Here is a 72,089-nt window from a genome sequence, read left to right as displayed (position 1 = left end):
GAATCCACAGCTGCAGATGGAGCCAGGTAATTGACTGTTTTCATGTTCTCTTAGCTGAAGAAATATTTGGTTCAGAGACAATGACTTTGTCTGCTTAAGTGGCATAAGGAACATACATTTTGCAATTTCTCTCTTGCAGCTCAGCCAAATGAGATGACATTTCAGCTCGGTGCTTTGTGACCACCTAGAGGGGTGGGATAGGGAGGGTGGGGGGGAGATGCAAGAGCGAGGGGATATGGAGATATATGTATATGTATAGCTGATTCACTTTGTTATACAGCAGAAACTAACACACCATTGTAAAGCAATTATACTCCGGTAAAGATGTTAAAAAAATAAAATAAAAATAATTAAATAAAAAAATAAAAACCTTGTGGCTTCCCTTCTGTCATATATGAGAGTTCTTTGATTTTTGAACAGCCATGAAATGTTGAGTAGCTCGTCTTCTTTTGCCATCCAGATCTGAAGTGCTCTGAGAATAGAAAAGGGTCCCTACTTCCTGTAGATTTTGCAATGGAGAGCTTAAGCCTGTATTGATTATGGTGGATGCCCACGGAACCACTTTGGATTTCCCACAATGAATGTGAACTCCCAGCTTTAGAACTCACAGTAAAGGCTTGGAAGTAAAGGCTTTTACTGAAAAAGAAAAATGTCTGATTTATTTTCCTAGGGTATTTGCAATGAGGAACATTTTCTCAGAATCGTGGGCTTGTTATTTCACACCAGGAATATGGGCCCAAGGGCACTCTCCTTTGTCGACTGAACCAGGGTTGCCAGACACACAAGGACAAGAGAGATGGAAGGAGAGAGAAGGGTGATCAGGCTACAAATGGGGTTATGAAGACAAAAGAACAAACTTCAAGTTCATAGTCTTTTGCTTCTTGTTGTTTTTTTTCTTTCTAATTTTGTACCATCATTCTAGTTTTCCCATTAATTTGGAGAGGTTAATGGAAGAGTGGGCATATCTGGTCAATGATGCCACCTCAGCTGTAGTGGAATAAAACTGTTGGCAAGGACCTGGGTTTGAGCCCCATTAACAATATTTCTGACACCACTGGGTTTGTGGTAAGAATTAAATAAGGTTGAGTAAGATAAAAAAGAATGTGAAAGCTCATTGTAAATTGTGAGGAGTCATACAACTGCTAGTTATTTCTAATTTATAAATAACTTTACTTAAAATATGGCATTCTTTTTCTGGAAATTTTATAAAAAGAATGTGATTTTATTTTATTTAAATTTTTTTTAAAAAATTGAAGTATAGTTGATTTATAATGTGTTTATTTCTGCTGTACAGCAAAGTGACTCAGTTATACATAAATATATACACACATTCTTTTTTTAATATTCTTTTCCATTATGTTTTGTCATAGGTTTTTTTTTTTTTGATGCTGTATTTTTATTAGATGTTGTCTTTTATTTTATTGGAGTAAAATTGCTTTACAATGATGGGTTAGTTTCTGCTGTACAATGAAGTGAATCAGCTATATGTATACCTATATCCCCTACCTCTTGGACCTCTCTCCCACCCACTATCCCACCCATCTAGGTCATCACAGAGCACCAAGCTGCACTCCCTGTGCTGTACAGCATGTTCCCACTAGCTATCTATTTTACACATGGTAGTGTATTTATATCAAACCTAATCTCCCAATTCGTCCCACCCTCCCCTTCCTCAACCTGTGTCCACATATCCGTTCTCTATGTCTATGTCTCTATTCCTGCCCTACAAATAGGTTCATCTGTACCATTTTTCTAGAGTCCACATATATGCGTTAATATATGGTATTTGTTTTTCTCTTTCTGGCTTACTTCATTCTGTATGACAGACTCTAGGTCCATACACATCTCTACAAATGACCTAATTTCATTCCTTTTTATGGCTGAGTAATATTCCATTGTATATTTGTGCCACGTCTTTTTTATCCATTCATTTATCGTTGGACATTTAGGTTGTTGAATATAGTTCCCTATGCTATACAGTAGGACCTTGTTGTCTGTCCATTCTATATATAATCACTTACATCTGCTAACCCCAACCTCCCACTCCATCCTTCCCCCAACCCCTTCCCTTTTGGGAACTACAAGTCTATGTCCTTGAATCTGTTTCTCTTTTGTAGGTAGGTTCATATAAAGTGAATATGATTGTATGAACCTGTAATTAATCCGAGGCATCTTTGAGAGTAGGGGAAGTAAATTTGCCTTCTAAACTTCTCCAAGATGACAACAGTCCAGTAGATGATTAGAAAATCAGAAATTAATTGGTTTCCAAGCCTAGCAGAGTCATTAACAGGGGTCCTCTTCCTGGAAGCAGGTCCAGCCAGGTGAACATTTTTAGTCCCCTTGGCATTTGAGCCCAGAAAAGGCGGGGTGCAGGGAAGCCCTCAGAGTGAGCAAAACAAGAAATGAGTGAAAAGTGACAGAGGAGAGGCCTGAAATAGGTAGAAGGCCCTGGGCCAGATGCTTCACGAACTTTCATTCACTTAATTCTTGCTGCCACCCTGAGGAGTGTCACCCACATGTCCTCAAGTCCTCCACCCTTCCATATCCACAGCTCTCACTGCGCAGGCAGTCAAGGGCCCTTCTCAATGCCTCCAGAGATTTTCTGTGTTTGTTTTGGTGGTGGTTGTTTCTCCAAACTCAGTCACTTCCAGCTCTGTTATTACTTATTTTTTCGCTCCAGCTATTTCTCCTTTTCTTTCTTTTTCTGGAACTTGGATCACAGCAATTACTCCTCATCCTCTGGGCTGCCATCTTTTATTCTGCTTCATCGCATGGTGGTTACCATCTACTTTCTTGTAATCCCCACAACCTCACTGATAACAAAGCATTTACTGGAAGTATGTTGAGTACGCAGGGGCAGGTATGTGTGAGGACGGCGTGAAATACCTTCAAACTTGACATTTGATTTGATAGGGACTCGTCATTTGGGCTGTTTCTCTTTGTAGATCCCTGTCCAGGGCTGTGGCAACATTTAGTGCCTTTGCCTGAAGGAAAAGGTAGCCTTAACCCTGGGCATATGGCTGGCTTGACTTGCACAGAATTCCAGCCCCCATGGCCTCACTTCTCCTTGCTGGCCATCCTTGTGCAGACTCATGTGCTCAAGCTTCCTTAGAGGGAAGCCTGCCCCTGCCTTCCACACAACTTTGGGGCTCTCCTCATTGACCTCCTTCCATCCCTGTTTTCTCTCTGTTTCTGAAACCCTTCTCCCTAATCTAGGGTTTCCTGTAGAATCTTAGCATTCCTCACATGTTTTGGGGCATAGAAATCTGCTTCTTCCCATGTCTCCATCCATTTAGGCTCTGCCCAAGTGGTATCATATTTTTTAACCCCAAATGACTCATCAAGACCAAACTGAGGCATTTTTCTAAACACCTCAGAAAGCTGTTCTGCCAGCTACAAAAAGAAGAAATGTCTGCAGTTTTTGTATTAAAAGTGATATCTTTTTTTGGTGTTTTTCTACAGTTATATATAAACAGCCCCTTTTAGAAACAAGAAAGCAGAAGCTCAATGAAGCTAAATAAACTTCGCAGTGAATTATGGTACTAATTACTAGTAAAAAGTAGAACTGGAATTGAAGTTCAGGGCTGTGGGCTCCAAGACCCATTATTTTCCCATTTGCTGCATGGTCTATAGAAAGACAGCAGCTTTGGACCAGCTGGTATCTTAGGATGGTGCTCAGTAGACTTCACGAGCAAAGAATGTTGCTAGTACAGCCCTGCCCTTGGCAGATGGACACTTTGGGGACACTGGGGTGGGGCTTCAATAGGAGGAATGATGAGAGCAGACTTAACTGAGCGCAAATCATCAGCTGCCTCTGACCGTGCTGGTTCCCTGCCTGCCTCCCCTGAGTCTGCAATACACAAGGAAAGGGCAGTGATTCTCAGGGGAACTTGCAAGTCAGCAGTAGGCCTTAAATCTCAATGACCTAGTGGCATTCCTGGCTAAACATTGTCACAGGGAAACACTCATTTCGATAACCAACTGCAAAGAAATGTCTAAGGAATGTGCAGCCCAAAACACATTTGCAAAAGGAAAATGAGAAAGGAACAAAATAAAAAGCAAACAAGCTTTCCAGTATTTTCAAGACTCTGATATTTGGCATAAGTACTAAAAGAAAAAAAGGAAAAAAAAAAAAAAAAAGATTGAAGTACTTGGGACCCATAACGAAAGCTTGTGAGCCAGGATGAAATTCCAGCTGCTTTAATTAAAAGATATTGTAAAAATCCACAGGAACACTGTTGAGACCATTTTAATTTTGGTTCTCCTCAAATGGCCTTTCATCTCAACCATTCACTTGTTAGTAGATTTCTTGAGCTGTGGCAATGATTTCTTCTCATTGATCTGATACTTAGGGGATGACAGTCTCAGAAAGATAGAACAGGCGACGTATAGATCTTTTTGTGAGTGACTCAGCAAAGCATCTGAGAACTCACCCTGAATCAACACTTTCCAAAGAAGATGACTGGTAATATTGAGACACATACATTTTTAAGATCCTAACATAATGAGAATGTTGTTTTTTGTTTTGAGTATTTACATATATTGTTTTAAATTGATTTTTATCTTCTTTCTAAAACTTTACTTTCCTTACCTATTTTGTAATATTTAGAAATGTCTATTAGTGCTGAGAGTTTTCATTTGGGTGATCCGTGAAAAGTTGTAATTATCCATAATGGAAAAGGAAAAGGGTTGGGTGGTGGAATCAGAAAGTCATGGGTTTAGGACATCACGTGATTGCTCTGTTTAGTTACGTCACTAACTCTTACCTTTGTTTTCTCAATTGTAAGATGAGGATAACAATATCTATCTAACAGGATTGTTTTTAGGATTAAAATAGCTTATATAAAAGGCCTCGAATACTGCCTGACATGGAATAAGTGTTGAAATGGTCATTCTCTTCCCTCTTTGCTACCTTGAAGTGCTTATAATAACTATCATTACCAATTTATTCTTTAACACAATGTTTTGAGAACATCAGAGGCAACCAGATGAGCTTTTGATGAAATTTATCACCTCATTTATTTATTCAATAAATACTTATTAATTCCAGACATGGTAAATGGAGTGAGCCAAAGTAAAACCAATTTATTTGCTATAGTAATTTCTCTGGTTCTGGGATTTAAGTGCCCTTGACTTTAAGTAAAAAAAAAAGAAAAAAAAAAAAAAAAAAGGGCTTCCCTGGTGGCGCACTGGTTGAGAGTCCGCCTGCCGATGCAGGGGAAGATCCCACATGCCGTGGAGCAGCTGGGCCCGTGAGCCATGGCCGCTGAGCCTGCGCGTCCGGAGCCTGTGCTCCACAATGGGAGAGGCCACAAGAATGAGAGGCCCACGTAGCACAAAAAAAAAAAAAAAAAAAAAAAAAAGTCCAGTATTTTCTGAACATCCAGGACTATCTTTAAGAGTCAACTGATCCAAACATATGGAAGGAAAAAAAGCTAACAAAAGATTCAATTGTCAATTGACTAGTATATTTTATTTCTACCTTTCATGAATATATATCTATGTATGATGTCAGGTGCTTGTCCCAGTAGGAAAGGTTGGCTGACTTACCTTTGAAATTCCATTGATAAGGGTTAGAGTGAACTGGTTTTTCTCATTTAAGTTTGATTTATATCTATTGACAATGTAATTATTAATAAAACCTTCCTCTACTTCTAAAAGTGTTCCAGGAGATGATAAGTGTTTGGATGATTTATTACATGGTGTTCTCTCAGGAACAGTGGTTTTGTGGCTCTTTTTGGAAGGTTCTGGAAGTGGTCTCCTTGACCATTTCCTGTTCAGGGTCTGGGATTCCATTGCAAACACCTCTGGAACAGTGGGGCCGGACTATCCAAGGAGTTGCTATGATGGATGGAAACTCACAAGGCAGCTGAGTCCAGAAGGGGCAGATAATGAATGTCCAGTTTTTCAGGATGCACCATTAACAGTTCCATCGCTAACTAGAGATCAGCCTTGTGAAAAATGACTTCCCATTTCCAGCTATAATGAGAGTGAAATTGTGCAAAGACAGATGAGACTCTGCTTTGAGTAGTCCTTGATGAAGCTGGTTTGAGAAATAAAACCATTTGTCTCTTCCATGCGACTGGCTCTTGTTATATCAAATAGCTATGTAATCATCTTAAACCAGAACGGACTGAAGGGGCTAAGGGACAGAAACTTCTGAGTCTTATGTTTCTGTCATCCACAGCTGCTCATCAATAACAAAGAAGCAAATGTTTCAACAATTACTTTCTCATGACGATACTGGACATTCAGGCATAACCTGAAAGAAAAATCCTTCCATGGATTTGTGTGCACTTGTGCGTTCAATTTCACTCAGTGATTTGCCTTGATCAAAAAAAAAAAAAAAAAAAATCAGGAGGCAAGTCTTTGCCAGAGGCGTGTTGTTACTCTAAATTAACTTTGGAGTCCAGCTCATTTCCAACCATTTGACTGTTTACCATTCAAATCCTTGGTGGTCTTCACGCCTGGCGTCCATCCCGCCTTCTGTTTAATTTGCCATGTTGATAATTCAATCGGTTATTAGCACAATCTAAACAACAGAAGGGTTTGGGGGGAGAAAGTGCTCTATTGGAGAAAACCCTGGATAAAGAGTCTGGTGACACTATTTTCTAGTTTGCTGTGGTTCGCTTTATTTTCACTGTAGCCTTGGGAAAGTCACCTTGTTTCCTTATGCGCACCCACCCAACCCGTGCCATGTAAACAGGGCTCATCCTGGTGCTGTGATCCAAAACACCAGCATTTCCTTCTGTATACCATGAACATCCCCAGGCACCTGCCTGTACTCCTGAACTCTCTTCCCCACCATTCTTTATACAAAACTTAACAATATTTTGAGTTGCAGCACAAATGCCAACTTTGCCACGGGACAATTCCTCTTCTTCTCCCAGGTTCTTTGAAAGAAATGATGTCTGTCTCCTCTGAGCTCGTTAGCATGTTAGCTCTACCTTTTCAGGGCAACATCCATGTGCTCACTTGCCACGTTTTACTGTCATTCTCAAGAACATGTTGGGTGTCCTTGTGAGCTGGATCTGCTTGCAGCTCCATTTGCCTTGTTGCCAGAGGCAGAAACTCGCAAGTTTCTCAACCACTGCGGCACCAGGGAAGCCCTGCACTGATCTTTCTTAAAGACATCCTTAAATCTGATCATCTTGGCCCTGCTTAACATCTATCAAAGATGCTTGATTGTGGGTTTCCCTGGTGGCGCAGTGGTTGAGAGTCCACCTGCCGATGCAGGGGACACGGTTTCGTGCCCCGGTCTGGGAAGATCCCACATGCCGCGGAGCGGCTGGGCCCGTGAGCCATGGCCACTAAGCCTGTGCGTCCGGAGCTTGTGCTCCACAACGGGAGAGGCCACAGCAGTGAGAGGCCCGGGTACCGTAAAAAAAAAAAAAAAAAAAAAAAAGATGCTTGTCTGTAGTCAGGGTCGGCTTCACGAGCAGGGCCCCATGCTTGGTTTAATTCTCTGTGGTTACCCTCTTGAACTTCTTAATAATTTTAAAACAAGGGGTCCTGAAATTTCATTTCACACTGGGCTCCAAAACTTATGTAGCTGGTCCTGTCTTTGGTGTAGAATTCAAGCCCAGGAAAGAGCCATCATGGTCCACGTGACTGGTGATGGCATCTCCTTACAGCCAACACCCTGGTCAGAGTTCTCTGACCTCACCCCTGAGCTTTTCCTGCATCTTCCCATCCATCCTTCCTTCCCCAGCATCCCGTTTGGTCTAGTTAGTGTCATTTATGCATCAATAATCCATCCAATGCCTAATGCTTGCCAGAGATTGTAGCTGGGTACATTGTAGATGAGGGGAGAGACCTTGTCTCATGGAAAAGACCAACTATGTAGAGATAACAAAGACACAATTTGGAAAGTGCATTAAAAGAGAAATGAATATCTGATAAGCCAGTTACACACATACACACAAACACACACACAGACACACACGTGCGGGACTCCCATTTGTTTAATTTTTCCAAAATAATATTGTATTTTACAAATTATCCTGAAATGGTACAAATTTTTGGTGATTTTTCTCCATATTTACTTAAAGGTTTTCTCATTGTTTTTCAAAAATGGCACATTGTACCTTCTGCTTCTATTTTTTTTCATTCTTCTCTGCTTCTTACTTTTCTCCCTCAATAACTCTTTGTGTAAATATCTCTTAAATCAATGATTAAAACAAAGTTGGTTTATCTTAAGAATCCCCTTTTAATCATTTCTTTGTTTCTATCATCAGAATAGCTAACTTAAAGTTCATTTTTCATTCCACTGCTTTGGAAAGAAACATTGAGTAGTAGCTGTTTTCCAACTTGATCTATTTGCTTATTAAAATTAGATACTCAGTTCCACCCTTGCATTTATTCTTTCAATTAGGCAAACTAGCATGTTATTTGGAAATTGTATTGTAAATGCTGGCTTTCCCTTACAATTTTGTTCTTGAAACATCTGTTTAGGAAGCAAGCCTGTAAGCCATAAAATAATTCCATAAATAATGTTCTGATGAAAACTCCACCAGCTCAGCCTAACTTTAGGGCCACGTTATAAATATTCTGTTTAATTAATTTCACTTGCATTTGGTGTCCTTTCTCCTGTCACTTTCCTCTTCCCAGGGGGAACCAGACCTTTCCTAATGCTCCCTTTCCTTCCTCCATGTCTATGCTGACTCCATGGTTCTCCATGTGCATTCTCCAAGATTTGCCTGCCCAAGTACCCCCTGTCCTTGCCCTTCCTCCTCAACCAGGTGGAAATTAGCAAACTGAGCCTGACTTTTTCCACTAGTTATGCAAAGGATGGCAGTTTTCATTTAATTTAAATTTTAGTCTTTATTTTTCCTAGTCTGAATTATCTTGGGTAAAACCTGATTTTGATGGGGACCTGAGGATGTAGGAGGGAGCAGGCTAAATCAGAGGGCAGATTCTTTTTGGGCTTGAAAACATAAAGCAGAGACAGGTAAGCCTGGAGACATCTTGAAATCTTATCCCGCTGCTGCTCCCATCCCTTCTCTCTGTACATTTAACGCCCTTACTCCCCTCCACTCTGCACCATGCCATGGATACACGCCTTCAAGTGGAAAATTGTTCTTCCACAGATTCTTCAGGCCTCCTCTTAGACTTCACTCTTCAAAGTGTCAATTGCTGTCTGGGATGTTCTAAACAAGTCAGATCTCACACTGCACTCTCTCCAAGCACCCAGCACCTTTCCTTTGTAAGCACTATCTCAAATTATTCCTGCTGATTTATTTGAGAGAATACTTGCTTACAGTCTGTCTCCCAGCTGGGCTATACGCTCCTTGAAGGCAGGGCATACCAAACAGAACAAAACATAGAAGGACTCATATAAGGACAGTGCTATGCCACAGAACCTTCTGCAATGATGGAAATGTTCTGTATCTGTGTTGTTTGTTATGGTAGCCGCGGGCCACCTGCGTCTATTAAGTAGTTGAAATGTGGCCAGTGTGACCGAGGAATAGAGTTTTATGGAATTAACATATACACACTACTATATATAAAATAGATAACAAGGACCTACTGTATAGTACAGGGACCTACGCTCAATACTCTGTAATAACCTAACGGGAAAATAATCTGAAAAAGAATAAGTATATGAATATGTGTAACTAAATCACTTTGCTGTGCATCTGAAACTAACACAAGTATACTCTAATATAAAATAAAAAATAAAAAAAATTAATTCCATTTAATTCTAATTCACTTACATTTAAGTTTCGAGAGCCCCATGTGGCTTCCATATTTGACAGCACAAACTGTGAACTAGGCTGTTGGGTATGTGGATAGACCAACATCAATACCAAGGGTATGAGAATAAAGGACAGTCAAAGTCATCACAGGTAATATTTTTGCATTTTTCATACTCAACATACACACTCACCCAGACACATTCACACACCTGTGTGTTCCACTGGCTGGACTGGCCTGAAGCAGGAGGAGGATGTTTGTAGCCTGCCAAATTGACTCTGATGTCTCCCTGGCAATGAGTGAAACCCTACTGCAGTTGAGCAGGGTTTGCTCATCCCAGCCCCGTTTTACCCTTGCACTTGGCCCTGCCTTCCTCTGGGTGCAAGGGGGCTGTCACCAGTCCAAGTGTATTGGTGTGTTCCCCTGAGTCACCAGGAAGCAGCAAATCCTCACTGGGTGAGTTCCTTGAACTGGGAGGATATCCTGAACATGTTATAACCTAAACAAGAACATGTTTATCTTGTAACATAAAAACCCTCTCTTGGCCATACAGCTCTTGTTAATCCAGGACTCTCTTTAAGCCTGACTCAGTAGGTAGTAAATAAAGAAATAAATTTACCCTCTCTTTTCCTGTAACCCATGCTGACTGCACATGTCTTGACTGGATGTTGGCGTTTTCTTTTCCAAAGGGTATGTTTCCAACGGTACATTGATTTGTGTCGATCAAAGACTCCCTTGCCTTAGATAACATAGGAGGTCACAATCCAATCAACTCAGTTCTATATTTAGAGGAGCTATATCTGAAAGGATTGGCTTAGAAAGTTCCCATTTTTAAAAGCTGTGTCAGCAGGACAGTCTTAGCACATACCTGAAGACTCAGAATGTGAAAATTAGATTCTCAGATATTCCTCTTCAGCCAATGAGATGTAGTCTCCAGGCCACCTGAGTGAGAAAAGACCTTCTGACCCTACTAAACCCAACACAAATATTTCAACAGCCTTTCAAATATCTGTTTACATGTTCCTCTGTTGCTGGTTCATCCTGGTGGGCTTAAGATGTTGGGATGCTTCAGCTGAATTGCCTCTAGAAATCTGCCTTTTCTATGGCTGGTCTAAGTTATTCAAGGGATATTTAATTTATTTAGTTAGAGGAAAAAAACAATTCCAGAAGATGAAGCACTTATATTATTTTTGGTTTTAATAATGTTGTGGAATAAAGTAATTGCTTAAATAAGCAATAAGGATATATTGTATAGCACAGGGAAATATAGCCATTATTTTGTAATAACTTTAAATGGAGTAGACTCTATTAAAAAATTGAATCACTATGTTGTACACCTGAAACCAATATAATATTGTAAATCATCTACACTTCTGTTAAAAAATAAAATAAAATAAATAAAATGAAGTAATTAATATATGTAGTTTTATTCCACTGAATTTCTGGATCCTTTCAAATTGCTCAAATTCCTTGCAATGGGGCCCCGAAACAAACCTATATGTCTATGGGACTCTGTTGTCAAGAAGAATAGCATTTTCTCTTGGAAGAAAAATACTGGATTGACATAAATATTTTGGGGACAATTGGTTATCTATCTTAAAAAGTACCCCACACCACAGGCAAAAATAATCTAGATCGATTTCATTATAATCTTTAAAACAATAAGCAAACAACAATAGCAATTCTAGAAGGAAATAAAAGGATATATTTGCTTTAAGTAATATTGAGCCAGAAAGGCTTTCCCAAGAAAAATATAAAAATCGAATTTCATAAAGAAAAAGAAAGATTTTAGCACACAGAAACTCAAAACATTTAGGTGATGAAAAACATTATAAATAAAAGATAAGCAAGTGACTAGGATATTTTTTACCAGCAACAAAAAGCACAGACAAAGATTAATACTTAGAATAAAGAATTCCTATAGATTAATAAGAAAAAGACAAACAGCTGAATAAAAAACAAGCGAACACCATGGGCAGACAATTCACAGTTGATGGACTACAAATGGCCAATAAATAGCTGAAAAAAATGTTCAACCCTGCTAATAATCAAACAAAAGGAACTTAGTGGAATAGTTCTTATTTTATTAGCATAATACTTTTTTATTTATTTATTTTTGCGGTACGTGGGCCTCTCACTGTTGTGGTCTCTCCCGTTGCGGAGCACAGGCTCCAGACGCACAGGCTCAGCGGCCATGGCTCATGGGCCTAGCCGCTCCGCGGCATATGGGATCTTCCCAGACCGGGGCACGAACCCATGTCCCCTGCATCGGCAGGCGGACTCTCAACCACTGCACCACCAGGGAAGCTCTAGCATAATATTTTAAAACAATATGTAGCACTGGAGAGGATGCAGAAAATGCGAGCTCTCATGCTGCTTGAGGGAATCTGAATTGGTACAACCTATTTGGACAGAAAGTCAACTTTATCTATTAAAATTCTAAATATACTTGCCCTTTTCCCCAGCAATTCACTGCTAGTAATTTATCCTGCAGAAATACTTGACCATGTGTGAACAGATATGTGTATAAGGTTATTCACCGAGGTGAAAAATTTGAACCAAGAAAAATGCTATGAGTAGGATCATGGTATAATAAATTAAGGTGCTTATAGAAATGACAGAAAGAGGTTTTCTGCCCACTTCAGTTTCTCTTTCATTTCTTTCTACCTTTTACTTTCTAACTTAATCCCTTGGATACTTATGAAAAAATATGGCTTTATTCTAATATAGGTCAATTAGCATTGTGGCACACAATATCAATAATTTAAAAAATGTTATCAAATTTATTTTTCATTTTTGCATGTAAAGGTCCTAAGCTGGGGACCAGGTTAAGGGAATGACCATTACTAGTGAAAGCCAAGATAGGATGATTATCAGGTGAGATGATTGAGCTTCCCAAGAATAATACAATATATTTTCTGTACCAAGAGCCCAACTCAAGAAGAGGGAAATGAGAGAATCTGTAACCTACCAAGTTACAATCTTGAATTTGACTTAGTCATTAGAACTAATTGTTAAGGATGAAAGAGATTGTTTTAAATTGGAAAGGAGCTGAATTACTGTTGTCAAGTAAGGAGAGTTTTATTTTGGCTTGGATTTTGCCATTGGAAAAACTTGGTGTCTTGGGCTAATTGAGTTTAGTTTTAGAAAAATAAAGTTATATTTTGGCGTGGTCAGTATCTCCTGTCATGGGGTGACTGCAAGGCCAGGAAGAACATAGAAGTTGTGGCCATTTCAGCCATTCCAGACAACTCACTGGGTCACCATGACATCGAGCCTTCTCATGTTCTCAGCCTAGGGTCCCTCCAGGCACTGAAGCTGCTGGTTACAGCAGGCAGGATCATGTGGGAATATGCAGACAGGTGATTCATTACACATCTGTGGTCATGAAACTAGAGGAGAAAAGAGCAGGTCTGCTCTTGGCCATGTGTAACCTCAGTTTAATAACTTTATACGGAACATGGATTCTTTCGCCTCGTGACCTCATACTTTTGTCTGACATGATCTCCAGACTCCTCCAGTGTAGAATCAGCCATGTGACAAGTGGCTTTGCTGTTCAGTACTGGTCTCCTTTTTATATTATTTTGTCAGAAGGTGAAGATAATGATATCTGAGACGCAGAGAAACCTTAAGCCTACTTGATCAAAGTGCCACTGAGTTGTAGGCACCATATCTCTGCCAGTAGCTGTAATCCTGCAAATCATCTCATACTTCTGCAGTTTCGTCTGTTTCTTTTGACCTGCACATTTGCCTACATTTTATTGCTATTAATATACCTTAACCATGTCTTTCCTCCTTTTCGACAGATGTCCCCTTCTGAACAATCCTGCCAACTCACTACTGTGTATCTGCATTGTTACTAAAATTCTTGACTCTCTTTCATTCAGAACAAATAGAGAGACCAGTTTAGTTGACTGAGGGTAGCAACAGGGAAAAAATCTCTTGCAGGCACTGGCCTTCCCCCCTTTGACAGGCTTGCTCTTCCTATGATCCTCTCCTTCCCGTCTTCTGGATTTATAGAAACATCCAGCTTGGGGTGATCTAAAGACAGAACTGAAATGAAGCAAATGGAGAAATGGCATTTTACAGTGAAGGTGATTTATGGGATCATGGGACCATAGCAATCAATGCTGGAAAGGACCCCACAATTTACCTGGTCCAATTCTCATCTTTTCATGTGAATAAATTAAGTGATTTAAGTGACCTTCCCAATATCACATACCTAGATTTGAAACTCAAGTGAAATTAACTGAACTCACTTCCAGAAAGTTCAAATAAGATATATGCAGCAATCTCTGCAATCAACAATAAAATAAGCCTCTGAACAGGAATTTGAAATGAAGGTTAGGGCATTGCACTTCTTTGCATACTATTCTTTATGCAAAATAATAAAATTAACTTATGCAAAAATAGTAGTGTTATTTTAATTTTATAATTTTTAATTTTATAAGCTGATTTATGGTTATCCAACCAAGCATTTTGGTGTAAATACTCATTTAATATTCATGAAAACTTTGCAAAGTCTGAATTATTATTCTGATCTTGCAGTTTAATTACTATAGGTGCATGGAGGTTAACTGGCTTTCATGTTAACACAGAGCTGTTAGTTTTTAAAACACAGATTCCAATATGAGTCACATCGCTCCAAGAGTAGCTCTAATCAGAGCCCAAACAGTAAAGGCACTTCTAATTCATACCAAAGATACATTGCCTAACGTTTCCAGAAGAATTGAATCAGTGATCCCCTTTCCGGCTCTGGTAAGCCTCATGTCAAGGTTCACTAGCCCTCGTTATTGGTGTGATCCCAGTTATTAAAGAGACCAGAGAGGATCATGATGCATTATGTTTCCTTCAATACTTATAGCTTCAAATGTCAAAAATGGGGGCTTCTCTGGTGGTGCAGTGGTTGAGAGTCCGCCTGCCGATGCAGGGGACACGGGTTCGTGCCCCGGTCTGGGAAGATCCCACATGCTGCAGAGCAGCTGGGCCCGTGAGCCATGGCCGCTGAACCTGTGCGTCCGGAGCCTGTGCTCCGCAACGGGAGAGGCCACAACAGTGAGAGGCCCGCGTACCGCAAAAAAAAAAAAAAAAAAAAAAAAGTTAAAAATGGCAATAGAAGTTGAGAATGAAGCCATAGTATATGAGTATATTTTTTCAAAAATAAAGGAGTCCCTCTTACTGACATTTTTATTGACAGTAATTACATTTGAATCAAGATTGACTGTCGATTCATCAATTACAGAATTGATTATGCACTGGGTAAGGGAAAATGTAAATAAAACAAAAATATTTTCTGTCTAATTATAGGCAATTGACCAGGTTTCAGGGGCTGTATTGAAGGCTCCTTACCTAGTATCCAGCAGTAACTAACTTTCTCCTTTTTTCCTCTTGGGTATGTCTATAATCTATCTTCTCAACTATAAAACCACTTACCCTCTCCCTTCCCACATCTAAAACCACATGATGCCTAATGGTTAATATGTGGGTAAATGTTAAAAATATTTTTGTTTGTTTCTTAGTATATTGACAAGGCATTTCCCATTTTAAATAAGAATGATCATCATGTGTTATGGTGTTTACAACATATGGAGAAGAAACATCGTAGGACAAAATTAGCACAGAGAGCAAGAGGTGATAAATGAAAGTGTAAGATTCTTGCATTATACATTAAGTGATATAATATGAATCCAAGGTGGAACATGATAGGTTAATGATGCAACTGTAATCCCTGGAGTGATCACCAAACAAACAAACAAATAAACAAATAAAAACAAAGTGATAGAACTAAAAACCAATAGAAGGGGTGAATTTGATTCATATAAATATTCAATTACAGAGCCTCACAATACAAGAAGCAATTAAGTGACAGAACTGAAGGGAGGAACAGACAAATCCATAATTCTGCATGGCTATTTTAATAATCTTTTCCCAGTAATATATCTATGGGTTCAACACAATCCAAATCAGAATCTGAGTCAGGTTTTCTGTAGAATTGATAAGCTGATTTAAAAATTTATAGACATGCAAAGAAACTAGAATAGTCAAAATAATCTCAAAAAAGAAGAAAGTTGAGGGCTTACACTATCAATTTTTAAAACTTGGTATTTTTAACCCTATATTAATCAAAGTATGTAGTATTGGCATAAGGATAGACAAATAGATCAATGAGACAGAGTAGTCTTCAGAAATAGAACCACACTCATATGATCAAAAAATTTTTTGACAGTAATAATGGCAATGTGGTTAATGAAAATCAGCAAAGAAAAACCTTTCAACAAATGGTGCTGTAACAACTAGATATTCATATGTAAAAATTAACCTCAAGTCATTTCTTGTAACATAAATATTAATTTGGGATAGAACATAGACTGAAAGATAAAAATTAACACTACAAAGCTCTTGGGAGAAAATACAGGACAATATGCTTACCACTTCCAAGTGAGCAAAGTCTTCTTAGAACACCAAAAGCACCAATGACAATTATTTTAATTGATAAACTGGACTTCATCAACATTAAAACTTTTTGCTTATCAAAAGACATCACTAAGAAAGTGAATCGGCCACCCACAGTTTAGCAGAAATTACTCATAGTGCATAATTGACAAAGGATTTGTATCTTAATTGTAAATAAGCTTACAACTCAATAATAAAAACAAATAACTGAATTTAAAATGGCCAAAAGCCTTGAAAAGAAGGCATAATGAAAGGCTGGAAAGCATATAAAAAAGTGCTTAACATCTGTAGCAGTCAGGGGGATGCAAATTAAACCACAATGACATACTCTTACACAACCACTAGAATGACTAACAGTAAATATAAACTATTGATGACGTTTTAGAGAGAACTTTCACATACTGCTGGTGAGAGTTAAAAACTGTAGTACTACTTTAAAGAATTTCAATAGTTTCTCACAAAGTTAAACATGCTCTTACCTTATGAACAAATAATTCCACCACTAGGTATTTACCTAAGGGAAATAAAACATACATTCTCCAAAGACTTATATGTACTAGAGTAATTATAGAAGCTTTATTCATAATATTCTCAAATGGGAAACGACCCAAATCATTTTCAATAGTATAATGGATAAATAATTGCCACATATTCACTGGAGTACTATTTAGCAATTTAAAATAACGAGTTACTGATACAACAGCATGGATGAATCTGAAACCGTAATGCTGAATGAGAGAAGAAAGACACAAAAGAATATATACTGTATGATTCCATTTATAAAGTAGCAGAAATACCAATATTAGTCTGTTGTGATAGAAATCAGAGGAGAAATTTCTTCTGGGAGGTTGAGACGAAGCACAAGGAAACTTTCTGGGGTGAAAGAAATATCCTATATCTTAATATGTCTGTAGGTTACTGCGGTATATGCACTTTTCAAACTGCACATCTCTGGTCTGTACATTTCATAGCAAATAAATTGTACCTCTACTAAAATAGAAAAATGAAAAGCAAAATGAAGTTAGGAGGGATTATAGACATTTGTAAATTCACATTAATTCTTGTAACTGGATATATTAGCCAATAGAATCTTCTCATTAAAAAAAAAAAATGAAAAAAGGATCACAGAGAGACAGACAGATGGATAAGTCAGGCAAGAAGATCCAACATGGTTATAATAATCTTACCTGTAGAAGAAAAATAAAACAAAGAAATAGACTTGGGCTTCCCTGGTGGTGCAGTGGTTGAGAGTCTGCCTGCCAATGCTGGGGACACGGGTTCGTGCCCCGGTCCGGGAGGATCCCACATGCCGCGGAGCGGCTGGGCCCGTGAGCCACGGCCGCTGAGCCTGCGCGTCCCGAGCCTGTGCTCCGCAACGGGAGAGGCCACAACAGTGAGAGGCCCGCGTACCGCAAAAAAGAAAAGAAAAGAAAAGAAAAGAAATAGACTTAATATTTAAATTTATAATTCAAGAAAATTTTCCTTACAAAAAAGCCATGGATGAACATACTGAAAGGATTTACCACATACGTGGGAAAACTGGCCAAAAACGATCAATTCCAAGACATAGTCTAGTAAAAATTGTTGCTGTTTTGGGATAAAATAGGAACATTTCTATGGTTTCCAAAACAAAAACTGTTTCTTATGAAGGAAAGAAAATAATCTTGGCATCAGGTAATATTCTGTAATCACATTTGACTTGAACAAATGGAAAGACATCATAAATATGTCAATTCTCCCTATGTTAATATATAAATTTAATAGTTTAATATAATCTTAATAAAAGCACCAAGGTGTCTTTTTGTTGTTGTTGGTGGTGAAGATGATAATAAAGTTCATATGGGAAAATAATTAAGGAAGAATAACCAGAAAAAAAAAAAAAACCTAAAAAAGAAGAGTCAAAGATTGGGATGGGGCTGGTCTGATAAGATATTATCACTTACTAAAAAGCCTCTCTAATTATGTTGTGTGGATTTGACACCAAAATAGACAGACTGATGGCACACCACAGAGAGTCCAGAAATAGACCAAGTACATATGAAATGTTGGCATATGGTAAATGTGACACCTCAAATCTTTGGAGAAACATTGACTTTTCAATAAATGGCACTGGGGCAACCTAGGAGCTAAGGAAAAAGATAAAATTTGATGCCAAACCCTGAGTGAACCTGAGAACTACATACAAAAGTGGAGAATATTATAATTGAGATGTGAAGAGGGCTTTTTTAAACAGGTCTCAAATCCAAAATCAATAAAATAATTATTGATAAATCTGGTTATAGAAAAAGTTTGGATGGCACCAAGATCATAAGCAAAGTCGAGAAGACGTATATCACAAAATTTTTCCCTGATTTATAAAATTACTTTTAATTAAGTTGAATTCTGGGGTGCTGGTAATACTCTGTTTCTTGATCCAGGTGATGCTATGTGTGTGTTCAGTTTATGAAAATTCATCAAGCTATATACTTAAAACATATATTTTTCTGATAACTGGGCAAAAGACATAAAAAATGAGTTCTTTGCATTAGTTTTGTAATTATAAGAACTTATTAAGTAGGATGTTTAACTCATTAATTTTCAACCTTTTCTTCATTCTTATTCAAGAAGTAATGGCTATAGATTCCTCATTTTATACTGCCTCAGCTACATATTATGTTTTGAAATGTAGTATTTCTTTTACTATTTAGTCAAATTTTCTCAATTTTATTTCTTCCTTAACCCATGAGTTATTTGAAAGTGTATTCTTTATTTTTTATGCATATATTTTTCTAGTTATTATCTTTTTATTGATTTTGACTTACCTGGATGGTAGTTAGAGAATTTTGTTTGTATGGCATCTTAGGAAATTCTTTTGAGAGTTAATTTATAGTTTGAAACATGGTCCATTCTTATTAACTATCAATTTATGCTTTAATACAATATTTATTCTCCAATTGTGGGGTGCCATGTTCTGCGTATTTCTATTAGTTTGCGTTTTTAAATGTGTTGCTTTCATCTTCACTAATTTTTTGAGTCTGATTAATTACTTGATTACTGAGGTATGTATGCGATATTCTTCTTTTCGAAATTATATTCTATTGTAATGAGAATTTTTAACATGAGATATACCGTTTTAACAAATTTTTAAGTGTACAATAGTATCATTGACTAGAGGTACAATGTTGTACATCAGATCTCTAGAGCTTATTCATTTTGCTTAACTGAAACTTTGTGCCCATCGATTAGTAACTCCCCATTCTCTGCTCTCTCAGCCCCTGGCAACCCCCATTCCACTCTTTGAGTGTATGAATTTGACTGTTTTAGAAACCTCATATCAGTGGAATCATGCAGTATTTGTGTTTCTATGACTGGCTTATTTCACTTAACATAATGTCCTCAAGGTTCATCCATGTTTATACATATCGCAGATTTTTCTTCTTATGTAAAGATAAATAGTATTCCATTTGTGTGTGTGTGTGTGTGTGTGTGTGTGTGTTTTCTTTATCTATTCATCTGTCCATGGACAGCTGGGTTGTTTCCACATCTTGGCTATTGTGACTAGTGCTGCAATGAACATGGGAGGGCTGACTTCAATTCTTTTGGGTAAATACCCAGGAGTAGGATTGCTGGATCATATGGTAGTTCTATATTCAATTTTTGAGGAATCTCCATATTGTTTTCCATAGTGGCTGCACCATTTTTCATTCACAAAAACAGTATACAAATGTTCCAATTTCTCCACATCCTTGCCAATACTTATTGTGTTTTGTTTTTTGATAATAGCCATCGTGACAGGTGTGAGGTGATATCTCATTGTGATTTTGATTATATTCTTCTACTACACTGACGGATGTATCAGTTCTCTGTGTAGTTCCATTGATTTTTGTTTCCTATATTTGAGGCTAAGTTAATATTGTCTTTCTCAGGAGATTTGTTTAAATTTTTAGAAATCATCTTGGTCATATTTTATAGTATGTTTATTTTTATTTTCTAAAAATATTTTCAATTTTTTATTTCTTGAAACATACTAAGCATACAAATTTTATAATTCTGTGTATGATAATTATAATACCTTAGGCCATTCTTTATGCTGCTGTTTCTGTTCTTTATGTATTTTTATTTATTTTTCAGCTGGCACTCTTTCTTTGAGAGAAGAATTGTACTTTCTTTCTTGCAGATACATGAAACAATAACCACCAAAACAGGTTTAGTATAAATTCTTGGCTGGAGGTGTTCTGGACACATATGTGTGACTCTGCCCTCAAATTCTCATAAAATCTGGCTTACAGGGGAATTCTTATCCCCGCTCTACCCAACACCAAGTTACAGTCTGGCAAATTTCTTGCTCTGCTTTGTGACTTTTTTCTCTCATTCACCTAAACACTGAGGGAATAGGCCTTTGGAGTCCCAGCTTTACACAGGCACTTTTTAGTTGATTGTTAATTTTTAGATAAACCTGGGTTTCTTCCCCTGTTTTCCATACTGCATGTAAGTGTGGAAATAAAAACTATGGTTCATCAAGATTAATGAATCCAGGATAAATTCAGCAATTGCTTGCCTTTTTGGATTCCTGCTTTCACTAAATAGTTGGTTTTGAAGAACTTTTTTTTTTTTTTTTTTTTTTGTGGTACGCGGGCCTCTCACCGTTGTGGCCTCTCCCGTTGCGGAGCACAGGCTCCGGACGCGCAGGCTCAGCGGCCATGGCTCACGGGCCCAGCCGCTCCGCAGCATGTGGGATCTTCCCGGACCGGGGCACGAACCCGTGTCCCCTGCATCGGCAGGCGGACTCTCAACCACCGCACCACCAGGGAAGTCCTTGAAGAACTTTTTAATCTTCTTGCCAATAAAGGAATTTGCTTAAATTATGACTATATATGCATGTGTGCACATGTGCATGTGTGTGTTTATGTGTGTGTATACATACATACACGTGTATGTCTCCACTACTTTGGTTATTTTTCCACCATGAGTTTTTTAAAACATCTAGGCTATCATTCTGTCAGGAAGAGTGTGCCTTCTTACTTTAATTCCCGTCATATGTCAAATTTTAATATAGGTATGGATTTATTTTAATACTGCCTATTTTTCCCTTAATTTATCCATACCTCATATTTAATCACTATATTTTGTAGTATGAATTAATATCAGGTTATCTGATTCTAATACTTTGTATTTCTCCTATAAAATTATCTTAGTTATGTTTGGCCTTTGCTGTTTCATATCAATATTAGGGTCAGCTTGTCAAGTTCCACAAAAATTTTGTTGCTATTTGATTAGTGGTGTTTAGGAAGGGTATCAAGTTTTACATATTAATCTTATTCACTAGAATTGGTTCTACTATTTTGCTGGTAGATATATACATAATCAATAACCTCTAAATAAGGAGAATAAATATCAATCTTGGAAAAGTCTTGTTTTACTATATTGACTGGTAAAAATATCTGTTTGTACTGTATGAATGATGGATTCTGAGGCTAGACTCTTAGATATTCTAATTTCCTGGGTCGTATCCCAAATGTGAAAAAACAAAACACAAAACACTGGAAGGCCATAATGGGCCTGAAGAAATGATTTGAAACTATTGAACACTTGAGAAAAAGGATACCCTAGTCTTGTTCATCACTATATTAAACATAATTCTAAAGCTTGATCTTTGAGTTTGATGATATCTGTAGGTTTTTGATAGAAATGCATAATCAGGCTGCTTTTGAAATTTTCTCTTTGTCTCTGGCTTAAGAGGCTTTACTACCGTTTCCTAGGTTTGGCTGTCTTTGAATTCATCTTGCTTTGCTTTTACAGAGTTTCTTGAACCTATGGCTTGGTGTCCCAGGTCTGTTTTAGAAATTTCTTAGCTGTAATACTGTCTCACTACCCTTCATCTTTCTGGTTCTTTAATTACATGTACATTAGAACTTTTCACTGTGTCCCATATATTTTTTAATACTCTTTTCTGAATTTTCCATCTTTACTTTCTCTGTGCCCCAAACTAATTTATCTACAGATTTATCTTGCAATTCACTAGTTCTCTGTTTTGCTGTTAAATCCATCTTCTGAGCTCTTAATTTCTGTAAATTAGTTTCTCAGTTCTGAAACTTCCTTTGATTCTTTTTAATAGATTCCAGTTTTCTGGTAAGTTTTTGCATCTATTTCTCTATTTTCTTAATTATATTCATTAAAGTTTTTAAAGTGTCCTTGTCTGATATTATAATAGTTATATCACTTGTGAGTTTATTTCTGTTGTCTATTTTTGGTCATTTGTTCCTGTTCATGCTTAGTAATTTTTGATTGAATGCTGGGCAATCCTTACGAACTATATTAGAGGACTTGGATGATGTTATTATCCTACAAAGAGGATTTAATATCTTTCTGTTAGGCAGTTAGAATACAAGACAATTATCATAATCTAATTGAAGCTGAGTTTCAGTCCTTGTTAGGCCTGGTCTGTTTTTGGTCTTAGGTCTTAGTCCTGGGAGATGCACTGAGATTTCATTTTTACTTTGTTTCAGACTTGGTGGAAGTGGGTAAGCTAGTCTTAGAATGATAGTTTAATAATTCTCCTTAGAAATACAAAATTTGGTTTTATTTGTGTTGATCATGGTCTCTGAGGCTATGATTCATAATTATTTGTAGTCTTCTATAACTCTGTGGGCCATATACAAACAAACAAACAAAACAATACTGGAAGCCCATAACGACCATGAAGAAATGCCTCTGAAACTCTGAACACTTGGAATTTATGGATTAACAGTGTAATAATTTTGATGGTGAGGAACCAAGCTGACCATTACTTCTTATATCCAGATTCACTATTTTTTTTTTCCTTTTTTGGCTAGTGGAAATGTTAATTAAATACATGAGAGTGACATTACAGTAAAATTAATGATTTAATTATATATGATAAAGTTGTGGGGCAACATCTATGTCCAATTTAAGTAACTTCCCACTGACAAAATTTAGGATGCTCTCATTTGATACACATTTACACATTTCTGAAGTTACTAGTTTATCTTTTGACTCTCAGAGAGAGCTTCTTATGAAGATCTATTTCAGTGTTTTTCAGGGGCATATAATCTGGATGTGACCCTTCACCAGCTAAATATCCAGAGGGATATAAAGCACATTTGTGTTTGCCTTTTGTTTGTTTGTTTCCTTCAAGTTTTAATGGTTTTGTCACAGGCCTGATCTAGGCAATCTTTTTCAGCCACGAAATTGCTGTTGTGTTTCCCCTATAATATGAATATTTGACTCTAGGCATGCATGCAGTCTGGTTATGGTTAATTTCAGAGTCTGATTACTGAAGAATCTCTGCCCTAGTGTGGCATAGTGTCTCTTCTCACGAATTCTCAAACACTTGTTTCACAAAACTTCCAAGAGAGGGCAAACCTCAAGCCAGATGGCTGAAGAATAATAGGGGAGGTTAGATGATAGACACCAACATGCATTCCGGGAAAACAGCTATGGCTGGGCTGGTGTGCTAAGGTGGTGAGATACTTAGAAAATAAAATATGTCAAATCCCTGATTTCAACCAGCTGCTCACCATCTCCAGATGGATGGAAAGAGTTCAATTTCCCCCTTGTCTTCTGTGACAAACAATACATTATTATAAATTAACTTTTTTTTCTGAAATGTGCATAACAGCTGCAGGTTGGCTGCAATAGTGAAGAGCATACAAAAAAAAAAAAAAAAAAAAAAACCCTGATGTGAAGCTTTCAAAACAGAGGGAATTGTTAGGCTCCACAAACTAGAGACAGTTCAAGTTGGCTGTGTCTTGTGAGCTGCCTGTTTTGTCTCCTTCCCTTCTCAGAATCTGTTGCTAAATCCTTCTGTCTGTAGGGAGATTTTTCCTGTTACTGTTAGCTTATAATCTTTCTCCTCAAGATGTTGTACTCACTCCGTTTTGGAGAACATAGTTTGCAACAAGCTGTAAGGGAGAAACTCAGAGAGGGATTTTTTTTTTTTTTTCCTCCGTGAGCTATAATCTCTTCTTTTGTTAATTTCCAAACTCCTTCACTATTTGTACTTGAAAAAACAGTCACACGAACAAATGAGTTAAAGTGTATTTTCCTGTTCTTGGGAAAACAAACTTACGTATTATGGTATGAATTAATTTCTTTTTTCACTTTAAAAAGGCAAGCTTCTGAGATGAGATCTTGCTGGGAAGAAGCTGAAAGTCTAATTCTTGTTTCAAATTTGCATGAACCATAGAGAGAATAGAGTTATCCTTTTGAAATCACTTTCTACTTGGATCTGTCTGGGATAAATGGACATGATTTAGAGAGCCAGAGATACTAGATGACTTTCAGATGCACTGCATGACTTTCCCAAGCAATTGCACTGACTAGATAGAACACATGGATTCCCTCTTTTATGGGTTCTCAATCCAAGGTCATCGTTTGCTTCCTTTTAGCTCTTTATTTTAATTCCAGAGAAGGTACAAATGAGAAACCCAATCCATGTAATGGCTCTGAAAGTGGTCACCATGCCCCTTTAGCTTTTAAAGTAAATAGAATTTCTCTCCCCATGCTACTGTGGGATTAAGCTGCCCTAGGTTTAGGGAGATAATTTCTCTAGGGCAAAGACATTTAACCTCTTTTGTTGGTTCACCTACCCATTGAGAATGAGATGGGTGTAATCATTCTCATCCTTCTCCCCCCAAATATACATATACCCCAAATTTAGCACATGATATGCAGGGGTCGTGAATCCTCCTGATAGTTCATGTACACCAAGTAAAGAATCCCTGATTTAGAAGCATATGGAGTAGATAGACGTCCAAAGCCCAGGATTTGGAGCTAGACAGACGTGATTTTGAAACTCAGTCTGACACTTAATAACTGTGGGAATTTAGACAAAATACTTAAAACCATAGTGCATGTTTCCCCATGTATAAAATGAATATTATAGTACATATCTAATGCATTAGTTATGGCGGATATTGAAGTGCCATATAAACCATGAGAAATGAAAACAGAAAAATTACAACTCATGATGCTGTTCTATAACTTGCAAAACAGATAAAATGACATGCAACAAACCCATCAAAACTCAAGTTGTTCAAATACCAGCTCCTTCAGATGAGTATGTTCTGAGATTAAACCATAAAAACACTGCTTTACTGGTAATTCCACATGGACCTAGGTGTTCCAAAGATAAGAACACTGACTGCTTCAGCAATTCAACTATTTATAAGTTCTGATCAGTCCCTGTCCAGGTCTTGATTAATAACTGTCCCCAAATCAGTCTATAACTCCTCTTCCTTAATTCCCCATTTTGAGACCCTACGATACTTTATATGATTAGTGGGTTTCTCTAGTGGTCTTTGTATGTGGGCTTCAATAACTACTAAGAATCCCTCGAGTACAGAAATGGCCCTTTTTTCTTTCCCTTTTGTAGTATCATCCTTCCAAGTTCAGTTTTAATTTTGGGAAAGAAACTGTTCCCCAAAGTGTGTTGAGTTTGTTTACTATTCTCACTGTTATGCCCATTTCCAGATAAGAAAAAAAAATAACAGAGCAAGACTGAGTGTGAGGCTATTGAACAGTGGACTATTAGCCACCCTTTTCTGTGAATTATTCATATATTTTCCCCATTTCTCTTGAGCTGTCGGTCTTTTTATTTCTAAGAACTTTTTATACATTAGGGAGATTAACCCATTATCTGTGATGAGTTGCAAATATTATTGTCCAGTTTGTCATTTGACTCTGTTTATAGATTTTTGTTTCTTTTAGTTTATCTTTCAAAAGAACTTACTACCATATAGATGTATGTATCAATCTGTTAATAGTTACTGCATTTTGAGCTGGAGCTACACATTTCTTTCCCATCAAAGATAAACATAAAGTTTGTTGGAAAAACAATAGGCAAATAAAAATGGTGAGTTTGTTGTTTTTTTTTTTTTTAAGAAGAGCTAACAGTGGAGACTAGCACTGTCAGATGTGAAAACCATTTTAAAGGTGTGGTGATGGCATATGAAGTAATAGATGGACTAGAATAAAATGGAATATAATACGAACCTGAAAACAAAAACTCATAGGAATTTACTGTTCAATACCAGTAGCATCTCAAACCAGCAGAAAAAATACGGTCTACATAAACAATAGAATTGAAACTGTCGAGTCACATCTGGAAAAATGAAAAATGGAAACTTTAGATAAATTTTTAATGGATCAAATATTTAAATATGAAAAATAGAATCCGTTACAATTCTAGGAGAAAAGAGAGGAGAATTCTTTTATAAGTTAGATTTTTCTTCAGCTGGCACACTGGACACATGTTAGTTGCCTTCCTCCCCACCATTATTCCATTTATATGAAATGTCCAAATTTTATAAAATATATAGATTCAGGAAGTACTTTAGTGGTTACCTGGTGCTGGAGGTGGGAACAGGGATTAACAAACTACAGATGGGCATGAGGGATAGTTTGGGGTTGATGGAAATGGCCACAGTGATGTTACAGTGACTGAATTGTACATTTAAAATGATGAATTTTGCAACATGAATGGACCTAGAGATTGTCATACTGAGTGAAGTAAGTCAGACAGAGAAAGATAAATATCATATGATATCGCTTATATGTGGAATCTAAAAAAAAATAAAAGGTACAAATGAACTTATCTACAAAACAGAAATAGAGTTACAGATGTAGAAAATAAATGTATGGTTACCAGGGGCTAAGAGGTTGGGAGAGGGATAAATTGGAAGATTGACATATATACACTACTATATATAAAATTAATAACTAATAAGAACATACTGTGTAGCACAGGGAACACTACTCAATATGCTGTAATGGCCTATATGGGAAAAGAATCTAAAAAAGAGTGGATATATGTATATGTATAACTGATTCACTTTTCTGTACACCTGAAACTAAGACAACATTGTAAATCAACTATACTCCAATAAAAATTAAAAAAAATAAAATGATGAATTTTAGGGAATTCCCTGACAGTCCAGTGGTTAGGACTCAGTACTTTCACTGCTGAGACCCGGGTTCAATCCCTGGTCAGGGAACTAAGATCCTGCAAGCTGTGCAGTGTGGCCAAAAAAAAAACATTAAAAAATTAAATGATGAATTTTATGCTATGCAAATTATATTTCAATTAAGCTGTTAAAATCAAGTATGACTTAGTGGTAGACATCCTGGGCAGAATAAGCCAAGAGGTACCCTCACACCAAGGTATATCTATTCATCAAATGGCCAATTCTTCCCCAGGAATTGGATTTGGTAAGAATGGGGAGAAGTGTTTATGAATAAAGAGGACAGAACTAGAAGAAAGGGAAGGTTTTTTTTTTTTTTTTAATCTGAAGGTTTAATTTCCTTCCACTTGTTATCTTACTTCCAGCAGGTCCTGACAACCTTTATTGAAAATGGCATCCTAACTTGCTTCCACAGATGGTGACCGGCACAGTCTGTCTCATGGCTGCACAATACGCAACATCCTTTATTGATCTCAGCCCAGTTGTTGCTTCTCTTGCTTAATTGGCTTTACATGGAAGTGCTTCAACTGAAAGCATGACATTTTCTTACAGAATTGTGCCAGAAAATAACTAATTTCAAATACACAGCTTTTATATTTGATGCTGCAGTTCCTGTCTGAGGCAACATTTATTTATGTTCCTGTCTGAGGGAGATAACACACTAGCTGAAGGAACAAGCAAATGCACACCTCTGGGAATAGAACTGTTGCTGGCCTAACTCTCTCCTCTTGGCTTTTGCATTGTGCAGCTGTGACCGCCTTTGGAAAATGGTAGCAATCAACTGTACCCAGGGACTGTGGCTCTTCTTTCTTTTTTTAAATTTTAATTTATTAGCTGGTTCATAATCTGAATAGAACCCTAACAACTGTGGGAATGTTCCCATGAAATCCTACATGCAGAGGGATATTATTCGAATTCTGTGGGGATTTTCATGCCCATCTCAATGCTGGCTCTGCAAAAAAAAAAAAAAGGAACCATACCATTTATTCTCTTTATATCTCTCAGGAGCCTACTAATGTTTCATTTACCCCAATATGTTTCCATGTTTTATTATGCTCTACTGGGATTCTGTTGCTATCATTTAAACTTATGAGGACATCTCAGAGAAGGATTGCCCCAGAAGGACAAGGACTCAGCATGATAGGGTCAGAGGCACTTGGGGTATTCCAGATCGCATCTGAGTGGTGGAGGTAGGTAGCTTCAAGGAGATGTACCCTATATGGCAGCATTGTCTTCTGCTGTCTCACTCTCCAGAGCTGTAGCAATATAATATTGCACACAAGAAATTTATAGAATGTTATAAACAAATGTTACCTCAGTAAAAATAAATTTTAAAAAATGGGAAGAAAGTTAAAGGCTTATTCAATTTGGTGACTTGTCTCTCAAGTATGCAAGAATGGAGAGCTTTACAGTTACTTCTGGTTAGAACTGATCAACTATCTTGTTCCTTTGGTCAAAGTCCCCTCTCCTGTTCATTGAGCTTTCAATTTTCTCTTTTGTGCCCGTAAAGTCTGCTATTGTTATTTGGCTAACACAAGCCATGTAGCTTGTGTTAAAGAATCCTTTCTATTTCTTTAAGAAAAATGTGATGTTAATAAAACGTCAAAATATTTTTTTGCCAGTGACATTAGCAGGGGAAAAGAATACATAGATAATTCCTGATTCCTTGAACAATCTAATCCCATTTCAACAAATGCATTTCCTGCTTTACTCCTCCTTCCTCTATCCTTCCTTCCTCCTACTATCCCTCCTCCCTTACGCATCTTTCTTCCCTCCTTCCCTTAGACAAATATAAAAATGAAATTAAAAATCGCAACAACAAAAAGACAAATCAGAAGAGCAATACGTAAACAAGATCACAGTGCAGGCAATCCCCATAGACCCTTATATTGTTGTTAAAGCTGAACTTAAAATTTGGCTTTGTACTTTCTAGTGGTTAGAACAAAAGAGAAGTATCGTCAGTTGTATGGGTTCCATTGACCACACAGAGAACACATATCAATTTCGCTAGAAAAGTAAAAATATTCTTGGCATTTGTTCTGAAAGCTACCCTCTGTGGCTAGTATAGCAGCCAGGCACCGTGCAGTGTATAAGGCAATGGCTTTATAATAAAATGGATACTGGTTTTAATAACCTCAATTCTGTAACATTTCCTGGGAACACTCAGGCATGATACAAGTGTATGACTTAGTAAAAGGAGTACTTGAAAGCCTGGGCAGTTTTCTACAAACTAATGTAGATTTCTGACTCTTTGGCTTAATGTATAGATGAAGCATGGATTATATTGAGAAATGGATTATCTTACTGATTTTCAGACCATCTAGTATAAATATCAATTATCCTGGCAAGGTTTTGGATAAGTGTTGGGCAACAGATAGCTCAGAGATATGTCCTCTGACAAATATCATAAAAGAGTAATTTCTCTCCCCTCCAACCTGCAACTAATTTGCCAAGGAATCCAAGTAATAAGGCTGAAATCAGAGAATGTGCTAGAGAATTCTTGAATGGTAAGAATTGAAACATCATTGAAGAGTTGGATTCACCTTAGAAAATATAGGGAGATGATGAAAAAACCTCTGGATGTCTTCAATGAATGCTGGTTGCCTCTTTTTGACAAATGAAGTTGTCTAGCTCTGCAATGTGTCCATTCATCTTGTTGGAGAACGATTGCTGTTTGCCATTTCAAAGTCCAGGTGAACCATCTATATTCATTAAGCTTGTTGGGATGTTGAAGGGAATGAATAAATAATGCCTTCTCGTTTCACAAAGATCTGGTATCACACTTTCAATTTATCTAGAAAACCCAGGCTAATATATGCATTTCTTCTTGTCTTCTGTAACAAGTGTTCCATATGGGTCCATCCAGCTGTTTTGCTGAGATCTATCTAATAGCTTTCCATCAATAACTAATGTTGGCATTTGATTGAAGAAGTTCACTTGCAGAATATCACCAAGAGTCAGCTTTAAGGAAGCTGGAAAGTTTCCAAAATGTGGTCATGAGTTAAGGCTCATGCTCCTCTGTCTTACAGTAAACTTTACTCAACAAATGGAAGCTGCTCCCCAACTTCTTGGTGTCTAGTAGATGTGCTCTTATTCTCACCTCCTGAGCATGAAGTCAATGGTGTTTGAGACAGATTAAATGAGGATTAAAACTGAATAATTTTATCCAGTGTGTCAGCAGAGCAACGGAGTGAGGGGTGTTAGAGGCAAAGAGGTATATAGCTAAAAATATTTACTTTGGGGCTTCCCTGGTGGCGCAGTGGTTGAGAATCCACCTGCCGATGCAGGGAACACGTGTTCATGCCCCAGTCCGGGAAGATCCCACATGCCGCGGAGCAGCTGGGCCCGTGGGCCATGGCCGCTGAGCCTGTGCGTCTGAAGCCTGTGCTCCGCAACGGGAGAGGCCACAACAGTGAGAGGCCCGCGTACCACACACACACACACACACACACACACTATATATATATATATATATATATATATATATACTTTGTATTTTAAAATAATTTCAGACTTACAAAAAATTGTAAAAATAGTACTAAGAACTCATGATTATCCTTTATCCACATTCCACAGCTGTTAAAATTTTAACACATTTGCTTTTTCTTTTTACTATACGAATTTGTGTTTTCCCCTTTTCCTTCTCCTTTTTCTCCTCTTTCTCCTTTTTCTTCTTCTCCTTCTTCTTCTTCTTAGTATTATTAGTATCGTTATTATTATTTTATGAAGACAATTTTTTAGAGTAGTTTTAGGTCCACAGCAAAACTGAGGGAAAGGTACAGACATGTACCATATACCTCCTGTTCCCCACACACGCATAGCCTCACCACTGTTAACATTTCCCAGCAGAGTGGCACACTTGTAACAATTGATGAACCTACACTGACACATCGTAATCACCCAAAGTTCATAGTTTACACTATGGTTCACTCTTGGTGATGAACATTCTATGGGTTTGGACAAATGCATAGTGATATGTATTAATAATTATGGTATCAAACAGTATTTTCACTGCTCTAAAGATCCTCTGTGCTCCACCTATTCATCCCTACTACCCTCTAACCCTTGGCCATCATTGATCTTTTTACTGTCTCCATAGTTTTGCTTTCTTCAGAATGTCATATATTTAAAATCATATACTATGTAGACTTTTCTGATTGACTCCTTTCACTTATTTCTTTTTAAAATGCATTTAATGTTCCTCCATGTCTTTTTATGGCTTGATGGCTCATTTCTTTTTAGCACTGAATAATATTCCATTGTCTGGATGTACCACAGTTTATCCACCCACCTAAAGAAGAACACCTTTGTTGCTTCCAACTTTTGGCAAGTATGATAAAGCTGCTTTGAACATCTGTGTGCAAGTTTTTGTGTAGACATGACTTTTTTGCATAAATACCAAAAAGTGTGATCACTGGATAGTATGGTAAAAGTATGTTTAATTTTGTGAGAAACCACCAAAATGTCTTGTGGTGGTACAATTTTGCATTCCCACCAGCAATTAATGAGAGTTCCTGTTGCTTACATCCTCTTCAGCATTTGGTGTTGTCAATGTTCCAGGCCATTCTAATAAGTATAAAGAACTATTTTTTTGTTTTAATTTGCATTTCCCTGATGACATATGATATGGAGCATCTTTTCATATGCTTATTCTCCATCTGTGTATCTCCTTTGGTAAGTTGTCTGCTAAGGTCTTTGGCCCATTTTTAACTGGGTTGTTTGTTTTCCTATTGTTGAGTTTTAAGATTTCTTTGTATATTTTAGATAACAGACTTCTATCAGATGTGTCTTTTGCAAATATTTTCTCCCAATCTGTGGCTTTTCTCATTCTCTTGATATTGTCTTTCACAGAGCAGAAGTTCTTTTAATTTTAATGAAGTCCAGCTTATCAATTATTTCTTTCATGGTGTTGTATATAAAAAGACTAATATCCATAACCAAGGTCATCTAGGTTTTCTCCTATTTTATCTTCTAAGAGTTTTATAGGGTTTTTTTGTTACACATATTATTTTTTATAAACCATTTGAGAATAAGTTGCAAATATGATGTCCATTTTCTCTTAAGTACTTCACTGTGTACTTTCTAAGAATGAGGACATTTTATTATAGAACAACAGTACAATTGTAAAAATCAAGAAATTAATATTGATACTATTGTATAACATATGAACATTATTCATTTTCAATTTTCCCACTAATAACATTTATAGTGAAACAAAAGAGAACAAGAGGCAGAGGGAGGGGGAGGGGAGAGAGGGAGAGAGAGAAAGAGAGAGGGAACATTTTTTGGTGCAAGAAATATCCTAGGATCAGATATTGTGTTCAGTTGTCTTTTTAGTCTCCTGTAATGTAGAATGGTTTATCAGTATGTCTTTGTGTTCCATAATGTTTATTTTTTGAAGAATACTGGGAAATTATTTTATATATTATCCCCCAATTTGGATTTGCTCCACATTTTCTCAAGATTTGATTGAGGTGATAGGATTTGGCAAAACTACATAGAAGTGACATGTGCTTCTCATCAGCAGGCATGTGATGTCAAGTTTGTCCCACTGCTAGTGAAACTAACTTCGATCATTTAGCTAAAATGTTGGATATATTTCTCTGTTATTCTCCCTGGGTCTCCATTCTGTCCATGACAAGACTGTGTCATATTGGAGTCCTGGAAATTCTCTTTCCCTCTTTCCCTCTCATTCACCCTCACATCTTCTTGAGTCAAGAACTCACAAGACAAAGACAACTTTTTCTCATTGACAACATTTTTCTCTAAAAAATTTTTTGAAACCTTCAGCAGTTCTGGAAAGAGCCAGTGATGGCAATACAGTTGTAAGGTCTCCAAATCCCCAAGTGAAAATAGAACAACTCAGTAGGAGATGAAACTTCAGGGACAACACTGAAAATAAGTATAAGAATGAGGTATCCCAACAAACTCCCAAATGCAAGCTGGTAGAACAAACTACAGATACAAACTACAGACACAAGAGTCACATGTGTGTCTTGGAGAAAGCAGAGGGATATAGAGGCTGTCTGGTGGATATGAGTACAGCAGAACTGCAGCATAGCCAACAAGTATTTTCTGGAATGAGAACAGACACATTTAGGAATATTTTAAACTATAAAATGTTTTAACCAATTCAGTAGTTGGTAAATATAACAAGGACTTCAGTAAGGCCTGAAAAGACTGGCACATTCTAGGTCTCGTGGGACAATGAAGATAAAGAAAAGAGAACATCCAAATAAAGGTGAGAGAGGGAACAGAATCAGGACATCACAGAAAGCAAGAGGCCAAAATTTTTGGCATTACATAGAAGCAATAGAAAATGGAGCTCTGGGGCATTAGAAAATACATATACATGAACAAAGTCTACTTCTAAAATCTCAGAAAAACTAATTTTACAGGTAAAATACAACCACAGCCCAGCACCAATGAGAACACTCAGCATCCAGATCTTGGTTTCTAATATCATTTTCCAATGAAAGGAATCAGAGTTCCTTGGAAAGATGCCTGAGTCTGGGACTAGGACAGGAAATATGTATAGGATGAGCCTGGAGCATCATGTAATGCCAGAAAAAAGTAAATGCTCAAAAAACAAAGCAATGCAAGTATATCAAAGGGACACAGGAGACAACAGAATTAGTTCCCAATGTCCAGAGCTGGAACAATTTGACTGACAAAAAAGAAATAAAATAGTAATAGTTTATAACCCAACATGTAAAATCTGAGTCACTGAGTTTATACTGATATAAATAAATGCTAGAATTAATAAATAAATGGGGGAGAATGGACAAATCTCCCACACAGAATAGTTACAAATAATTTATGTAGGTACTCCTCCCACAGAAGGTGAAGCATAACTCTCTACATCTGAGTGTGGGCTATAATCTGTGACTTGCTTCCAAAGACTACAGTATGGAAAGGGGAAAAGTTAACAGTGGAAAACTGACAAGCACTCTTAGCCAAGTGATTGATGTTGACATCATCAATGACAAATCATGCTGATAGCTTGTACCCTTGTTATGATGTGTTGGGAATATACACTCTGGTCTTCCTCCCTCAAACCCATAACCCCAGTATAATGTGAGAAAAACAGCAAACAAATTCAAATTGAGGGACATTCTGCAAAATATCTAAAGAGGACTCCTCAAAACCATGAAAGTCATCAAAAACAAAGAATGTCTGAGAAATTAACCTGGCTAAGAGGAGGCTAAATGACGACCAAGTTTAATCTGGTATACTGGATGGAAGCCAGGATGAGAAGGAGAATATTAGGTGGAAATTAATGACACCTGAATGAAGTATGGATTTAATTATTAATAATGTATCAATGTTAATTCTTCAGTTGTGACCAATGTGTCAGCATAATGTTACATGCTAACAATAAACTAGGTACAAAGTAAAATCTCCGTAATATTTTTTGCAACTTTTTCTGTAAATCTAAAATTATTCTAAAATAAAAGTTTATTTAAATATATAAAACTGAACTAAAGAAAAGTTGTAAGGTCAAATCCCATACAAAGTTACTTTAAGAAAAAAGAGAATGAGTAGCAGAGAAATTTTCCTATAGGCAATGACCAGAAAGACATACTCATAAAAGGATCAAAACTCTATTTGAAAATAAGTTAAAAAACATAAAAAATGATTCAAAATATAAAACAATAACATCAGTCATAAATTAAAAAAAAAACTCAGAAATGAGGTGACAGAACTCAAGAAGGAATTGGAAATAAATATAAAAGTCATTTGGGAGCATGGCTTCAAGATGGCGGAAGAGTAGGATGCAGAGATCACCTTCCTCCCCACAGATACATCAGAAATACATCTACATGTGGAACAACTCCTACAGAACACCTACTGAACGCTGGCAGAAGACCTCAGACCTCCCAAAAGGCAAGAAACTCCCCACGTACCTGGGTAGGGCAAAAGAAAAAAGAAAAAACAGAGACAAAAGAATAGGGACGGGACCTGCACCAGTGGGAGGGAGCTGAGAAGGAGGAAATGTTTCCACACACTAGGAAGCCCCTTCTCGGGCGGAGACTGGAGGGGGGGCGGAAGGGGGAAGCTTCGGAGCCGCGGAGGAGAGCACAGCAACAGGGGTGCAGAGGGCAAAGCGGAGAGATTCCCGCACAGAGGATCGGTGCCGACCTGCACTCACCAGGCCGAGAGGCTTATCTGCTCACCCGCCGGGGCGGGCGGGGCTGGGAGCTGAGACTCAGGCTTCGGTCTGAGCGCAGGGAGAGGATTGGGGTTGGCGGGGTGAACACAGTCTGAAGGGGCTAGTGTGCCACGGCTAGCCGGGAGGGAGTCCGGGAAAAGGTCTGGAGCTGCCAGAGAAGCAAGAGACTTTTTCTTCCCTCTTTGTTTCCTGATGCGCGAGGAGAGGGGATTAAGAGCGCTGCTTTAAGGAGCTCCGGAGACGGGAGCGAGCCGCGGCTAAAAGCGCGGACCCCAGAGACGGGTATGAGACGCTAAGGCTGCTGCTGCCTCCACCAAGAAGCCTGTGTGCAAGCACAGGTCACTATCCACACTTCCCCTCCGGGGAGCCTGTGCAGCCCGCCACTGGACCCGCTCCCGTGATCCAGGGACAACTTCCCCGGGAGAACACACAATGCACCTCAGGCTGGTACAAAGTCACCCAGGCCTCTGCCGCCGCAGGCTCGCCCTGCATAGCCCCGGGCCTGAGTGAGCCAGGCCTCCGTTATCAGCTGCTACTTTAACTCCGTCCTGTCTGGGCGAAGAACAGACACCCTCAGGCGACCTACAGGCAGAGGCCGGAACAAATCCAAAGCTGAACCTCAGGAGCTGTGCAAACAAAGAAGAGAAAGGGAAATCTCTCCCAGCAGCCTCAAGAGCAGCGGATTAAATCCCCACAATCAAATTGATGTACCTGCATCTGTGGAATACCTAAATAGACAATCAATAATCCCACATTGAGGTGGTGGATTTTGGGAGCCAGGATATATATATTTTTTTCCCTTTTTCTTTTTTTGTGATTGTGTATGTGTATGCTTCTGTGTGTGATTTTCTCTCTATAGTTTTGCTTTTACCATTTGTCCTAGGGTTCTGTCTGTCCATTCTTTTCTTTTTTTAGTATAGTTTTAGCACTTGTTACCATTGGTGGACTTGTTTTTTGGTTTGGTTGCTCTCTTCTTTCTTTTTTTATTACATTTAAAATTATTTTAATAACTTTTTTATTTTAATAACTTTATTTTATTTTACCTTTTTCTTTCTTTCTCCCTTTTATTCTGAGCCATGTGGATGACGGAGTCTTGCTGCTCCGGCCAGGCGTCAGGGCTGTGCCTCTCAGGTGTGAGAGCCGAGTTCAGGACATTGGTCCACCAGAAACCTCCCAGCTCCATATAATATCAAATGGCAAAAATCTCCCAGAGATCTCCATCTCAATGCCAAGATCCAGCTCCACTCAACAACCAGCAAGCTACAGTGCAGGACACCCTATGCCAAACAACTAGCAAGACTGGAACACAAACCCACCCATTAGCAGAGAGGCTGCCTAAAATCATAATAAGGTAACAGACACCCCAAAACACACCACCGGATGTGGACCTGCTCACCAGAAAGACAAGATCCAGCCTCATCCACCAGAACACAGGCACTAGTTTCCTCCACCAGGAAGCCTACACAACCCACTGAACCAAACTTAGCTACTGGGAGCAGACACCGAAAACAATGGGAACTACGAACCTGCAGCCTATGAAAAGGAGACCCCAAACACAGTATCATTTTGCTTATCTAACACAGTAAGTTGAGGAAAATGATATGACAGGGAAACACGCAGCAGATGAAGGACCAAGGTAAAAGCCCACCAGACCAAACAAATGAAGAGGAAATAGGTAGTCTACCTGAAAAAGAATTCAGAATAATGAGAGTAATCATGATTCAAAATCTTGAAAATAGAATGGAGAAAATACAAGAAACATTTAACAAGGACCTAGAAGAACTAAAGAGCAAACAAACAATCATAAACAACACAATAAATGAAATAAAAAATTCTCTAGAAGGAATCAATAGCAGAATAATTGAGGCAGAAGAACGGATAAGTGACCTAGAAGACAAAATAGTGGAAATAACTACTGCACAGCAGAATAAAGAAAAAAGACTGAAAAAAAATGAGGATAGTCTCAGAGACCTCTGGGACAACATTAAACGCACCAACATTTGAATGATAGGGGTCCCAGAAGAAGAAGAGAAAAAGAAAGGGACTGAGAAAATATTTGAAGGGATTATAGTTGAAAACTTCCCTAATATGGGAAAGGAAAGAGTCAATCAAGTCCAAGAAGTGCGGAGATTCCCATACAGGATAAATCCAAGAAGAAACAGCCAAGACACATATTAATAAAACTATCAAAAATTAAATACAAAGAAAAACTATTAAAAGGACCAAGGGAAAAACAAATAACATACAAGGGAATCTCCATAAGGTTAACAGCTGATATTCCAGCAGAAACTCTGCAAGCCAGAAGGGACTGGCAGGACATATTTAAAGTGAGGAAACAGAGAAAATTCCAACCAAGATTACTCTACCCAGAAAGGATCTCATTCAGATTCGATGGAGAAATTAAAACTTTACAGACAAGCAAAAGCTAAGAGAATTCAGCACCACCAAACCAGCTTTACAACAAATGCTAAAGGGACTTCTCTAGGCAGGAAACACAAGAGAAGGAAAAGACCTACAATAACAAAAACAATTAAGAAAATAGTAATAGGAACATACGTATCAATAATTACCTTAAATGTAAATGGATTAAATGCTCCAAACAAAAGACATAGACTGACTGAATGGATACAAAAATAAGATCCATATATATGCTGTCTACAAGAGACTCATTTCAGAGCTAGGGACACATACACTGAAAGTGAGAGAATGGAAAAAGATATTCCAAGCAAATGCAAATAAAAAGAAAGCTGGAGTAGCAATTTTCATATAAGACAAAATAGACTTAAAAAAAAGACTATTACAAGAGACAAAGAAGGACACTACATAATGATCAAGGGATCAATCCAAGAAGATATAACAATTGTAAATATCTATGCACCCAACATAGGAGCACTTCAGTACATAAAGCAAATGTTAACAGCCATAAAAGGGGAAATCGACAGTAACACAATCATAGTAGGGGACATTAACTCCCCATTTTCACCAATGGACAGATCATCCAAAGTGAAAATAAGTAAGGAAACACAAGCTTTAAATGATACATTAAACAAGATGGACTTAATTGATATTTATAGGACAACCCATCCAAAAACAACAGAATACACGTTTTTCTCAAGTGCTCATGGAACATTCCCCAGGATATATCATGTCTTGGGTCATTAATGTAGCCTTGGTAAATTTAAGAAAATTGAAATTGTATCAAGTGTCTTTTCCACCCACAATGCTATGAGACTAGATATCAATTACAGGAAAAAATCTGTACAAAGTACAAACACATGGAGGCTAAACAATACACTACTTAATAACCAAGAGATCACTGAAGAAATCAAAGAGGAAATCAAAAAATACCCAGAAATAAATGACAATAAAAACATGACGACCCAAAACCTATGGGATGCAGCAAAAGCAGTTGTAAGAAGGAAGTTTATACCAATACAATCCTACCTTAAGAAACAAGAAACATCTCAAATAAACAACCTAACCTTACACCTCAAGCAATTAGAGAAAGAAGATCAAAAAACCCCCAAAGTTAGCAGAAGGAAAGAAATCATAAAGATCAGATCAGAAATAAATTAAAAAGAAATGAAGGAAGCAATACCAAAGATCAATAAAACTAAAGGCTGGTTCTTTGAGGAGATAAACAAAATTGATAAACCATTAGCCAGACACATCAAGAAATAAGGGAGAAGACTCAAATCAATAGAATTAGAAATGAAAAAGGAGAAGTAACAAGTGACACTGCAGAAATACAAAGGATCATGAGCGATTAATACAAGCAACTCTATGCCAATAAAATGGACAACCTGGAAGAAATGGACAAATCCTTTGGAAAGCACAACCTTCCAAGACTGAACCAGGAAGAAATAGAAAATATGAACAACCCAATCACAATTGAAACTGTGATTAAAAATCTTCCAACAAAGAAAAGCCCAGGACCAGATGGCTTCACAGGCAAATTCTATCAAACAGTTAGAGAAGTGCTAACACCTATCATTCTCAAAATCTTCCACAATATAGCAGAGGGAGGAACACTCCCAAACTCATTCTACGAGGCCCCCATCACCCTGATACAAAAACCAGACAAAGATGTCACAAAGAAAGAAAACTACAGGCCAGTATCACTGAAGAACATAGATGCAAAAACCCACAAAAAAATTCTGGCAAACAGAATCCAACAGCACATTAAAAGGATCATACACCATGATCAAGTGGGGTTTATCCCAGGAATGCAAGGATTCTTCAATATACACAAATGAATCCATGTGATACACCATATTAAAAAACTGAAGGAGAAAAACCAAATAATCATCTCAATAGATGCAGAGAAAGCATTCAACAAAATTCAACACCCATTTATGATAAAAATCCCCCAGAAAGTAAGTATAGAGGGAACTTTCCTCAACATAATAAAGGCCATATATGAGAAACCTACAGCCCACATCGTCCTCAATGGTGAAAAACTGAAAGCATTTCCACTAAGATCAGGAACAAGACAAGGTTGCCCATATTCACCATTATTATTCAACATAGTTTTGGAAGTTTTAGCCACAGCAATCAGAGAAGAAAGAGAAATAAAAGGAATCCAAATCAGAAAAGAAGACGTAAAGCTGTCACTCTTTGCAGATGACATGATACTATGCACAGAGAATCCTAAAGATCCTACCAGAAAGCTACTAGAGCTAATCAATGAATTTGGTAAAGTAGCAGGGTAAAAAAATAATGCACAGAAATATCTCACATTCCTATACACTAATGATGAAAAATCTGAAAGCGAAATTAAGGAAACTCTCCCGTTTACCATTGCAACAAAAAGAATAAAATACCTAGGAATAAACCTACCTAAGGGGAAAAAAGACCAGTATGAAGAAAATTATAAGACACTGAGAAAGAAATTAAAGATGATAGCAACAGATGGAGAGATATACCATGTTCTTGGATTGGAAGAATCAACATTGGGAAAATGACTATACTACCCAAGGCAATATACACGTTCAATGCAATCCCTATCAAATTACCACTGGACATTTTCACAGAAGTAGAACAAAAAAATTCACAATTTTCGTGGAAACACAAAAGACCCCTAATAGCCAAAGCAATCTTGAAAAAGATAAACGGAGCTGGAAGAATCAGGCTCCCTGACTTCAGACTATACTACGAAACTACAGTAATCAAGACAGTATGGTACTGGCACAAAAACAAAAATATAGATCAAGGGAACAGGATAGAAAGCCAAGAGATAAACACACACGCATATGGTCACCTTATTTTTGATAAAGGAGACAAGAATATACAATGGAGAAACGACAGCCTCTTCAATAAGTGGTGCTGGGAAAACTGGACAGCTACACGTAAAATAATGAAATTAGAACACTCCCTAACACCATACACAAAAATAAACTCAATGGATTAAAGACCTAAATGTAAGGCCAGACACTATCAAACCCTTAAAGGAAAACATAGGCAGAACACCACTCCATGACATAAATCACAGAAATCCTTTTTGACCCACCTCCTAGAGAAATGGAAATAAAAACAAAAATAAACGAATGAGACCTCATGAAACTTAAAAGCTTTTGCACAACAAAGGAAACCCAAAATGAGACCAAAGACAACCCTCAGAATGGGAGAAAATATTTGCAAATGAAGCAACTGACAAAGGATCAATCTGCAAAATTTACAAGCAGCTCATGCAGCTCAATACCAAAAAACAAACAACCCAATCCAAAAATGGGCAGAAGACCTAAACAGACATTTCTCCAAAGAAGATATACAGATTGTCAACAAACACATGAAAGAATGCTCAACATCATGAATCATTAGAGAAATGCAAATCAAAACTACAATGAGATATCATCTCACACTGGTCAGGATGACCATCATCAGAAAATCCACAAACAATAAATGCAGGAGAGGGTGTGGAGAAAAGGGAACCCTCTTGTACTGTTGGTGGGAATGTAAATTGATACAGCCACTATGGAGAACAGTATGGAGGTTCCTTAAAAAACTAAAGATAGAACTACCATACGACCCAGCAATCCCACTACTGGGCATATATCCTGAGAAAACCATAATTCATAAAGAGTCATGTAGCACAATGTTCATTGCAGCTCTATTTACAATAGCCCGGACATGGAAGCAACCTAGGTGTCCATCAACAAATGAATGGATAAAGAAGATGTGGCACATATATACAATGGAATATTACTCAGCCATAAAAAGAAACGAAATTGAGTTATTGGTAGTGAGGTGGATGGACCTAGAGTCTGTCATACAGAGTGAAGTAAGTCAGAAAGAGAAAAATAAATACCGTATTATAACACATATATATGGAATATATATAAACAATAAAGGTCACGAAGAAGCTAGGGGCAGGACAGGAATAAAGATGCAGACCTCCTAGAGAATGGACTTGAGGACATGGGGAAGGGGAAGGGGAAGCTGGGACAAAGTGAGAGAGTGGCATGGACATATATACACTACCAAGTGTAAAACCGATAGTGGGAAGGTAGTGGAAAGCAGCCACATAGCACAGGGAGATTAGCTCGGTGCTTTGTGACCACGTAGAAGGGTGGGATAGGGAGTGTGGGAGGGAGGGTGACTCAAGAGAGAAGAGTTATGTGGATATATGTATATGTATAGGTGATTCACTTTGTTATAAAGCAGAAACTAACACACCATTGTAAAGCAATTATAGTCCAATAAAGATGTTAAAAATAAATAAAAGTCATTTGGAGCTAAAAGCTAAGCTAGAAGTACAAGAAAAATAGATATAACAAATCATCCCTTAAGAGAAGTAGGAGGTGAATGAGGAAAATTTTAAAAACAAAAGAAATGTAAGATAGAAGGAATTGAGAGAAAATAACACCTGTAGAAGGCAAAGAAGTTCCAAATTAGAGAGAGAAATTCTTTTTTTTAAAGTATATTTTTTAAAGATTATTTTGATGTGGACCATTTTTAAAGTCTTTATTGAATTTGTTACAATAATGCTTCTGTTTTATGGTTTGGTTTTTTGGCCATGAGTTATGTGGGATCTTAGCTCCCTGACCATGGATCGCGCCTGCACCTTCTGCATTGGAAGGTGAAGTCTTAACCCCTGGACTGCCAAGGGAAGTCCCTAGAGACAGAAGTTTCTGAAGAAGAAAACCAAACCAAGGTAAAAGAACAAATACCAAAATATATAATTCAAGAAAACTTTTGAGAAATTAAGAAAAAATTAAACTACATATGGTAAGCACCCTTGTGGTTACAAGGGTATTTGTCTTGTAATAATTCTCTAAGCTATTAAAAAGTAGTCAGATAGTTGTTACTCTTGGGGGAGAACAGTGATTGGATGGGAGCATGAGGAGACTGGTGCTGGTAACATTCTGTTTCTTAATCTAAATTCTGGTTACACAATAGAATATGCTTTGTGAAAAGTCATTGAGTTGTACACGTATTTGTACTTTCTTGCATGTAAATTAGTGCAATAAATAAAAATGTAAAAAGAAAATGATAAAATTATTTAAAAAAAGAATACCCCATCACAGGTGAGGATGTGGAGGTGTAAGCAGAATTCCATTTTGCCACACTGGTGGGAATTGAGCAGAAAGAATATCAGTGGAGTAAAGATCATTGCCTTGCCCCATGTAGGGTGACCAACTGTCCCTGTGTTCTTGGGACTGAGGTTTTTCCTAGGATGCAAAACTTTCACTGCCACAAGGTAGACAGCCCTGGGTAAACCGGAAGGGCTGGTTATCTTAGCTCCAATGTATGTATATTTGGGACTGTGCTAGACAGAGGAAGCTATAAAATCCTTGCTGGTTATGCTGCAAGGAGGTTGCCCTGGCAGCTGAACCTAATTGCATTTCATTGACCACAGGTGGTGAACCAGAAGAAGATGCCTCTTCTATTACTTGAGGTCAATTCTTTCCATTAAAGTTGCTTTGTACTGCAAAGTGGCAATCCTGCCCAATCGAAGCTGTCCTTCTTGGACAAGGTTAAAATAGAGATATAGGAGTCCCTGAGGCCAAAAAGCTATGAATGAGACCACATCTCATACTATCCCACATTCTGTATGTTTCCTGGCATCTCCCTCACTGAAGGGAAGTGAAATCCAGCTATGAAATAAAAATTTATTTTCTAATAAACACAATAATAGTGACAAAAACCCTGTTTCTGAATTTAAAGTATTTTGCATCAGTTGTTCACAGGAAAAAAAGCTTTCTATTTTGAATCAATAGTAAGGGACTTAATGAAAAGCTGTATCAAATAAGGTTTATCTTACCCTCTTGCTACTTAAAATGTGGGCTATGGAGCATCACAAGTGAGAAATGAAAAATCCAGGGTTTTCCCTCACATCTACTAGATTAGAATCGGTGTTTTAGCAAGTTCCTCCAAACAACCAGACCAGTATATGGTCTGTGTGTGCATTTTTAGTTTACTTCAATACAAGTGTCCACTTAACTGTGCTACAAAATAGACATACTCATCACTTCTAAGCTAAATCTTACTGTTTAGCAAGATATCTCTATTTATACACAGTACTCTAGTACAATGCTTCTGAAAATGTGCCTCCCGGACCTGCAGCATCAACAGGCCCTGGGAACCTGTTAGACAAGCAAATACTCCACCACATCCCAGACCTACTGAATCAAAAGATCTGGGGCTGGAGCCCAGACATCTGTGTTTCAACAAGCCTTCCTGATAATTCTGATGGCCTCTAAAGTTTGAGATCCACTACCATAGGACCTAGCTGCTCCAATAAGCAGACAATCTTGTTATTACAAACAACCCACCAGAATTTAAAGGGGTAGAAATGGAATGAATCAGGGAGAACAGGAGAAAGAGACATTTCCATTCTTATCTTAAAAATAATTGAAAAGAATATGTTTTTAATATTTCTTTTGAATTGTTCTCCAAAACACTTGGCCAGCACCTAGATTTTTACTTTTAATTGTGATGTCACCCTTGCTCGGAAAGACAGCCTTTGGCGGATGCCAAGAAGATTGCCATAAAGACAGCTTCACTACAGCCAGATGAGAAGAACCTATACAGAATCGATAGCCCAAACTAATGTGATTTTCTAACTAGATGACTTAACGGATCCACAAAGCATGTTTCAGAAAAGTAGTTGTGGCTGCAGCTTGAGCAGTCTGAATAGCATTCCCAATCAAACAAATAAAGAGAAGGGATTTGCAAGCAAACGCTGATTTGTGGCTTAGCAGGGACTGTGGTGTTCATGGGCACACCTGAGATGAAGTTTTAAAGTCTGAAAAACTACTTAAGGATCAACTGAGGAGTCATCAGTATTAGTTGACGGGGCCCCTAAAGCACCAGGAGGAGGTATGTGCCATTTCAAACAGGTCCCACATCAGATGCAGATTAGAACCAACTGTCCAGGCAGTCCTTTCTCCTTAGGGCACCTTGAATCATCTCAGAGCCCATCACAGATTTCCAAAATTGACTTCTTGGCTTATTTTTTCAGTTGAAAATATTATTGGGGAGTTTGCTTCTACTGAAGTCAGGAAAGTAAAATTACAACCAGTCCTGTTTTGGGTATAAATAAATATTTAAACATAAAATAATGTGAGTTTTAATACCCTGACTTCTCAATTTTCAACTACTTTAATGTTCTGGAAAAAAAGAACCATTAAAAATACACACAACTTCATAGATGAAATATGATTGATCTAAGTTAATCAGGGATTCATCTCCCCATGTCACATGGGCCAGTTCCGGACAATAGGATACAAGGTAACTCTGATGGTGGCTTCTGGAAAGGTATGTTTTCTTATTGATCCTGATTGACCCCCTTTTTTCCCTTTCAATCCAAGTTCTTAAATCTTTTTTAGGTCTAGGACTTTCTCAATCATAAGTTCTTCAAGTGTATCCTACCCTCTTTTTACCTTTTCTTCTCACTTTGAAATTCCAATTAGTTGGATGTTAAAATTTCTACTTTTATCATTCACTTCTCTTTTATTCTGACCTCCCTTAACTCCATTCTAATGTCTTTTGGGGAGGTTCCTGAAAATCCCCTAGCTCTCTAGGTTTTGGTTGAATCCATTCTGTTACTCAAACCATCTTCTGAACTTTTCATTTTAGCAACTATAATTTTAATAGTGAATATATCTGGTTGGTTCCTCATAATGCTTATTCTTGCTTCATATTTCTAAGAATACTCCTTTAATACCTTGAGCATATTTTTTTGAATTTTATTTTATTTATTTTTTTATACAGCAGGTTCTTATTAGTCATCAGTGTTATACACATCAGTGTATACATGTCAATCCCAATCACCCAATTCATACCACCACCACCCCCCGCTGCTTTCCCCCCTTGATGTTCATACTTTTGTTCTCTACATCTGTGTCTCAATTTCTGCCCTGCAAACTGGTTCATCTGTACCATTTTTCTAGGTTCCACATATATGTGGTAATATACGATATTTGTTTTTCTCTTTCTGACTTACTTCACTCTGTATGACAGTCTCTAGATCCATCCACATCTCAACAAATGACCCAATTTCCTTCCTTTTTATGGCTGAGTAATATTCCATTGTATGTATGTACCACATCTTCTTTATCCATTCATCTGTTGATGGGCATTTAGGTTGCTTCCATGACCTGGCTATTGTAAATAGTGCTGCAATGAACATTGGGGTGCATGTGTCTTTTTGAATTGTGGTTTTCTCTGGGTATATGCCCAGTAGTGGGATTTCTGGATCATATGGTAATTTTATTTTTAGTTTTTTAAGGAACTTCCATGCTGTTCTCCATAGTGGCTGTATCAATTTACATTCCCACCAACAGTGCAAGAGGGTTCCCTTTTCTCCACACCCTCTCCAGCATTTGTTGTTTGTAGATTTTCTGATGATGTCCATTCTAACTGATGTGAGGTGATACCTCATTGTAGTTTTGATTTTCATTTCTCTAATAATTAGTGATGTTGAGCAGCTTTTCATGTGCCTCTTGGCCATCTGTATGTCTTCTTTGGAGAAATGTCTAATTAGGTCTTCTGCCCATTTTTGGATTGGGTTGTTTGTTTTTTAATATTGAGCTGCATGAGCTGTTTATATATTTTGGAGATTAATCCTTTGTCCGTTGATTTGTTTGCAAGAGCATATTAAGCTAATTTTGAATCACTACTTTTTCTCTTCCATTAGCCCTGCTTCTGCTCTTGTTTTTTCTTGTAGCTCTTGGTTCTTTAAATGTCTTATCATTTATCGCTGAAGTCATTTTTATTTTCTGGAGATTTCCTAACTGTAAATGATGACATTGAGAAGGATGGAAAGCATGAATGCTTGGAAGTTTAGGGGTTGGAGATTTAGAAGTTGTGAGTGAAGACTTTGAGTCTTTCTCTCTGTTCTTTGGAATCCAAACCCCTCTATCTCTCATCCAATTTATCTCTTTTCAGTGGCATTCTTGCCTCCCAGGGAAACTCCTGATATCTCTCTCTCAGGTAATGCTCTTAAAAGTCTGTGATTCTTTAACTCTGTGGCTGAAAATATGGAGGGACATCTCACAGGCTGGCCAGGCTGCCTTCACTCCTCATTGGTTCCCATTCATTCTGACTCCAGAGCTGTCTTGATGGCTTCTGTGGCCTTTGGCTGGAGTATCTGCTCTACTGATCTTCACCCAGAGCAACAGAAGGTAAAGAGTGGAATGGCCCAGGGAGCTGTCTCCCAGCCTGCTTCTTGTCTATAGCATCCTTCTGCCTAGTCACTGAGTGAGATTCTGAAATGAAATACCAACTCCTGGTTGTGAGCACTGAGAGAAGGAAGTGATGATGACAAGGAGACAGACTGAGTACGCTGAAAACAAATCATATTAGACCAGTCTCCTGTTTTTTTTTGGATTTTACTATGCCAAAGATTAAGAAAAAGAGGTAGCCCCAGGAGATATCAGCAAGGCACAATATCTTCCTAGAGCCTTATGAACTAAATACAGACATAAATAAAAGATTAAAGAGTTGTATTATTAGATGGCTGTTGACTGAACCCAGTTAAGTCAGTTAATGATAAATGTCTACCTCAAGAGAGTTTTCTAGCAGTGTACTTCAGGGGTTTGGCCTTAGACCTACCCTGATAGTTTAATATTTATGGTATTAATAACATGGAAAAATATAAAGACATATTCATAGTTGCAGATGTTCAAAAGTTGGGAGCAGACAATGCTTATGATGTTACCAGAATCTGTCTCTAAATAAACATCGAAAGGTTAGAGAGATGAATGTAATAGAAGTTAATAGCAATAAACATGAGGTGCTGAAATTTTTCCAAAACCCAACAGGATTAGCATCAGCAAATGTTGAACATTGACCTAACTGTAAGCATAATATGAATCGACAGTGTAATGTGGCTGACAAAATATTGTTACCAAAAGCTGCATCTATAGGAATATATTATGCAGAAAAAGGAAGGTAAGATCCTGCTCTTCTCTATTCTGGTCAAACTATAGCCAAGACAGCTCAGTTCAGTTCTAAGAATATCAGGTTCAGAACAACAAGCTTGAAGAGGGTCCTCAGTAAAAAGTACATTTGTGGTATAATCAGAGTAATAAAAGAATTTGCAGCTACATCATATAAGGATTTGTTTAAGGAACTTATGATGTTCATCCTGAAAAGAGAAAGATGCCTGGAGAGGAAACGGGCATCGTCAAATAAGGGCTGTTGGGTAGAAAAGGAATCAACTGCATTTTATACCCTTCTAAAAGGATAGGGATATTTATACCCTTTCTAGAAGGATAAGACCAACAGATGAAAGCTGCAAGAAAACGGGTTTCAGCTCAACCTGTGAAAACATTTTTTCAACAGAGTTTAGCCATTGGACATTTCATCTTTGTGAAGGGGTTGACTGATAAAGATGTTCAAGAATAAACTATATGAGTAGTTAAAGGCACACAGTGGATTAAAATTGGGCAACAGGAGAAATGATCATGAAAATTCTCCTATAATCCAAAATGGCTTGGATTATTTGGGGAATCTTTATGGAGGAGATAACACTTGAGTTGTGCCGGGAAGGATGGATATAAATTGGATCATGCATCTTAACAGGGATGCTATTGCCCCAAGACAATGAAATTAGTTCTTAGGGGGTGAAAAATACCTAGATATTACAATAGTCTGTGGCTCTCCTAAGAACCACACTACATATACAATATATATGTGATATTACTATTTCATGCTGGAAGGGGACTGGTTAGGAAAATGAAAAGTCTAAAAAGGTTCCTTACTGAAACCATGATGAAAAAAGAAGATTGGTGTATTCATTTTCTACTGTTGCTGTGACAAATTATCACAAACTGGTCACTTTAAACAACACATATTTATTATCTTACAGTCCTGGAGTTCAGAAGTCTAAAATGGGTCAGCAAAGCATCAGTCCCTCTGGAGGTCCTAGGGAAGAATCCTTGGAATTGCTTGCCTTTTCCAACTTCTAAAGTCTGCCACATTCCTTGACTCATGGCCCCGCATCATCTCTCTGCTTCTGTAATCACATCTCCTCTCTCTCTTTTCCTTTATAAGGTCCCTGTGATTATATTGGCCCCACTTGGACAATCCAGGATAATCTTGCCACCCCAAAATCTTTAATTAAACACATTGGCAACATCCCTTGACCATGCAACATAACATTCACAAGTTCTGGGATTGGACATATTTGGGGAGGGGCACATTACTCTGCCTATCACTTGGGAAACACTGACTTAGATGAAAGAAAGGTATGTGTTATTAGTTTTGTGTTAGGGGAGGACCTGTGCAATCATAATCATGGGGAAACAATTCAGGACAGAGATGGCCAACTAACAGGGATACAGGGATGTTATGCTCAAGTACGGACACCATTGTTATCACTTGAATTGTGATTCACCACTGTTGGTCACCATAATAGTTTTGATTTTATGTTTCTACATGACTTTTTAAGTGTTCCTTCATTTGCATATGTAAATCCAAAAGTCCCAATCACTCCTTGCATTAGTTTATTAAAATGATTGTAATGTTACCACAAATTGGGTGGCTTAAAACAGAAATTCATTCTCTCCTAGTTCTGGAGGCCAGAAGTTCAAAATCAAGGCGTTGGCAGGGCTATGCTCCCTCTGAAGGCTCTAGGGGTGAATGCTCCCCAGCCTCTTCCCATTTCTGGTGGTTCTAGGCATTCCTTGGCTTGAGGCTGCGTCACTCCAGTCTCTGCCTCTGTCTTCACATGACCGCTTTCCTCCCCTCATCTGGGCCTTCTGTCTTTTATAAGGACACTTGTCATTAGATTCACAGTTCACTCACTTAACCCAGGATAATTAAATCTGCAAAAACCCTTTATCCAAGTAAGATCACATGCACAGGTTCTGGGTGTTAGCACATGGACGTATCTTTTGGGGAACTGCCATTTAACCCAGTACATTCCCCCAAATCAGAATTGCCTCAGGGGAAAGAAATTACAATTTTTTTTTCCCAAAGGAGCTGGCCTCCCAATATGCTGGCCTCATCATGAACCATTCTATCGGTAGTTGTTCTCAGACATCAGTGGGCAGCAGCATCATTTGGAGGGTAGGTGCAGTGGGGCCAAGAAACTGTACTATTGACAGATTCCCTGGGAATGGAGGCAGTGGCTAATATCTGATGCTGTTTCAAAACACTTATCTTATTGATTCTCATTTTCCCCCTCACTTCCCTCCTTCACACAGCAACCGGTGATGTGTTTCTAAAGCACAGTCCTGATCAAAGTTTTTCTTCCTCAAAACCATCATTGACTTTTCATTTCTTTAGACTAAGTCCAGATTCCCAGCTTGACATCCAAGCCCTTTAATGATCCTGACCTCAACTCATCTGGATCTCAATCTTATGCTCCAGTTTGCTGCTCTCTGTACTCACCTGGTGTTCCCCTGGAGTCATGTCAATGCTTTGGGGTTTCCGCCCTCATTCCTTTTTCAGGGAGGCTCCCAACTGCTGGCATCTCTGGGTATAAGTATTTTTCTTTTCTATTTCTTGTATGAAATGTAAAGAGATGCTTTACACTTCTTGTGCTTCTCAGGCTTCCAAGTACATAACAAGCTCACTGGGGAGCTTGTAAAAATACAGAATCTGATTCACCAGGTCTGGCGTGAGCTGGAGATTCTACATGTCTCACAAGCTTCCAGGTGATGCTCAGTTGCCAGCTCTGGGACTCCACTTTAGTGGCACAGTGCTATCACCTGCCTTCCTGGTTAATGGTGTGTTGGCCTCCCCATCAGACTCTTGTCTTCCAAGGGATTAAGAGCTGTGACTTGTTCCTGTCTTACATCCATGCCCAGCCCCCTGGGCTCAGCGTATATGCCAAGAAGCTGGTGAAAGTGAATGGAGTTAAATTAAATTTTAGTAAAATTAGAGGATAATTGCTACAATTTGGCTCTGCTGTCTCCTTTCTGCTGCTGCTGATGGACTATTAGCTCTGCAGAGAGGAGGCTGGTATCCTCAGCTGGCTAACGAGAGAACCACGGCCACCAGTCTTCAAGAGTCAAATGCTTATCTGCAGTATTTTCATGCACCCAAACTCTCCATTAGGCAAAAATAATTGTTTAAACAGATGATGTCACCCAGCAGATCCAAGCCATGGCAGCTATGAAGAGAGAACATGTTTTGCATAATGTTTGTGGAATCATGAGAAAACACAGTATTTTCTCCAAAAAATTGTCTCTATTGGGAGCATGCAGAATGAAATGGTAAAATTCCTGTTTGGGGGTGGGCCGGCTTGTTCTGCTGCTCTCTTTGGAGGTAACTGGAGAGGATATTAAGAAAATAACAAGACATAAAAATAATATTCCTACGGGTCCCAGTAGACTACTCTTCCAAGGGAGAGGGGTCCCTGGGTGCCTCTTTTTCTTCTGTGTGCTTAGTAGAAGGATTAGACAAGTGAAAGGGTGAAATGCAGTTTTAAAAGGAGAGAAGATAAAGTGGATTTCAGTGGTGAAATAACACCACACCCTGAGAAGCAAAGTACAGTGATCTGGCCGCTGGAGCTGGGTAAGTATAGGTAGGGTGACCGTGTCTTCTTGGTTGCCTAAGACCTTCCTGGTTTTAGCCCAGAAAGTCCCAACTCCCATAAAAACCTGCAGGCCTGGGCAAATTGGGAAGCTTAGTTATCCTAAGTACAGTAAGTCCCAATACATTCGAACGAGGTCCGTTTGGAGAGCATGTTCGTAATTCCAATTTTTTCGCAAGTCCAATAAAGTTAGCCTAGGTACCCAACTAACATAATCAGTTATACACTGCTGATTTTATGCTTGCTTGCGGACATCCTGGGCTTGAAATAAAGATACTGTACTACTGTACTCTACACAGTACTATACAGTAAAGTACAAAAACACAACCACTTGTAGAAGGTACACACACATGACAATGTACACCAGACACATGAACTAATTTACATGATTGGACATGAGAACACACGTTTGCATCTTAGAAAGTTCACAACTTGAAGGTTTGTATGTAGGGGATTACTGTATAAGAAAGGTCACCTTAGGAAAGTTTTGAATCTGTTCAATTGTCTCTGTGTTGTCTAAAATTTTCAACGGCATTCTTCGTTCCTGTGATCTCCACCTGCCTTCCCATCATCAAAAAAAGGGGTTACCTTTGATGCTCTTCTCTTTAATCCATCCTAAGTGTTTAATTCTGGAAACATTTAAGGGCTCTGCCTTCCAGGAACATTTAACTGTGAGCTCCTGGGACTCTTCCAGTCTCGATGTATTTGTACATGCCTGTTTTCATGTTTTTATTAACAACAACGTGACACAATTGCATAGAGTCTAATTTTGCAAGGTGTTACCCTATTTTATCACCTTGCTGACAATTACAACTCCCCCATTAGGAGATTCTGTTGGGAAAGGTGTTGGTATCTTTAAATTGCACTTGAAAAATCACACGGTCCAAAAGACGCACAGGTGGCCTAAAGTGACAAATGATCGGAGGGAGAGTTGGGGCTTCAAACTCAGGACTCTTTACTCCAAATGCAAGGCACCTCCACGGCCTCACTTAAAATGTTTTGTCTTTAATTAATGATGTTTCCATTCTCAAATTTTTTGTATGTGAAAGTCAAATTCCAAATTAGCCCATTAACAACAACTACTAAAAAAGTGCCCTGTTTTATCTATGGTGGAGGTATAATGACTGGGTTTCATTATTTTTATTTTCATCTCCCATGGCCTCCGAACTTTCAAGTCAATTGGGAGAATTTTCTGTGTTTGATGACTTGAATCAGGCAAGAGGTTAACTGTCTACTCCTAGAGCCAGAGTCAGGTATAGGAGGAGCAAGGTCCCTCCTGAGGCCCACTAACTATGCCAGTGTAGACCCTGGGAAAATGGATTCAGACACAGAGTTTCACCCTGGCTTTCCAGGGCTGGGAAGATCCACTGTCTAAACAGAGCCTTTGACTCAGTTGTTGCTGTGGCAGCTGTGGACTCAAGGGTCTGTTATAGCTGTGGAGGGCATGGCAATCACAGACACTAGAATTTGGGGTGTCTTCCTCCAAAAATCTGCACAAAGATAGAGGATCCCAGCCTCATCCTTACAGGGATATTTCATGACAATATTTGATAACAGATAAACTATAAACAGATGTGTGTGCCTTGTTTGCTTAGTAATACAGGTTTTAGCATCTAGACTGCTAAGGAGAAACCCAGATGAAAGTGGAAATGATTCATCTGATATTATTTTCCTACATACAAATTGCTGTGGACCTGCAGGATTTTATCATTTTCATGGCTACTTGATTGAATTGTAATAAAGGAATTAGAAATTAGGAATTGAAAAATAGAGAATTTGACTGTTGGCTTTGGAATTCTTTTTATTATTTTAAGTTAGAACTGTTATATGTCTTAGCCCATAAAATATTTTTAGAGTGTGCAGTACTGAGGCACCCAGCAGGACACAGACAGGACATTCAAATTAGGATAATCTTGAGTAATTTTTTTTTAACATCTTTATTGGAGTATAACTGCTTTACAATGGTGTTTTAGTTTCTGCTTTATATCAAAGTGAATCAGCTATACATATACATATATCCCCATATCCCCTCCCTCTTGCGTCTCCCTCCCACCCCTCTAGGTGGTCACAAAGCACCGAGCTGATCTCCCTGTGCTATGCAGCTGCTTCCCACTAGCTATCTATTTTACATTTGGTAGTGTATATATGTCCATGCCACTCTCTCACTTCATCCCATCTTACCCTTCCCACTCCCTGTATCCTCAAGTCCATGCTCTCCGTCTGTGTCTTTATTCCTGTCCTGCCCCTGATTTCTTCAGAAACATTTTTTTCTTTTTTAGATTGAGTAATGTTTAATAAAAGATCTCTTAAGATGGTGTGAGCTGGATACAGCACAACCACAAAGGATAAAGCAGGACCTTGAGCTAGTAACAAAGCTGGGGGACACATATGCATAAAGGAGTGAGGGGAGGGACAGTTATTGTAATTCACAAACAGAGGGTAGGTACCACCTCAGTTCAAAGGACATGACTAGCCTGGGGTAACCTTGCCAGGAAAGAGCCAAAGGAATACACCCCCAAACCCACTCTCCTTCTTCCTTCTGTTCTCCTGCTTCTGCTCACCATTGACAAAACCAACGTAAAGCCAGAGGGTGTAAGGGCCAGGAAAATTCATCCAGGTGGGTCTCCCAGGGCAGAGATGGGGCTGGAGAAGGGGGCAGGGGGATTTAGTACCAGCAGAGGGAAGCTACCCAGAACAGTTCCCATGATTATCCCAACTTTTGAAACTTACAATGGCTGAGTAGTATTACATTGTATATATGTACCATCTCTTATATATATATATATGTATATATATATACACACACAATGGTACATATATACAATGGAATGAAATAATGTCATTTGCAGTAACATGGATACAACTAGAGATTATCATACTAAGTGAAGTAAGTCAGAAAGAGAAAGACAAATACCATATGATATCACTTATATGTGGAATCTAAAATACGACACCAATGAACCTACCTATGAAACAGAAACATATTCAATCTGTTTGAATAGATATTCAACAGGAGCAATATTCAACAGGAACAATGTTCAATCTCCTGTGATAAACCATAATGGAAAAGAATATGAAAAATAATATATATATATGTATAACTGAGTCACTTTGTTGTACAGCAATAAGTAACACAACATTGTAAATCAACTATACTTCCATTAAAAAAAGAAACTTACAGGGAATTCCTTGGTGGTCCAGTGGCTAGGACTCTGCACTTTCGCTGCTGAAGGTCCAGGTTCAATCCCTGGTCGGGGAAATAAGATCCCCACAAGCCTCTCTGTGCACCCTCCCCCCAAATAAAAGGAAACTTAAGTGATCCTATGAAAAGCCTGTACAGTTATTTACATTTATAGATGAGAAAACTGAAGCCAGAGACATGTCATAGGTCGCCCATCAAAGCCACACCTTTTCTCTACAAACCCCTTGCTCTTTCTTCTGTTTCAGAGCAGCGAGTTGATGGACTGGTTGATTGTGATGCTATGTCCAGTGGAACATTGTCCCAGAGAGGGCTAATGCAGAACCTCAAGTAACTCCTGATGTTTAAAATTGACTAAATCACTTCTTACTCTCTTTGGTACCAGGGCCGAATCACCATAGTTCTGCGTCTGGTAAGTTTCTGTATCGATTTGACCTCTTGTGAGCATCCCTGAGGTTGTTCAGACTTTGGTATCATATTTTATACCTCTTCTGGGGCTGATTGACACATTTTGCAATGTGGGGCTCATTTTATTTTATGGTTTAATGAACCCATTTGAAAAAGTTTTCCTGTCCTCAGACCTTCCTGTGTTGCCCATACTCTAAGTTCTGTAAATTGCAAGAAAACAATTTCATTACCTATATTTCCTGAAAGGAAAGGGATAGAACACTCCATAAATCACCTCGATGGGGATGCTTCCATGGTCACAAAGAAGTCAGCTAGTATTTATGCAAAGGTGGGAAGGCACACTTTTCCTTCCTCATCAGGTACATGCAATTTGCATATCTCATTATCTGCTTATTAACCAGAGTGTCTTGTAACAATGGCAGATTGTGAAATAGGCACACACGGGCAGTTGAACACAAGCTCTCAGGGTTCATCCTGTGATTACATCCCTGTAATGAAGAGGCAAAAGGTGAAGATGTGACAATTGGATATTCGGCAACAGAATAAAATCAGGATTTGATCTAATGCAACATGACTTGCTCACAGCACAGGTAGAAGAATATCAAATGATCCATGTGAAATTCAATCCTTGTATAATTTTCCTATTATATCCATTGTTCTCCTATTAATCTGAATGCCATACAGAACAGTATGTAAATTAGGTTTTCATTAACATGATGCTTCCTTTTATCTTCATTTAGTTTAATTGTGACTTCTATTTTTTAGCTTAATTTTTGTGTGGGTATGTGAATGTCCTGGTAAATTTGGCAATATTATGGGAAGGAAAAAAATTAAGATACTCACTGACGTCTAGGTTATGCATATTCAGTACCATTGAAGGTGGATTCATAAAAGCTACTTCTTTGAAAGCAGGTAGAGGTGGAGTTAAAAATGTCTAAAATGCAACATTGTTTTTGGAGTTTGCTATGTATTAATTTTATCCTTAGGAACCTCCTGAAATATAACTTTTGGACTTTATCTTATGTTAAAACAGCAGAAGATGTACAATGATCTCTTTGCAAGGAAGGGAAGAGTTACATATTTACCCTGGGCCAGGTACTCTGATACTCAGCATCTGATTGGATTTCCACAATAACCTTTGAGGAAGCAATTACTATGACTCTTTCTGCTCTTGCAGAGCCCTTCTCAGCCAATCAGGACGCTCACGGGAGGGAATGAGGCAGTCAGTGGGAAGGGATATTTAGTAAAGATCTCTACTTTGAGCTGCCAGAACAAGATCACGAGGCTTTTGAAGTTTCTGTTATTTGAAACATTATTGCTATTTTAAACATATATATACCCAAACATCAGAATCTCCAGCCCTGGGATTTGGTTGCTCTGCCAGAGCAGTACATGTTGTTTAGTAAAAAGTTGTTCTGTTCCTTCCTGGCGCCTAGGGTATCACCAGTGCTGGCTCCATCCTCAACTAGGCTCCATTCTTGCCACCCTCCCACTCCCTTTGATGGGGAGATGGATGTAGGTCTTCTCCAGGACTTTCAGGTTACCTCATTCATTCCTTATTTCCTCTTCTGAGGAAGAGCCCATTATAAAGGTTGTGTTAATTCTGGGATCAGATCCTTATATCCTGATCAGGCATCTGGAAAATGGGTAAGCCTCTTTTTAAAAATGTTAAGTGGATACAACGCAGCTACAGGAATTTAGCCAATCTATTTATTATTCTGGAGAAGATATCTAATGCCAATAAAATTAAAACCAATTTCTGTCTCTGCTTAGAAAGAAACTTAAGCACCACTGGAAATGAGCCTTTTTAAAAGAAAAGCTAGGTTCTCAACTCTCCTCACCATTGTAGCTGGCTGCATTGCCAGGTCCTGGTTTAAACTTGAAGGTCAAATAGTTAACTTATGATAAATGATACTATATTGAGGTTTGAGCCAAGGCAAAGAGTGTGGGAAAGCTTATAAGAAAACCATTAAGGCTCCAATTTTGCTGACCTGTGAGGACTCTGGACTGAAAAAGTATAGATTCTTGTAATAAGTACTTGTGAAGAAGCCAGAGAAGGTATTACTGGCTGAGCTGAGGTCAGAGGAAGAAAGGGCATCAGAACCTGACAATATCCCCATTTAAGTTTGGGGATTTACAAACCTGTCCTCTGAAATTTCATATTTGCCTTTCTTTTTTTCTTTCCTTCTCTAACTGTATAGAAGAACTGTTATAAACTGTGCACTGATTGAGGGTTTGGAAAGTAGTTTCTAATACCACTTTTTCTGTATGATATTTTTGTTATGTTTGATAGGGCTTTGAAGCCAAACTGGTTCTGATAAGGCCGAAAATTGGTTTCCAACTCACCCAGTCCTCAGCTTTAGTATCACTACCATTGTTTTTTTGTTGTTGTTTTGCTTCAATAGCTAGTGGGAAGCAGCTGCATAGCACAGGGAGATCAGCTCGGTGCTTTGTGACTGCCTGGAGGGGTGGGATAGGGAGGGTGGGAGGGAGGGAGACGCAAGAGGGAAGAGATATGGGAACATATGTATATGTATAACTGATTCACTTTGTTATAAAGCAGAAACTAACACACCATTGTAAAGCGATTATACTCCAATTAAATAAATAAATATATATATATATATAAAGAAAAAAAATCTGTAGGCTCATAAATAAGTAGCATCTATGCTAGAGATAATTATGGGAAACTAAAGATAAATTCCATTGTAAACTTGAGTAATTCACATCATATCTCATGACCTCAGAGTTCCTTGCCTGTATCATGAAGGTATAATTCCCCCCCCTTTATAACTATTAGAATTTAGTAAATGCTTGCTGTGTGCCATGAATGACCAAAACATACTCTATATTCATACATACTGTCTCATTCAGTTTCAGAATCATCCTATGAATCAGTTATTTTTCTTATTTACAGTTCCTTAGAGGAGGACACTAAGGCTTAGAGATGTCAAATAGTTTGGAAGGGATAGAAAGTGAATTAAGCCTTAAGCACTGGCCTAAACGTTTATGTAACTTCCAGCCTTAGCATTGTTTGACTCGTATTTTTAAAATAAAGATTCTCATTGGTTTAGCTACTGAAATACTAACTGTAATGAAATCGTTCTTTGGATGACAAAGGAATATTTTGATTTCTTCTAAAAGTGAAGGTGGCTTGTACATTGATATATTTTCCCATAGAGTAAGTTCTTCTGTCAAAGAGAAAGGGCTGTAGAGATGCCAGGCGTTCTTTTTCAAGGAAGATGCTCAATGATAACAAATTTATATCTTCATCACGTAAGTACAAATGAGCAGAGATAGGAAATAAAAACAGCATTGAAAAAGCATTTAAAAATGTATACAACATACTTTGAATTTTTTTTTTTTTTTTTTTTTTTTTTTTTTTTTGGCGGTACGCGGGCCTCTCACCGCTGCGACCTCTCCCGCTGCGGAGCACAGGCTCCGGACGCGCAGGCTCAGCGGCCATGGCCCACGGGCCCAGCCGCTCCGCGGCACGCGGGGATCCTCCCGGACCGGGGCACGAACCCGCGTCCCCTGCATCGGCAGGCGGACCCCCAACCACTGTGCCACCAGGGAAGCCCCATATTTTGAATTTTAAATCATGAATGGTTTTTGTTGCTTCTTACAAGAGTGCAATCAACAGAAACAACGTTTTTACTATTGAGGAGATTGCTGCTTTGATTTTTATTTTGGGGTCTCAAATTTTTCGTGTCTTTTAATTAAGTCTAACAGCTCCAGGATGAGTAGAGGGGAACGGAGGGTATGGACACACCTTAATTTCATCTCAGCACATTGCAAGACAATGCCACTTTACTACAAGAAGCAAGTAGTAACTGGCTAGGAAATAGATTGTAACTTTTCTATCATCCATCCATCCATCCATCCACTCATCCATCCATCTGTACCCCCATTAACTGAGACTTTTCATCAATATGTATTGAGTATTTGCTGTGTACCAGGCACAGGGCAGAAATTGTTAATACTAAAATTAATGGCAAAGGTCTTGGTCTTTGGAATTTCTCAGTCAGTGAGGCAGACAGATAAGTGAAAAAACAAACAAACAAACAAACAAAAAAACCTCCAGGTGATTCTAACGTGTAAATAGAATTATGAAAGAAGATGGTGCTGAATGTGGGGATACTTTTTCCAATCTCTATCAGGACCAGGGCACACTATCTAGATCCAGAGCCTTAAAAGATGGGTGGGTATTCTCCAAGAGACAAAGTAGAGGGAAAGTGTTCCAGACATAAGCAAATAGATGAGGATTCAGGTAATAATAATACATTTAAGTGAATAGGGCCACAGGTTAGGGTGTGCAGGTGAGAATAAGGAAAGCTGAGATAGGTGTCATAGGGAGATTCAGGTCAATAAGAGCTTTGCGTGCTGAATACCTTAAACCCTTTCTTAAAACTCTCAAGGAATATCAAAGTAAAAGGTTTCATGATGTGATTGTTTTTCAAGACAATGCTGGTGAATGTCGTGGAGCAAGAAATGCATAATTATCCAACTGCAATATTGGACTCTGTATGTGGAACCCTTCTGGTTCATCAGCAAGGACTTTTTTTTTTTTTTTCAGCAAGCACTTTTGAGGGGCTTCTAGAAATGATTTCCCTTCAATTGTAAGACCAGCCATATCTAATTCTGAGTAATGTAGAAGGCAGAAAATGGGCAATTGGCCAACAGTTTGGAGGCAATATGGCAGTTGCACACCTGTTTGATAATGTGGAAATGAAATACAAAGGTACAGGGCCATAAGAGAAGCAGTCATGAGAAATAATTTACTGACTGATTTTGACCAATAAAACATCAAGGGAAACCTGAATTTGCTCTATTTTGCTAATGCTTACCCTGTACTTAGCACATTAATTAGAGGTGCTTTTTTTTAAAAAAAATCAGCATAATATGGCAGGGCCCAGGAGCCAAGTTGCTCTTCACCAACCCATCATTTAAGATTTGAGCTGAGGGATTGATGCAAATAAGGTGTGTGTGTGTGGGGGGGGGGAGGGGGTATGGGCTAAGGGAAGCACCTGGCAGGTTGCTTTAGTTTAGAATATAGTGTTTAAAATTGAAAAAAAAAATCTGCAAATATTTCATTATTTGTGCAATCATAGCTATTTGTATAGCTATTTGTGCTAATTATATGTTTGTATACACTATTGGGTTCAGCTTAGATTGTATTTTCTTAGAAGGATCTATTCAACTAGACTTTAGGTTAATAACGAATAGATACAAAAAAGATAGTGTTTAAATAAACGCTACTTGATGTTGACATTTTCAACTTTAGTTAGGACTAATGAATGAACAATAATTTAAATAATGAGTAAATAATTTATATCATCCTGTGTAATAAAAAATGTCTTAGGGGCTTCCCTGGTGGCTCAGTGGTTGAGAGTCTGCCTGCCGATGCAGGGGACACGGGTTCGTGCCCCGGTCTGGGAGGATCCCACATGCCGCGGAGCGGCTGGGCCCGTGAGCCATGGCCGCTGAACCTGCGCATCCGGAGCCCGTGCTCTGCAACGGGAGAGGCCACAGCAGTGAGAGGCCCGCGTACCGCAAAAAAAAAAAAAAAGCCTTAGAGTTACATAGTGACATTATTTTAAATTATTATTACATTTGTTGTTTTATGTAATTCTCTGAAACATCTGCTACACTAATGTGGAGAAATGTGGGGTAAGGGCTTTGGGAAGCTCTCCTGGCTCAACCTCTTCTTCCAAGTACTTTGTGCATTTTATTTCTTCCACCACAACAAACCCACGTTGCACAATCGCTCTGACAGCATGCACACTGAGAGCATTAACGCTGCAGCCACAAAAAACTGCACTTGCAAATCCATCTTTTACTCTGATTTGTGGATTTCTCTGCTCATACATAAAGTGTCATTTTGAATTTTTATGGATTGCAGGAGAAATCTGGCCAGTTGGAATCCCTTCATCAATTCCCTTCAACTTGGCTGAGTGGTGCTGGGCAATATTCTCCAAATGGTCTGCTGCATATGTGCTAATATTTCCCATCATGCACTCTCCTCTCCCCACATTTCCCATTCCCATTTTTTAAAAATCCTATTTTTGATTGCAGTTGATTTATCCCAAAGGGGTACAGTGGACAAAATATAAAATGGACTATATACATATATATGGAGAGAGAGACAGGGAGAGAGAATTTCTGCTTATGGTTGGAGAGATGCAAGAGAAAACTTCTTCAATCTGGAATCAATTATTCAGCATGATAGATGAATTGCTTGTCAGCAAGGAACTAAACAGATGGAAAGAAGGGTGAATAAAGAGGACAGCCCACCTGATCCTAATTACATACACCTACACTTGGAAGTCTTTTTGCCAGACATCTTGAATAGCTCAGGACTTGGTGGAGAAGAGTTCCCAAGAACTCAGTGTAAAAAATGCAAGCCTCAATGAAGAACAAAGGGGTCGTGTGAAAAGAAATGGGGGAAATCACCACTTGACAAGACACCTGAAATGAAACATTAGGTTCTTACCTTTTTATAAGCATACATATTCTGCAGACTTTGGCACCATCTAAGGGCTTAATACATTTTAGATACCACTTTAGAAATGAAGAGTTGGAATACTTTAAAACATAGTTTCCATGATTCAAAAAGGAAATTCAGAATGCATGATGTATTTAAGAATCATTAGAGCATTTAGCAAGAGTCTATGTATCATCAGGGTCATTTGTGGAACCGGAGTTGACACGTGGTCGAAGATTGAATATAAACCTCTGCAGCAGTGGAGAAGAGCAAAGTGGGAGAGAAGGTGGACACAATTTTTCAAGCATCTGCTATGTACCAGGAGCTTTTGCTTGTAATTTCTCATGGGATTTTCATGGTTCATTGAGGTATGTTTCATTATTCTCCATTTACAGATGAGGAAATGGAGTCTCACAGAGATTAAGTAACTTCCCCAAGATCACACAGTAAATGCTGTGACAAGCATGCAGCATCATTCCCACTAGAGCCAAGTATTTGAGAAAAGAGGAGAGGCAAGAAATATGGAGGCAGAGAGGTTTCCTGAACCTGGCTCCTGAGCCCATGTCTCTTTTGTGCCTCCCTCCTGCTATTATAAGGTCTTTGTACCCCAGCTCTGATACCCTTTTGGTCTAACTCATTGTACTGGATTTTTATTGTCAACATAGTTACATCGAGACTTACCTTTCCCAGACTCTTCTTCCTTGTTTTGTTTCAAGTTTGAGTTGGCCAAAAGAGAGACGTATTTGGGAGGTAGAAGGAAAGCAGCTGCTATTATTCTCTGGATGTCTTCACCTGGTTAAATACAGGGACTGGAATGATGCTGAGGTGACCAGAGTGATGAGCAGGTCCCAGTTCTTCCTTGCTCTCCACTGCTCTACATCATCTCTTCTTCCTGATGGCTCACCTCGCTGACTGGCGGGGATCCCAGGCTCACCATCAGACACTTAGTGGTGGATCTACAGAGGTTGTGGCTCTCCAGGAGGCTCCCAAAGACCTCTCCACAAGCTTTCCCTTCTCTGGCCCCAACGTGTCCCTTCCTGTTCTGACTTTTTACCCACACCAGGGCTTCAGGCAGACTTGTTAGTGCCTTTTCCTCTGATCCTCCAGCTTCCTTTTCCACACCTTCATTTCCCTCAACGTCTCCACAATCATGAAGGTGTGCGTCCTGTAACAAGTCCTTTATCCCATAGCACCCACAGTGACTCTACTTCCCTGACTGGATTCTGACTGGTACTATTACAGTCACCTAAGCCTTTATTCATCTCTTCCAGTTCCTTGTGGGGGAAAGGAACTCTGCTGATCCACACAGTGTTCTGCACAGTTACTTACATATAATGGATGCTCAATAAAGATCTATTAAACTTTCAAAACATTTCCTTTTAAGAACTAGTGAAAAGCCCACCATTGAACTTAGGATGCTAAGGAAATGCCTTTCCAAGATTGAAAGATTCTATTCTCCTGCTATCACCTAGTCACACCTGTGAGGTTGTTGTTTATAACACCATAAATGTGACAACCCTGAGTTTATCATGTCTTGGGAGTCTTGTGAGGAGTGCTGAGAGCTACCGTGTTCCCTGGAAGTCCTGGGGGACCTGTATGATATGGTAGAAAAATGATGGCATTTGGGGACAGAATACCTGGGCTGAGATTTCAGCACTGTCACGTGCGGGCAGCATGACCTTATGCAAGTCAATCTTATACTTGATTTCTTCAAATTTCATTTGTAGCTTATAATACCTAGTTTATAGACTTGATATGAGGCTCAGAAAAAGAAAATGTATGGAAAGTGGAAAATTTATATGTTTTAAATGTTTATAAATATTAGTTACTAATGTATCTATATAGATGTTAAGTATGTAAAGCACTTTGGAGTTAGTGAGTTATATAACTAATCAATTACCACTATGTACTTTTATATGACCAAAATTAGCACTGACTAATAATTGCTAACCTGATACCTGTCCAAAGGATTTCATAAAATATGTTATGCCACCACACCCCATCTAATTCCTCATTCTCCGGTCCCATTGAGTTGACACGTAATTATTTCACTATAAAGATTTTGCTCAGGATTATCACAAAGCTGATCAGAATCTACTTTCTTCCTTTTGGAAACTGGAACAACTTTCCATTAAAAGTAATTATAGATATGTTAAGGCTTAAGTCTGCTATTTTGTTATTAGTATTCTGTTTGTTCCTTTTTTTTTCTGGCGTTACTCAAAAAAGATTGAGAATTCTATTTTGATTTATTTATACTATTTTTTAAACATCTTTATTGGAGTATAATTGCTTTACAATGGTGTGTTAGTTTCTGCTTTATAACAAAGTGAATCACCTATACATATACATATGTCTCCATATCTCGTCCCTCTTGCGTCTCCCTCCCTCCCACCCTCCCTATCCCACCCCCCTAGGTGGTCACAAAGCAACGAGCTGATCTCCCTGTGCTATGCGGCTGCTTCCCACTAGCTATCTATTTTACATTTGGTAGTATATATATGTCCATGCTGTCTCACTTTCTCCCAGCTTACCCTTTCTCGTGTCCTCAAATCCATTCTCTAGGTCTGCATTTTGTTCCTGTCCTGCACCTAGGTTCTTCAGAACGATTTTATTTTTTAGAATCCATATATATGTGTTAGCATATGGTATTTGTTTTTCTCTTTCTGACTTACTTCACTCTGTATGACAGACTCTAGGTCCATCCATCTCACTACAAATAACTCAATTTCGTTTCTTTTTATGGCTGAGTAATATTCCATTGTATATATGTGCCACATCTTCTTTATCCATTCATCTGTCGATGGACACTTAGGTTGCTTCCATGTCCTGGTTATTGTAAATAGAGCTGCAATGAACATTGTGGTACATGTCTCTTTTTGAATTATGGTTTTCTCAGGGTATATGCCCAGTAGTGGGATTGCTGGGTCTTATGGTAGTTCTATCTTTAGTTTATTAAGGAACCTCCATACTGTTCTCCATACTGGTTGTATCACTCTACATTTCCACCAACAGTGCAAGAGAGTCCCCTTTTCTCCAAACCCACTCCAGCATTTATTGTTTGTAGATTTTTTGATGATGGCCATTCTGACTCGTGTGAGGTGACACCTCACTGTAGTTTTGATTAACATTTTTCTAACGATTAGTGATGTTGAGCATCCTTTCATGTGTTTATTGGCAATCTGTATATCTTCTTTGGAGAAATGTCTATTTAAGTCTTCTGCCCATTTTCGGACTGGGTTGTTTGTTTTTCTGATATTGAGCTGCATGAGCTGCTTGTAAATTTTGGAGATTAATCCTTTGTCAGTTGCTTCATTTGCAAATATTTTCTCCATTCTGAGGGTAGTCTTTTTGTCTTATTCAGGTTTTCCTTTGCTGTTAAAAAAAGCTTTCAGGTTTCATTAGGTCCCATATGTTTATTTTTGTTTTTATTTCCATTTCTCTAGGAGCTGGGTCAAAAAGGATCTTGCTGTGGTTCATGTCACAGAGTGTTCTGCCTATGTTTTCCTCTAAGACTTTTACAGTGTCTGGCCTTACATTTAGGTCTTTAATTCATTTTGAGTTTACTTTTGTATATGGTTAGGGAGTGTTCTAATTTCATTCTTTTACATGTAGCTGTCCAGTTTTCCCAGCAACACTTATTGAAGAGGCTTTCTCCATTGTATATTGTTGCTTCCTTTATCAAAAATAAGGTGACCATATGTGTGTGGGTTTATCTCTGGGTTTTCTATCCTGTTCCATTGATCTATATTTCTGTTTTTGTGCCAGTAACATACTGTCTTGATTACTGTAGCTTTGTCGCATAGTTTGAAGTCTGGGAGCCTGATTCCTCCAGCTCCGTTTTTCTTTCTCAAGATTGCTTTGGCTATTCAGGGTCTTTTGTGTTTCCATACAAATTGTGAAAAATTTTTTTCTAGTTCTGTGAAAAATGCCAATGATAATTTGATAGGGATTGCATTGAATCTGTAGATTGCTTTGGGTAGTATAATCATTTTCACAATGTTGATTCTTCCAATCTAAGGACATATCTCTCCATCTGTTTGTATCACTTTATTTTCTTTCATCAGTGTCTTATAGTTTCCTGCATACAGGTCTTTTGTCTCTTAGGTAGGTTTATTCCTAGGTATTTTATTCTTTTTGTTGCAATGGTAAATGGAAGTGTTTCTTTAATTTCACTTTAGATTTATCATCATTAGTGTATAGGAATGAAAGAGATTTCTGCACATTAATTTTGTATCCTGTTACTTTACCAAATTCATTGATTAACTCTACTTGTTTTCTGGTAGCATCTTTAGGATTCTCTATGTATAGTATCATGTCATCTGAAAAGAGTGACAGCTTTACTTTTTTTCCAGTTTGGATTCCTTTTATTTCTTTTTCTTCTCTGATTGCTGTGACTAAAACTTCCAACACTATGTTGAATAACAGGGGATAAGCTTGTCTTGTTCCTGATCTTAGAGGAAATGGTTTCAGTATGGTTTCAGTTTTTCACCATTGAGAACGATGTTGGCTGTGGGTTTGTCATATACGGCCTTTATCATGTTGAGGTAAGTTCCCCCTATGCCTACTTTCTGCAGGTTTTTTATCGTAAATGGGTGATGAATTTTGTCGACAGCTTTTTTCTGCATTCATTGAGACGATCATATGGTTTTCATCCTTCAATTTGTTAATATGTGTATTACATTGATTTATTTGCATATATTGAAGAATCTTTGCATTCTTGGAATAAGCTTGATCATGGTGTATGATCTATTTAATGTGCTGTTGGATTCTGTTTGCTAGTATTTTGTTGAGGATTTTTGCATCTATGTCCATCAGTGATATTGGCCTGTAGTTTTCTTTCTTTGTGACATCTTTGTCTGGTTTTGGTATCAGGATGATGGTGGCCTTGTAGAATGAGTTTGGGAGTGTTCCTCCCTCTGCTATATTTTGGAAGAGTTTGAGAAGGATGGGTGTTAGGTCTTCTCTAAATATTTGATAGAATTCTCCTATGAAACCATCCAGTCCTGGGCTTTTGTTTGTTGGAAGATTTTTAATTACAGTCTCAATTTCAGTGCTTGTGATTTGTCTGTTTATATATTGTATTTTTTTCTTGGTTCAGTCTCAGAAAGTTCAAGAATTCAAAAAGTTCAAGAATTCAAAAAGTTCAAAAAGGACAAGAATTTGTCCATTTCCTCCAGGTTGTCCATATTATTAGCATATTGTTGTTTGTAGTAATCTCTCATGATCCTTTGTATTTCTGCAGTGTCACTTGTTACTTCTCCTTTTTCAATGCTAATTCTATTGATTGGAGTCTTCTCCCTTTTTTTCTTGATGAGTCTGCTAATGGTTTATCAATTTTTTTAATCTTCTCAAAGAACCAGCTTTCAGTTTTATTGATCTTTCCTATTGTTTCCTTCATTTCTTTTTCATTTATTTCTGATCTGATCTTTATAATTTCTTTCCTTCTGCTAACATTGGGGTATTTTTGTTCTCCTTTCTCTAATTGCTTCAGGTGTAAGGTTAGGTTGTTTATTTGAGATGTTTCTTGTTTCTTAAGGTAGGATTGTATTGGTATAAACTTCCCTCTTAGAACTGCTTTTGCTGCATCCCATAGGTTTTTGGTCATCGTGTTTTCATTGTCATTTGTTTCTAGTCATTTTTTAATTTCCTCTTTGATTTCTTCAGTGAACTCTTGGTTATTTAGTAGTGTATTGTTTAGCCTCCATGTGTTTGTATTTTTTACAGATTTTTTTCCTGTAGGTGATATCTAGTCTCATAGCCTTGTGGTCGGAGAAGATACTTGATATGATTTCAATTTTCTTAAATTTATCAAGGTTTGATTTGTGACACAAGATATGATCTATCCTGAAGAATGTTCCATGAGCACTTGAGAAGAAAGTGTATTCTCTTTTTGGATGGGTTGTCCTATAAATATCAATTAAGTCCATCTTGTTTAATGTATCATTTAAAGCTTGTGTTTCCATATTTATTTTCATTTTGGATGATCTGTCCATTGGTGAAAATGGGGTGTTAAGGTCCCCTACTATGATTGTGTTTCTGTCGATTTCCCCTTTTATGGCTGTTAGCATTTGCCTTATGTACTGAAGTGCTCCTATGTTGGGTGCATAGATATCTACAATTGTTATATCTTCTTCTTGGATTGATCCCTTGATCATTAGGTAGTGTCCTTGTTTGTCTCTTGTAATAGTCTTTTTTTAAAGTCTATTTTGTCTTATATGAGAGTTACTACTCCAGCTTTCTTTTGATTTCCATTTGCATGAAATATCTTTTTCCATTCTCTCACTTTCAGTGTATGTGTCCCTAGGTCTGAAATGGGTCTCTTGTAGACAGTATATATATGGGTCTTGTTTTTGTATCCACTCAGCCAGTCTATGTCTTTGGTTGGAGAATTTAATCCATTTACATTTAAGGTAATTATTGATATGTATGTTCCTATTACCATTTTCTTAATTATTTTGGGTTTGTTCTTGTAGGGTTTTCCTTTCTCTTGTGTTTCTTGCCTAGAGTAGTTCCTTTAGCATTTGTTGTAAAGCTGGTTTGGTGGTATTGAATTCTCTCAGCTTTTGCTTGTCTGTAAAGATTTTTATTTCTCTGTTGAATCTGAATGAGATCCTTGTGGGTAGAGTAATCTTGGTCGTACGTTTTTCCCTTTCATCACTTTAAATATGTCCTGCCACTCCCTGCTGGCTTGCAGAGTTCTGCTGAAAGATCACCTGTTAACCTTATGGGGATTCCCTTGTATATTATTCATTGCTTTTCCTCTGCTGCTTTTAGTATGTTTTCTTTGTATTTAATTTTTGATATTTTGAGTAATATGTGTCTTGGAATGTTTCTCCTTGGATTTATTCTATATGGGACTCTCTGTGCTTCCTGGACTTGAATGACTCTTTCCTTTCCCATATTAGGGAAGTTTCAACTCTAATCCCTTCAAGTATTTTCTCAGTCCCTTTCTTTTTCTCTTCTTCTTCTGGGACCCCTATCATTTGAAAGTTGGTGCGTTCAGTGTTGTCCCAGAGTTCTGTGAGACTTTCCTCATTTCTTTTCAGTCTTTTTTCTTTATTCTGCTCTGCAGTAGTTATTTCCACTATTTTGTCTTCCAGGTCAGTTATCTGTTCTTCTGCCTCGGTTATTCTGCTATTGGTTCCTTCTAGAGAATTTTTATTTTCATTTATTGTGTTGTTTATCATTGTTTGTTTGCCCTTTAGTTCTTCTAGGTCTTTGTTAAATGTTGCTTGTAGTTTCTCCATTCTATTTCCAAGATTTTGGATCACCTTTACTTTCATTTCTCTGAATTCTTTTTCAGATAGACTGCCTATTTCCTCTTCATTTATTTGGTCTGGTGGGTTTTTACCTTGCTCCTTCATCTACTGTGTGTTTCTCCTCTTCTCATTTTGCTTAACTTACTGTGTTTGGGGTCTCCTTTCTGCACACTGCAGGTTCATAGTGCCTGTTGTTTTTGGTGTCTGCCCCCAGTGGCCAAGGTTGGTTCAGTGTGTTGTTTAGGCTTCCTGGTGGAGTGGACTGGTGCCTATGTTCTGGTAGATGAGGTTGGATCTTGTCTTTGGTTGGCAGGACCACGTCCGGTGGTGTGTTTTGGCATGTCTGTGACCTTATGATTTTTAAGCAGCCTCTCTGCTAATGGGTGGGGTTGTCTTCCTGTCTTTGGCATAGGGTGTCTAGCATTGTGGCTTGCTGGTAGGTGAGTGGAGTTGGGTCTTAACGTTGAGATGGAGCTCTCTGGGAGAGCTTTCCCCGTTTGATATTATGTGGAGCCGTGAGGTTTCTGGTGGACCAATATTCTGAACTCAGCTCTCTCACCTCAGAGGCACAGTCCTGACACACGGCTAGAGCACAAAGACCCTGTCAGCCACATGGCCAAAAAATCAGACTTGACCACACTTCACCCCATACCCAGTAATTGTTCCCAGGTGGACTGCAGATCTCCAGACTCCGGAACCCCACACTCAAGAGGCCCTCCTTTTAACTTGCTGCCTCTCACTATCTGCACAGGTCCTAACCCTATACTATTTTTGAATACATCATTTTGCATACTGATTGCTTATCTTAGTGATTGCTCTATGTGTTTGTATATATAAAATATTTATTTATTATAGGCCACTGATATTGATGTTTTTACCATTTCAACTATTAAAAAACTTACTCCCATTTGTACCTCTTTACCTCCCTACTTTTCAAATGAAAATATCTTAGGTATTTTCTCTGCGTACATTGAACACACATCCCATGTTATAAATAGTATAAATATGAAATATAACTAAAGAAACTCATGAGGTGCAGGATAGTTTATTGTGTTTTTTTCTATTTTTACCCATTTTGTTGTCCTCTTATTTATGAAGGTCCCAGCCTGCTTATGTTATCATTATCTTTCTGTTGGAGAGCTTCCATTAGCCATTCTTCAAGGGTAGGTGTGCTAGCAACACAGGCTCTTTGTTTTCCTTCATCTGAGAATGTCTTTAGTCCTCCTTCAGTCCTGGAAGATAGTGTCACCAAATATAGAATTCAGAGTTGACAGTTCTTCTGAAAGAATGTTGTGCCACATCCTCTGGCCTCCATAGTTTTGGGTGAGAAATCCACTGTCATTTGAATTGGTCTTCCTTCACATGTGATGTTTCTTTTCCATCTGGTTGTTTTAAAGATTTCTTTTATTTGTCTTTAGTTTTAATGAACATATTAACAAAACAGAAATAGAGTTAAAGATGTAGAAAACAAACTTATGGTTACCAAGCAGGAAAGGGACGGGGGGAGGGATAAATTGGGAGATTGGGATTGACATACACACACTACTCTACATAAAATTGATAACTAATAAGATGGGGGGTAGGAGGGAGGCTCAAGAGGGAGGGGACATATGTATACACATAACTGATTCACTTTGTTGTACAGCAGAAATTAATACAACATTGTAAAGCAATTATACTCCAACTATATAAAAAAAGAACCTTCTGTATAGCACAGGGAACTCTATTCAGTACTCTGTAACTACCTATATGGGAATAGAATCTAAAAAAGTATGGATATATGCATATGTATAACAGACTCACTTTGCTGTATAGCAGAAACTAACACAATTGTTGTAAATCAACTACTCTCTAATTTTAAAAATTAATTAAAAAATCATTTAGTCCATGTTGGCAGTGTTTTAATAAATACAGGTTTCTCAAGAAAAAAAAAGTTTGATTATGTTGTATCTTCATGTGAATTTCTTAAGGTTCACCCTATTTGAAGTTCATCTAGCTTCTTGAATCTGTAGATTTATGATTTTGCCTATTTTGAAACATTTTCAGGCATTATTTCTTGAATATTTTTTCAGTCCCATACTCTTTCTCCTTCTGAAACTCCAATGATACAAACATTAGATCTTTTGCTATTACTTAACCTGTCCCTGGGGTTCTGATCATTTATTTTTTCAGTCTATTTTTTCTCTGTTGGGCAGACTGAGTAAATTCTATTGATCGTTTTCAAGTTCACTGATTCTATTCTCTGTTATCTCTATACTGTTGAGACCATCCAGCCACTTTTAAATTTTGGTTATCTTTTTATTTCTATGATTTTCATTTGGTCCCTTTTTATAATTTCAATTTCTTTGCTGAGATTGACTTATTTTCATTTTTTTCAGGAAAATTTGTAATTGATTGCTGAAACATTTTTATGATGACCATCCTAAAATCCTTAGCAGATAATTTTAACATCTGATACATCTCAATGTTGACATAAATTGATTGTATTTTCTAATTCAAATTATGATTTTCCTGGTTCCTTGCATAAATGATGTTTTATTTCCTCCTGAACACTTTGGTTACTATGTTAGGAACATTGATCCTACTTAAATCTTCTATTTTAGCAAGCAGTAACCTTGCTTAGGTTTATTGTGTAAGTTCTAACCTACTTGTGTATCTTTATTTCCATGGCATTTTAGTGTTCAGAACATTTGCAATGCTGTTTTGGTCTTTTTCTTTTTTTTTTCCTAGTGTTGGTGGGGCTCCTAACTCAATCCTGCTGGTGACATCTGCAGGGGTGAAAGGCACTTCTGTAGGTTACCTGCTGTTACTGGGCCACCTTCTGTGTGTATGAGGGGGCAGAAGTCACTAGACCTGAGTGTTCTTGCATCACTGGATGGAGATCAGGGAGACACAAAGCTTCACTGCTGATGCTGCCATCAGCAGATTGGGCTACCTGGCCAGTGCCCTGAGTATAGAGTGCAGATTGGGTTGGCCTGGGATTCCTTGCTCTTCTGCAGGTTGATTGAACCACTTCCTTGTTGTGGAGAGAGAGGGGAAGACAAGCGTCTCTTTCCCAGTCTTTTAGCCAAAGAGAAGAGGCTTTTCGGGATTGTTTTTGTGTTTTTTCTTTGTCTATAGTGCTTTGTGGTTGCAGGTCTCTCCAGAGTCCAGTCTGGGGTAGATGGGAGATTAGACTTGAACCCAGGAAACTCACCATGTTGTTGTTCCTCAAGTCCTAAGATTTCTAGCCAGCTCACCTTCTTTCCAGCTTTCAGAGTCCTTTTATCATTGTCTGCTGAGTAATTTCCAGGGTATTCAGTTGAACTTAGAAGAGGAAAACGTGAGTTTATGTCATTTTTTTCCAGAACCACTTGTACCACTTTTTGATAAGGAAAAATCTTCATTGTACAGTAAGTAAACTTCTAAGGTTTGAAACAGTTATGTATAGTATGGACCCATTTTACAATATGGGTCAGACCAGTTATA

The sequence above is a fragment of the Grampus griseus genome (genome assembly GCF_964374135.1).
Source record: "Grampus griseus genome assembly, chromosome: 2".
In the NCBI taxonomy this organism is placed as follows: domain Eukaryota; kingdom Metazoa; phylum Chordata; class Mammalia; order Artiodactyla; family Delphinidae; genus Grampus; species Grampus griseus.
Note: the sequence above shows the minus strand (reverse complement) of the source record.